Consider the following 72,089-nt stretch of genomic DNA (forward strand, 5'->3'; position numbering starts at 1 on the left):
ACTCCCCGGCGTCCAAAGCAAACGCTGGTGGTAAGTGTGCTCCTCTGTGGAGCTGAAGAAACCACCGAAGATGGGAGATGAGGGGGAGTTAATGAGTAGAGATGGGGGGGAATTGTAGAGAGGATGGGTGTTAATGAGTGGGGATTGGGTTAATGTGTGGGGGGATTTGGAGTGGAGATGGGGGTTATTTAATGTGTGGGGGGATTTGAAGTGGGGATGGGGGTTAATGAGTGGGGATTGGGTTAATGTGTGGGGGGGATTTGGAGTGGTGATGGGGGTTATTTAATGTGTGGGGGGATTTGGAGTGGTGATGGGGGTTATTTAATGTGTGGGGGGATTTGGAGTGGTGATGGGGTTAATGAGTGGGGATTGGGGTAATGTGTGCAGGGGTTAATGAATGGGGATGGGGGTTAATGTGTGGGGGCGTTAATGAGTGGGGATGGGGGTTAATGTGTGGGGGGGTTAATGAGTGGGGATGGGGTTAATGTGTGGGGGTATTTGGAGTGGAGATGGGGGTTATTTAATGTGTGGGGGATTTGGAGTGGTGATGGGGGTTAATGAGTGGGGATTGGGTTAATGTGTGCAGGGGTTAATGAGTGGGGATGGGGGTTAATGTGTGTGGGGGGTTAATGAGTGGGGTTGGGGTTAATGTGTGGGGGTATTTGGAGTGAGGGTGGGGGGATTTGGAGTGGGGATTGGGTTAATGTGTGGGAGGGTTAATGAATGGGGATGGGGGTTAATGTGTGGGTATGGGGGTTAATGTGTGTGGGGGTTAATGAGTGGGGATTGGGTTAATGTGTGGGGGGATTTGGAGTGGGGATGGGGGTTATTTAATGTGTGTGAGGGATTTGGAGTGTGGATGGGGGTTATTTAATGTGTGTGGGGGGATTTGGAGTGGGGATGGGGGGTACTTAATGTGTGTGGGATTGGGGATGGGGGGATTTAATGTGTGGGGAGATTTGAGGACACAAAATAAAGAGTATGTATAAGGAAACAGTATGGGGGATGGGTGCAGACAGTATGGGGAGCGAACGGGTGAATGTATGTGGACACAGTATGGGGAGTGAGGGTGATGGGATGTGAGCAGACAGTAGAGAGTCAGGGGGTAAATATATGAGGAGACAGTATGATGAACAGAGGGGATGTTAGAGGAGACAGTATGAGGAGGGAGGGGAATAGTGTAAGGAGACAGTATACACTGTATTGCAGATATTTGTATTTAGGAGCATTATAATGACACTTCTATCTTTAAGGGCGTCGTGTGGAGATTTGCTGCAGAAGACCGGAGAAGATGGAAGTCTGCAGAGACGGCTGTGGATGAGAAAACTCATCATGGGGTCTGGACTAGAAGAAGAAAAGGAGACCGACTCCAGAGACGACGTCATCTATAAGGTACCTGGATGTAAATATTATTTGTGACACTAACTAATTCTCATGTTTTTATTTGTTAGGAGCATTACAGGGGTTCTCCAGGTTTGTGCTGAGTCTGCAGTCATTCTATGTGACTGCAGACTTCTGAATTCTCACAGTGCTCACTGAACGCTGTTAGGATTCTCTCGTGCCGGTAATTTACATACATGTGGTCACATGCTGACTAGACGTGTGTGGCCTCACTCAGTGAAAATGAACGGAGCGAGGCCGGGCACGTCTAGTCGGAGTGTGGCCAGAAGTATATAAATCACATACTTGTGCTGACATGACAGTACATCAGCAAGGGAGAATCCTAAAAGTGTGCAGTGCATTCGTTGTCAGGATTCAGCTCTGCAGGTTCCAGTAGTCATCACACGGACACTTCACTCATATGCGATTTTCATACTTGACAACGAGCTTCTCTTCCTGCTTCTCTCAGTTTTTTACTGAACATTGAGAGCATTAGGAAGAGCAGCTCGTCGGTACATGGCTAAAGGCCCCGTCTCACTAAGCAATCTCGGTAGCGAGATCGCTGCTGAGTCACAACTTTTGTGACGTAACAGCAATCTCACCAGCGAGATCGCTGTGTGTGACAGCGATCAGCGAGCGGCCCCCCTGCCGGTATCGCTGATCGCTGGAAGAAACCTCTGGACATTTCTTTGGTCGCTGGTCTCCCGCTGGCCAGCACGCATCGCTGTGTGTGACAGCGGGAGACCAGCGATCAGGTGTAAAAAAATAATAAAAAAAAATAAAAAATATAGTTATTCTCACCTTCCGATGTCCCGTTCAGCCATCCTGCCTCTCTCCACGCTCCGGTCCCAGTGATCCTTTGCATGAATGACCGCGAGACTTTGTAATCCCGCGAGACCGTGACATCTCGCGGTCATTCGTGCAAAGGATCACTGGGACCGGAGCGTGGAGAGAGGCAGGATGGCTGAACGGGACGTCGGAAGGTGAGAATAACTATATTTTTTATTTTGATTCTATTTTCTACAGCGATAGCCAGTGATGCCGGGCGCTCGGCATCGCTGTGCTGATCGCTGGTGAAGCTGTCTGTGTGACAGCTCACCAGCGATCACATAGCGACTTACCAGCGATCCTGACACCTTCATATCGGTGTCGGGATCGCTGGTGAGTCGCTTAGCGTGACGGGGCCTTAAGTGTGCAAGTCGCATATGTACTTGGGCGGGGGGGGCGCCGAACCGAATTCTTGCCCGGGTGCCAGAGAGCCTAGATACGCCTCTGGCCTATGCAAAGCATAGCCGTCTGCTTGCCCTCCAAAAATGCTTAGTGAGGGCTGGCTGCGGGCCCTTTGATACCAGTGAGGGCCACCTGCTGGTTCTCTAACAAAAGTAAGGGCTGCCTGATGGCCCTATACAAATAGTGATGACCATCTAATGGCCCTGAAAAAAAATGTGACTTTCAGAGTCCCGCCTTCATAAATTAAACAGAATGTGTCTGATCATGTCTCACACACCATATGGACAGATAAGAAATTAAAATGCTAAAATTACATTTTCTGTAGAATATTTTTTTCACCATTGAAAGCAATGCAAACGTGCAAAAATGCAGCAAAAACACTACTTGTGAACAAAGCCCAAGGTGTGGAGGGGTATTTTTTTTGGCTTATATTCAAGTCATTATCCTGGAAAGAATGATGTTTCTTAAGGGGGGGGGGAGGGGGCGCCGGAAAAATGTTCGACTTTCCCACTGACTTTCATTATACTAGTTACTTGGGTTGAGCACCCGAGCATTACGATTTGCTCGACTCGAGTAACAAGTACCTGAGCATTTTAATGCTCACTGATCACTTATTGATGGCTCATCTCCATAGTATTGCGGATAGCTTACTGATTGCTGGAGGTCCAGCCACTGGGCACACCTGCGATCCTGAGAACTGAGCTCTGCAGAGTCCGGTCTTGAATGAAGAAGAAGTGCACATGCACTAGTTATGTGATTGGTTATTTCCAGCAGTCCATAGACAATGAATGGAGAGGAGGTCTGAAGACCGCGCTCTGTCGAGCCTGGTTCCTGGGTTCCAAAGACCCAATCTCGGGCTTGCAGGGGATCACAGCAGTCACACCCCCAGCGATCATTAAGTTACCAGCTATCCCTTGGATAAGAAATTATTTAATATAATTTAAAGCGTAACCATTGCTTTTTTATTGCAAAAATCTATAGTACAAGTAAAAATATGAAACTTGGGAATGTATCTTATTATTTTCTCTTTCCTCTCCTGAACTAATCATTCATTCTCAAAATTTTCAGTTCACAGGTAAAATCTGTATTCAGCGAATACATACAGGTGCTTCTCACAAAACTAGAATATCATCAAAAAGTTAATTTATTTCAGTTCCTCAATACAAAAAGTGAAACTCATATTATATAGAGTCATTACAAGCAGAGTGATCTATTTCAAGTGTTTATTTCTGTTATGTTGATGATTATGGTTTACAGCCAATGAAAACCCAAAAGTCATTATCTCAGTAAATTAGAAAACTTTATAACACCAGCTTGAAAAATGATTTTAAAATCTGAAATGTTGGCACTCAATACTTGGTCAGGGCTCCTTTTGCATCAATTACTGCATCAATGCAGTGTGGCATGGAGGCGATCAGCCTGTGGCACTGCTGAGGTGTTATGGAAGCCCAGGTTGCTTTGATAGCAGCCTTCAGCTTGTCTGCATTGTTGGGTCTGGTGTCTCTCATCTTCCTCTTGACAATACCCTATAGATTCTCTATGGGGTTAATGTCAGGCAAGTTTGCTGGTCAATCAAGCACAGTGATACTGTTGTTGTTTGTAAACTAGGTATTGGTACTTTTGGCAGTGTGGACAGGTGCCAAGTCCTGCTGGAGAATGAAATTTCCATCTCCAAAAAGCTTGTCGGCAGAGGGAAGCATGAAGTGCTCTAAAATTTCCTGGTAGACGGCTGCACTGACTTTGGTCTTGATAAAACACAGTGGACCTACACCAGCAGATGACATGGCTCCCCAAACCATCACTGATTGTGGAAACTTCACACTAGACCTCCAGCAGCTTGGATTGCGGCCTCTCCACTCTTCCTCCAGACTCTGGGGCCTTGATTTCCAAATTAAATGCAAAATTTACTTTCATCTGATAACAACACCTTGGACGACTGAGCAACATTCCAGTTCTTTTTCTCCTTGGCCCAGTTAAGACGCTTCTGGCATTGTCTATTGGTTATGAGTGGCTTGTTACAAGGAATGCGACACTTGTAGCCCATGTCCTGGATATGTCTGTGTGTGGTGGCTCTTGAAGCAATGACTCCAGCAGCAGTCCACTCCTTGTGAATCTCCTCCATATTTTTGAATGGCCTTTTCTTAACAATACTTTCAAAGCTGCGATAATCCTAGTTGCCTGTGCATCTTTTTCTACCACACTTTTTCCTTCCACTCAACTTTCCATTATTATGCGTGGATACAGCACTCTGTAAACAGCCAGCTTCTTTAGCAATGACTGCCTTCTGGACATCTGTCAAGTCAGCAGTCTTCCTCATGATTGTGGAGCCTACTGAAACAGACTAAGAGACCTTTTTAAACACTTACAGAGCCTTTGCAGGTGGTTTTTGTTAATTATTTTAATGTACTGAGATAATTTATGATTTTGGGGGTTTTCATTGGCTGTAAGCCATAATCATCAACATTATCAGTAATAAACACTTGAAATAGATCACTCTGTTTGTAATGACGCTATATGATATATGAGTTCCACTTTTTGTATTGAAGAATTGAAAGAAATTAACTTTTTGATGATATTCTAATTTTTTTTTCAAAGCCAACACAATCATATGCAAGCGATAGATGCTACTGGGCATGTGCCACTGCCGATGTCATTTTGCTGAAGTTGCTGCTTTTTTAAAAGCCAACACTATTATATGAAAGTGATCGATGCTCCTACGCATGCACTGTCAACACCGCCATTTTGCTGGTTAAATTTTTTTTCCAAAGCCAACACTATTATATGCAGTATGTATGTAAAATAGGAGGCAGGTCACTGAGGTAACAGTGACCTGTCATTTTCCCTTAAGGATGAATATGTAAGCAGAACATCACATAAAGCCCCTCCCAGAGACACACCTACAATCCCACCCACAGACCTACCCCGAAGCATGAGAATTTCATTAACTGAAAATACAGATTAAACAGCAACCACAAGACGGATTTCATCAACCAAGGTATCATTTTAATCAGTGTAATGGCGCTGACCTGACAGTGTAGTTTACTGAGCACAATACTGATGACAGGTTCCAGTTAAGGTTAAAATGGGCTTGGTCACCAAGGGATTAATAGACCTTTAAATATATAGTCACTGGCAAACTACATCTATAACCACTATTGGGAATATAACTGTCATGATCCAGGTTGGATTATGACAGATTTTGCACTAGTAACCTTTTTTTTCCTTAAGCTGTGGCATTAAAGATAGTTTTGCCCCCGGTGGCCATTAGGGTCATTGCACTGTGTGGTTTCAGTTCTAGTTTTCCCCCCTAGTGGCCGTTAGGGTCATTGCACTCTGGTTACTTTAGTTTAGTGCATGTGATTATGAAGCAGGTGTGATTGCTGGCTCTTACCTATAAAAGAGTGTCAGGTGGTTGCAATCACTGTTGGTGATATTGCTCATTTCCTACCAAGCCTGGTGGAGGAAGGAACTGCAGAGAGGAGTTCCTTGCAGCTCAGGCAGAGCTCTAGTGTAGTAGCTTCAGGTGGAAGCTGAATTCTGGTGGTGGACTCTGTTGCTGGAAGCAAGCGCAACAGAGCAAAGCTAAGTGATGTTACCCCTGTTTTGTAACTTTCCTTTTGTGTGTTTCAGTGCATTTCACTGGAAAGGGCTAGGTGCAGGGCGAGCTAGGGTTTTTAGGTTCCTGATCGGCGCCCGGTGCAGAACCGGCCTAGGGATCATTAGGAGTGTAGAGACACTGAATCAGGGGAGTGCAGGAGGTCTCCACGTCCCTGTTCCCTATCGCAGGGCCCTCCATTGTATCAGTTTCCCTGGTGTTTCCCTTTATTATTTAAATTCGCCCTGCTGGAGGTAGTGTATCCAGTTATACGTGTAATTCTGAAATTCGCCTGCTTGAGGCTGTGTATCTGGCTGCACGTTATATTATTTAAATTCGCCCTACTGGAGGCATTGTATCCAGGGTCACGTGTGTCAGAGAAATTCGCCCTGCTGGAGACGGTGTGTCCAGTCTCACGTGACCATCACAATAACGTTTTGTGCAAATTCAAGATTATGTGAATGAAAGAAAAAACGCGGACGGCACCGCTATTACCGTATATCCTCAGCTGGTGTGCGGTATTCGGAGCGCTGATAACTGGCAGCTTCGGGTGCTAGACCTGAGAGTTCACAATGCTCTGTATATCCAAGTAGAAATGAGGTTGCACTCAACGAGCTGGTGAAGATATTGCTTGATTTATTGGCACATGTTACACATGTCGGGCCGAGGGAGTGACATCAGAAGTGCAGAGGGAGCTGACAACGATCGCTTCCCGCTATCCAATCGCTTTGACCGATCGAAGTGCTTGGATAGCGCGAAACGATCGTTGTCAGCTCCCTCTGCACTCCTGATGTCACTCCCCAGGCCTGACATGTGTAACATGTGCCAATAAATCAAGCAATATCTTCACCAGCTCGTTGAGTGTGACCTCATTTCTTCTTGGATATACATAAATTCAAGATTATACTGAATTAAAGAAATAAACAGGTTTTCCATTGTACGGACTGATTGGCCAAAGTCTTCCCAGTTCAGATTGATCTGATTTACCATTTGTACATTTAGCCCTATGACAATACCAATACTATTTATTAGCAGCCATGTCTTTTACATTACTACTAGAGTTGAGCGACTTTGGTCGGATCGAGTTTCATGAAATAAAATTTGTTTCAGATGAAACTGGTCCGACTAGGGTAAAAAAAGTCAGAGTTTCGTCCGAAACCCGACCCCAATGCAAGTCAATGGGGAATAAAAGTCGGCATTGAGTGGATGAATGTCATCCGCTCAATGCCGACTTTTATTTCCCATTGACATGCATTGGGGTCGGGTTTCGGACGAAACTCTGACTTTTTTTGCCCTAGTCGGACCAGTTTCATCTGAAACAAATTTTGTTTCATGAAACTCGATCCGACCAAAGTCGCTCAACTCTAATTACTACATCTTAACATCTTAAATTAATTTGAAGTTAACACTTACTTCACAATCGCCAAATCTTTTTTTCTCCCGCCAGTGGGTCTCATCCACTCTTCCATCATAATCACCGATTGTCTGTTCACCATAAGACCACAAAGAAAAAGGGCGACAGGAGGCACAAACATAATTCCCATGCCATATATCATGTTGTATCTGGGAAGACATGGGCAATTAAAATCCATTGAGTTGTAGATTTTAACGCTGGCCAGAGCTAAAAGTGCGCATATCCCATTCATCACCGACTCTGAGTTTGACTGGAAGTACTGAAATATCATCTTAAAGCGATCCATGGTGTTCTGATTTCTTCTCTATTCCAATGTGATGTAGATTGTAGCCGAAATCTGAAAAATTGCAGTTCTTTGCCTGTATGGACACAGTGCTTAGATTTGTGGAGGTCTCTTCCTGGAGGATTTCAGTCTGCAGAATGTTCTTGTAGCCTGTGATGTGGACTGTCGAGGTGGTGTCAGCCTTGTGTAGGTAAATGAGCTAGTCAAATGTTTGTTTTCATGAATACATCATTGATGGGTTTATTGAAAGAGAATCATGTCTTTTATAGAACGGAAGCATGAGAATATAACAAACAATAATGAATAATAAGATATACTGAATTTTTTTCCATTTTTTGTTTAACTATATCTAATTTTACATTATATAAACAACCCAATAAAATATTAGGACAAAATAACACACATAGTGTAGAAATATTTAATCGGTGCTTTTCTCCCCAACTAAAAGTTAATCACAAAATCTTAGTTTTTATTTCCAGCATTAGGAACATTGCAGACTGCTTTCTAATTCAAAATAAGAAGAGACTTGTATAGAATATGTAACTTCTTTACAGAAAATAAAACAAAATCACCATATGGCTGTTCTAAAAAAATAGCAGTGTCTGCATATGTCCTTACAAACTCACAATATGTAATTTTTTTTCTGGATTTATCATTCTTGTGAATCACTAACCTAATATATATATTTATATATATATATATATATATAAATAATTGTCTAATTCTGTCTGTCGGTCTTTAATGGAAATACCGCCTCGCTGATTGGTCGTGGCAGTTAGGCCGTGACCAATCAGCGACAGTTGCTTAGTCGTCACGGCAACACGGCTGCATTGCTTATTGTACAGGCACATTACAGCCATTAAAGGCATCACTGCTGCATTGCTCATTACACAGGCACAGTCCTGTACATACTCTGGAGTACAATACATTAGATAATTAGGTAACAGTAGAACAGTGACTACAGCTCTGGCGGTAACTGGCTTAAAATACATTAGGTGACAGCAGAAAAGTGAATGCAGCTCTGGGTGTAACTGGAGTACAATACATTAGGTGACAGCAGAACAGTGACTGCAGCTCTGGGAGTAACTGGAGTACAATACATTAGATCACAGCAGAACAGCGACAGCAGTTCTGGGTGTAACTTGCGTACAATACATTAGGTAACAGCAGAAAAGTGACTGCAGCTCTGGATGTAACTGGAGTACAATACATTAGGTAAGATCTGAACAGTGACTGCAGCTCTGGGTGTAACTGGACTACAATACATTAGGTAAAAGCAGAACAGTGACTGCAGATCTGGGTGTAACTGGAGTACTGTTGTGAGCTCATTTTCGGGTTTGCCTCTGGCTTTTGGTGAGGGTTATGGAGCTGGCTGTGCTGACAGAGGAGTAGTGCGTTCTCTATCTGGACTCCCTCTGTTGGTGAAGGGAGGTAATGAAGCTGATCTAAATGGCAGAGACCGGCCACCTGAGGAAGAGGACTGCGATTGGACATCAGGAGTTTCTGATTGGATTTAAGGCAGCCGACTCCCTAGTTTCTTGCTGGTGATTTTTCCTGACTGTGGCTCCTGGTTTCCAGTTTGTTTCCTGCCTTCCTAAAGCTAAGTTTTCTCTGCTATTGTTCATATGAGTTTTTGTCTGGTTTACTTAGTTTTTGTGTTCAGCCAGCCCTGGCTGGGACTGGGCTGAATCCCCATTTTGTCTCTGATCAGTTGATCTCTTTTGCTCTGTCTTCAGAATATACCTGACTGCTGATATAGGGAATTGAAGTCTAGCGACTTCAGGGCCTTTTTCTATCAGACGTGTTGGACATTTTTTGGCAGGGTTTTTTGCGTGATTGCAGACAGCAGCTTTTCTTTGCTGTCCTTTCTAGTTAGCGAGGGCCCCATCGTTTGCTCAGCCTATCTTTCTATCTGTGTCTGTGTTTTCATCTTGTTTCACCGACAATACATGTTGGGGGCTGTCTATTGCTTTGGGGTCTGCTCTGGGGCAGTTTAGATTTTCCCTTTCTTTCTTTAGGCTTATTTAGTTCTCTGGCCGTGACGAGGTGTCTAGGACCACCGTAGGCATGCTCCACGGCTACTGCTAGTTGTTGTGGATAGGATCAGGGGTCTGCAATCCGCTAGTTACCACCCTCTCCGGTTTTCTGGGCTTAGTTTGTTTTTTGTTTTTTCCTCCTCGGTGACTCATTCATAACAGAGTACACTACATTAGGTAACAGCAGAATAGTGACTGCAGCTCTGGGTGTAACTGGAGTACAATACATTAGGTAACAGCAGAACAGTGACTGCAGATCTGGGTGTAACTGGAATACACTACATTAGGTAACAGCAGAACAGTGACTGCAGCTCTGGGTGTAACAGGAGTACATTAGGTAACAGCAGAACAGTGGTTGCAGCTCTGGGTATAACTTGCATACAATACATTAGGTAACAGCAGAACAGTGACTACAGCTCTGGGTGTAACTTGAGTACAATACATTTGGTAAGATCTGAACAGTGATTGCAGCTCTTGGAGTAACTGGAGTACAATACATTAGGTAATAGCAGCTCTAGGTGTAACTGGACTACAATACATTAGGTAAAAGCAGAACAGTAACTGCAGCTCTGGGAGTAACTGGAGTACAATACATTAGATAACAGCAGAACAGTGACAGCAGCTCTGGGTGTATCTGGAGTACAATACATTAGGTAACAGCAGAACAGTGACTGCAGCTCTGGCTGTAACTGGAGTACAATACATTAGGTAACAGCAGAACAGTAACAGCAGCTCCGGGTGTAACAGGAGTATAATACACTAGATGGTGGCCTGATTCTATCGCATCGGGTATTCTAGAGTCTCTGTTAAAATAAAAAATAGTTATATGCTCACCTTACGACGGCCCCCGGACTCTTTCTCTCCTCTCACCACGCTCCCGGCATCTTCCGGTCCCAGTAATGCTTAGTAGCAAGAAGGGCCGGAGATGACGTCACTCTCACGTGAGGGCGACGTCATCAGCGGTGTTTTGCGCAAAGCATTACTGGGACCGGAAGATGCTCGGAGCATGGAGAGGAGAGAAAGAGTCCGGGGGCCGTCGGAAGGTGAGTATATAACTATTTTTTATTTTAACAGAGACTCTAGAATACCCAAGATGCCGTTAAAGGCATCACTGCTGCGTCGCTCATTAAACAGGCACAGTCCTGTACATATTCTGGAGTACAATACATTAAGTAACAGCAGAAGAGTGACTGCAGCTCTGGCACTAACAGGAGTATAATACATTAGGTAAGAGCAGAACGGTGACTGCAGCTCTGGGTGTAACTGGAGTACAATACATTAGGTAACAGCATAACAGTGACTGCAGCTCTGGGTGTAACAGGAGTACAATACATTAGGTAAGATCTGAACAGTGACTGCAGCTCTGGCTTTAACAGGAGTATAATACATTAGGTAAGAGCAGAACGGTGACTGCAGCTCTGGGTGTAACTGGACTACAATACATTAGATAAATGCAGAACAGTGACTGCAGCTCTGGGAGTAACTGGACTACAATACATTAGATAACAGCAGAACAGTGAAAGCAGCTCTGGGTGTAACTGGAGTACAATACATTAGGTAACAGCAGAACAGTGAATGCAGCTCTGGGTGTAACTGAACTACAATACATTAGGTAAATGTCAGGAACACCGCACTGCACTTGCTCACTGAGCCAGTGCGCATGTCCTGAGTAAAGCGAACTGTGCTCAAAGATACCTGTGGAGCGGGCAGTAGCCGAGTAGGTGCGCACTTCAGAACAGCAGGACCTGAAGCACGTGACTGCTGGGGGCGTGGCCAAAACTCCAGAGAGCTAGAAGCTGCAACAGAACTCCTAGCAGGGTAACTGCGAGACAAAGTTACCAAGGGGCATAGACAGGGAGGATAGTCAGGACGTAGCCAATGAGTCATACACAGAGATAGCTGCAAGGTACAAGAGGGGCGATCAGAGAGTAGTCAGATCACAGGCAGTGAATCATACACAGGGAGGATAACGAAGTATAGAATCAACAGCAACGGGGAACAGAACCGGGTCAGAACCATTTAAACAAGCTATAACAACGAACAGGCACACAGAGGTCACCACACTCGGCAAAAGTATAACTGACAGGGATTGGAGCTTCCCAGGGGTTTAAGAAGCGCTCCCAGAACCAAAAAGAGGCCACAATCATTAACCCCAGGTGTGCAGGTCAAAACCTGCTCTGAGCTCCAGACATTAACCCCTGATGTGCAGCTCAAAAACCTGCACTGGGATCAAGACATTAAAAGCAGAACAGTGACTGCAGCTCTGGGTGTAACAGGAGTACATTAGGTAACAGCAGTACAGTAACTGCAGCTCTGGGTGTATCTTGCGTAGAATACATTAGGTAAGAGCAGAACAGTGACTGCAGCTCTGGGAGTAACTTGAGTACAATACATTTGGTAAGATCTGAACAGTGACTGCAGCTCTGGCTTTAACAGGAGTATAATACATTAGGTAAGAGCAGAACGGTGACTGCAGCTCTGGGTGTAACTGGACTACAATACATTAGGTAAAAGCAGAACAGTGACTGCAGCTCTGGGAGTAACTAGAGTACAATACATTAGATAACAGCAGAACAGTGACAGCAGCTCTTGGTGTAACTGGAGTACAATACATTAGGTAACAGCAGAACAGTGACTGCAGCTCTGGCTGTAACTGGAGTACAATACATTAGGTAACAGCAGAACAGTGACAGCAGCTCCGGGTGTAATAGGAGTAAAATACACTAGATGGTGGCCCAATTCTATAGCATCGGATATTCTAGAGTCTCTGTTAAAATAAAAAATAGTTATAAAAATAGTTATATACTCACCTTCCTATGGCCCCCGGACTCTGTCCCGCCTCTCACCACGCTCTTCCGGTCCCAGTAATGCTTAGCGAGAAGGGCCGGAGATGACGTCACTCTCGCGAGAGCACGACGTTATCAGCGGTGTTTCACTCAAAGCATTACTGGGATCGGAAGATGCCGGGCGCGTGTTGAGAGGAGAGAAATAGTCCAGGGGCCGTCGGGAGGTGAGTATATCACTATTTTTTATTTTAACAGAGACTCTAGAATACCCGATGCGATAGAATCGGGCCACCATCTAGTATTTAGTATAACCACAGTTTTTTAGAACTGCTTCACATCTATGTTGCATAGAGTTAGCCAACTTCTGGCCCCTGTCACCTGTTATTGCAGACCTGGATGCTTGGACTACGTTCCACAATTTTTGGCATTTGTTGGCTATGTTTCAGAAACGCCATTTTTAATGTCACCCTGCAAGTGTTCTATCTGATTAAGGTCTGGGGAGTGGGCTGGCCACTCCATAACCTCAATTTTGTTGGACTGGAACCAAGATTTTGCTACTGGTGTGTTTAGGGTTGTTGTCTTATTGAAACACCCATTTCAAGGGCATATCCTCTTTAACATAATGACCTCTTCAAGTATTTTAACACCTTAGTGACAGAGCCAAATTTTAAAAATCTGACCAGAGTCACTTTATGTGGTGATAACTCTGGAACGCTTCAACAAATTCCAGTGATTTTGAGGTTGGTTTTTCTGTGACACATTATACTTTATGATAATGGTAAACTTAGGTTGATATGTTTTGTGTTTATTTATAAAAAATATCAGACATTTGACAAAAATGTAAAAAAATTAGCAATTTTCAAACTTTGATTATCCCTTTAATTCAGATAGTCATACCACAGGAAAACATTAATAAATAACATTTCCCACATGACTATTTTACATCAGCACCATTTGTAAAAATTTTTTTATTTTGTTAGCATTTTAGGAGATTTAAAAATGTAGCAGCAATTTTTAATTTTTTCATGGAAATGTACAAAATTATTTTTTTGAGTGACCTATCCAAGTTTGGAGTGACTTTAAGGATCCTATATATTGGAAACCCCACAAAAGTTATACCATTTTAAAAACAGTGCCCCCTGACATATTCAAAACTGCTGTCAGGTAGTTTATTAACCCTTCAGGTGATTTTCAGGAATTACTAAAAAGTGCATTGATAGGAATGAAAAAATGTATTTTTACCAACTAAGTGTCGCTGACTTCTGAAGAGGTCCCTATAGCCGGCAGACTCTAAGGCCGATATTCGCTCATGAATTGCCATGGCAAACTTCAGGACCACACAATCATGACCTCAGGATGTCGATGGGGATAAAGAGGGAGAAGCCACACTCTTTTAACCATTTATATGATATAGTCACTATTGACAGCAGCATCTAAGGGGTTAAATAGATAAGGATGGTGACAACACTTATCATGGCTGATGCAGCAAGTTGTCAGCTATAATGTACAGCCAACAGCTGCTGGATTGTCATCTGTATGGGGATGTTATTTTCTTATATCTGAGGTCAGTTAAAAGACGTATTGACGGTCATTAAGGGGTTAATATATGCAAACTGGTCCATGATCCCTGGTATGCAGTAAATAGGACTGGCACCATAGTAAGATAAACATGCCCATATCATGAGGCTTGCACCACCATGCTTTACTGTCTTCACAGTGTACTGTGGCGTGAATGCAGAGTTTGGAGGTCACCTGACGACCTGTCTGCAGCCCTTGGACCCAAAAAGAACAATTTTACTTTCATCAGTCTACAAACTGTTTCTCCATTTCTCTTTAGGCCAGTTGATGTGTTCTTTGGAAAATTGTATCCGCTTCAGTACTGCCACGATTCCTCCGCTCAGTAAATGATTGCAATGCTGTTCTATGGAGACTTTCTTGCTGAGCCGGCTGTCTTGATTGACAGCTTGGTTGTCCAATACAGTACTGGGATAGGTTTGCTGGGCTGGTGGTGCCTTGAATGACAGCTTAGTGGTCCAATCTGTGTCCAAGGCATGCTGGACTTTCTGCAGGTGTGCAGTGTACTGGTAGCTGCATGGCTACTTAGCTGAGCTGTCTGCCCCTGATCCCTGCCAGACGTAGTTTGTGCTTCTCTGTGAGTGTTAGCCTGATTCTGTTGCTCTGAGTTCTGATCTTCTGCTGCCTGACCTTTTGGACCGTGTTCTGACTATCCGTTTGTCTGTCCTGGACTATCTCTTGTTATTGACCCTGGACTGTGACCTGACTTACGCCTTCGTCTATTCCCTTGATTATCTACTTACTCTCTCGGTATTGACCCCGGAACATCTGACTCTTCTTCCTCACGGCCTGTCCGTGAGTAGTGACTGAACAATGAACCCAGTTCGTGCACTCTGTGATCAGGTGATGAATCTGACCCAGATGGTTCAGGATCTAGCCAGGGATCACCAGAGGCTGGAATCATCACAGTCCCAGCTGCAGGATCAGTTTAGTACTCTGGGTAGTTCCCAAAGCGATCCACTATCTCCTGGACTCACTGACTTACAGTTGACCACCCCCAAACCAGTTGTGGCACTTCCTGACAAATTTTCGGGGGGGAAAGATCAATTTAGGGTATTTAAGGAGAGCTGTAAATTATTTTTTACTCTACGACCACGGTCTTCTGGGAATGAGTCCCAGCAGGTGGGTATAATTATGTCGCTATTGCGTGGGGGTCCTCAGACTTGGGCATTATCTTTATCCCCACTAGCCCCAGAACGCTTTTCTGTTGACACCTTTTTTGACGCTTTAGGGATGATTTATGATGAACCTGATAGGGTCCAGGTCGCAGAGGCTGACATCATGAACCTAACGCAGAGGGGCTGCACCGCTGAAGATTAGAGTTCAGAGATCCGTCAATTATCATCTGAGGTTCTATGGAATGATGCGGCTCTCAGATGTCAGTTTCACCATGGTCTTATGGATGCTCTTAAGGATGCTCTGGCTTTGCATTTTCCACTCTGTTCTTTGCGAGAGGCCATGACTCAGGCCATTCGTATGGACCGTAGAATTCGGGCGAGTAGTGATGAGCGACAAGGGGTTTCGGTCATTCTTCCCGAGTCAGTTTCCTTACCTTAGACGGTACCAATGGAGGTTGGAACCGCCAGCTCTCGGGCAGTGGAGAGGAGATGTTGACGTGATCTGGGACTCTGCTTCTACTGTGGTCACTCTGGACATTATCTCAAGGACTGCTCGATTCGCCCTCAAGTAAACATGCTGTTGGAAAATGCCAAAGTCTGAGTGATAGTCGAGGAGGTCACTCCTCACATAAAGTACTGTTGAATGTGGAACTATAGTTTCAGAACCTGTGGTTATCTGCACTTGGTTACATTGACTGTGGGTCTGCAGAAAACATTATTGATTCTGGACTGGCTCTTAAATTAGGATTAGGGACAGTTAGATTGGAAAGACCTTTTCAGATTGTTGCTATTGACAAAAACATTACTCCAGAACTTTGTCCAGCTAGTAATGGTGAAATTCACACTAAAAGTGGGAACACTCCACTCTGAGTCCATCTCCTGTTATGTATTGGATAATTTACCTGCTGGATTGGTGTTGGGGTTTCCTTGGCAGCATGTTCATAATCCTGTGATTGATTGGTGGCAAAAGGATATTGTTAAGTGGGGCCACAACTGTCATAAAAAGTGTTTTCATTCTGTGCAAATTTGCTCCACAAGTCTGGAGGGTCTGCCGGCATTCCTGAAGGACTTTGGAGATGTGTTCTTGGAAAAAGAGGCAGAGATTCTACCTCCTCATCGTCCTTATGATTGTGTTATTGATCTTGTTCCTAATGTCAAATTGCCTAAAGCTAGCCTGTACAATTTTGTCAGGACCAGAATGGGCTGCTATGAAGAAATATGTCTAGGAAAGATTATGGAAGGGTCATATCCACCCCTCCTCCTCACCTGTAGCAGCTGGATTCTTCTTTGTGAAAAAGAAGGATGGGGGTCTCCGTCCTTGCCTCGATTTCTGTGAACTAAACAAAATTGTCATAATCCAGGTCGGGTTTTGTATCCTGTCTCTCTTTCCCGGTCTGATCATGTCAAGGGTTAACTTTTCTCTGCCTCGTTCTGGCACCAGGCTGGCTATTTCTCTCCACTGCACCCTGCAGACGGTGTCAGTTATAGTTTCTGCCTACGGCATGAGTAGCTGGCCCCATGTATACCCTGATTTGTCCTCCTGCTGTTGCTGACTTTTCCTGTGCCTGTTTGTTCCCCACTCCCCATCCCGAATCAGTGTTTTTCTTTCATGTTTAGGACTCCCTGATATCTGACTCAGCTTGGAACCTGACTTGCTATTTGTTGCTTGTCTTTGGCATATCTGCTCCTGACTGGTAGTGACTAGAGTTGAGCGATACCGTCCGATACTTCAAAATATCGGATCGAAATGGATCGGCCGATCTTTAAAAAAAGTATCGGTATCGCCGATGCCGATACCGGAAGTCCCATTCAAGTCTATGAGACTTCCGGTATCGGAATTGGAAAAACCCTTTCCTGCCCTTGTACAGCCTCTCGGGGGTCTGTATGGGCCTTCCGGGGGTCTCTGCCGGCCTGCCGGGGGGCTGTGCCGGCCTGCCGGTGGTCTGTGCACCCTGTGGGGGTCTGTACCGGCCTGCCGGGGGGCTGTGCCGGCCTGCCGGGGGGCTGTGCACCCTGTGGGGGTCTGTACCGGCCTGCCGGGGGGCTGTGCCGGCCTGCCGGGGGGCTGTGCACCCTGTGGGGGTCTGTACCGGCCTGCCGGGGGGCTGTGCCGGCCTGCCGGGGGGCTGTGCTGATGTCCGGGGGTCTGTTCAGGCATCGTCCGATGGGACTACAAGTCCCATCTGGCGATGCCTGCTACCATGACAGTGATTGACACATTAGCCAATGATGGGACAGTAGTAGTCCCATCATCCGGCTAATGTGTTAAATGTTAAAAAAAAAACAAAAAACTACATACATACTACATGCATGCTACATACATACTACATGCTACATACATACCACATATATACTACATGCATGCTACATACATACTACATATATACTACATGCATGCTACATACATGCTACATACATACTACATACATACTACATATATGCTACATACATACTACATGCTACATACATACTACATACATACTACATGCTACATACATACTACATACATACTACATATATACTACATGCATGCTACATACATACTACATGCTACATACATACTACATACATACTACATGCTACATACATACTACATACATACTACATATATACTACATGCATGCAACATACATACTACATGCTACATACATACCACATATATACTACATGCATGCTACATGCTACATACATACCACATATATACTACATGCATGCTACATGCTACATGCATACTACATATATACTACATGCATGCTACATACATACTACATGCTACATACATACCACATATATACTACATGCATGCTACATGCTACATACATACCACATATATACTACATGCATGCTACATGCTACATACATACTACATATATACTACATGCATGCTACATACATACTACATATATACTACATGCATGCTACATACATACTACATGCTACATACATACTACATACATACTACATATATGCTACATACATACTACATGCTACATACATACTACATACATACTACATGCTACATACATACTACATACATACTACATATATACTACATACATACTACATGCATGCTACATATATACTACATACTACATACATACTACATGCATGCTACATATATACTACATACTACATACATACTACATGCATGCTACATACAATACATTCATACAATACATACATAGACATACAGTACATATAACATAGAGTAACATACTTACCAATACTTGTCACATTGTTCCCCGAAGCCAGGTAGGTATCCTTCCGCACTGTATTCCTCCACCACTTAAAAAAAAAAAATAGTCCCTAGTCTCACTTTTGACATTGCTGTGTGAGAAAGTTCCCACGCAGCTTTTGCCATAAAGTGAGTCTAGGGACTTTTTTTTTTAAGTGGCGGAGGAATACAGTGCGGAAGGATACCTACCTTCCGTCATTGGATTCCTGCAGCCCGTAGAGAGCGGCAGCATCAGCTGATGCCGCAGTTCTCTACCCAAGATCGTCGTGGGATACACTCGTGGACTGCTTCGGATCATGGGTGAGTATTTTTGTGGTTTGTTATGTTAATATTTATTCCGTAAAAGACAATGGCTTCGGGGAACAATGTGACAAGTATTGGTAAGTATGTTACTCTATGTTATATGTACTGTATGTCTATGTATGTATTGTATGAATGTATTGTATGTAGCATGCATGTAGTATGTATGTAGTATGTATGTAGCATGTATGTAGTATGTATGTAGCATGTAGTATATATGTAGCATGCATGTAGTATGTATGTAGTATGTATGTAGCATGTAGTATGTATGTAGTATGTATGTAGCATGTAGTATGTATGTAGCATGTAGTATGTATGTAGCATGCATGTACTATGTATGTAGTATATATGTGGTATGTATGTAGCATGTAGTATGTATGTAGCATGTAGTATGTATGTAGCATGTAGTATGTATGTAGCATGCATGTAGTATATATGTAGTATGTATGTAGCATGTAGTATGTATGTAGCATGCATGTAGTATATATGTGGTATGTATGTAGCATGTAGCATGCATGTAGTATATATATGGTATGTATGTAGCATGTAGTATGTATGTAGCATGCATGTAGTATATATGTAGTATGTATGTAGTATGTATGTAGCATGTAGTATGTATGTAGCATGCATGTAGCATGTAGTATGTATGTAGCATGCATGTAGCATGTAGTATGTATGTAGCATGCATGTAGTATGCATGTAGTATGTATGTAGCATGTAGCATTCATGTAGTATATATGTAGTATGTATGTAGCATGTAGCATGCATGTAGTATATATGTGGTATGTATGTAGCATGTAGTATGTATGTAGCATGCATGTAGTATGTATGTAGTATTTTTTTTTTTTAACATTTAACACATTAGCCGGATGATGGGACTACTACTGTCCCATCATTGGCTAATGTGTCAATCACTGTCATGGTAGCAGGCATCGCCAGATGGGACTTGTAGTCCCATCGGACGATGCCTGCACAGACCCCCGGACATCAGCACAGCCCCCCGGCAGGCCGGCACAGCCCCCCGGCAGGCCGGTACAGACCCCCACAGGGTGCACAGACCACCGGCAGGCCGGCACAGCCCCCCGGCAGGCCGGTACAGACCCCCACAGGGTGCACAGACCACCGGCAGGCCGGCACAGCCCCCCGGCAGGCCGGTACAGACCCCCACAGGGTGCACAGACCACCGGCAGGCCGGCACAGCCCCCCGGCAGGCCGGTACAGACCCCAGGCAGTCCACACAGCCCCCCGGCAGGCTGGCACAGCCCCCCCGGCAGGCCGGCAGAGACCCCCGGAAGGCCCGAAATGACGGCGCATCATGATGCGCACACACCGCGCGTCATGATGACGTCATTTCGGCTGTCAATCAACTTTGAACTTCCGATTCCGATGCCCGATATTGAAAAAATATCGGATGTCGGTATCGGAATTCCGATACAGCAAGTATCGGCCGATACCCGATACTTGCGGTATCGGAATGCTCAACACTAGTAGTGACCCATTTGGCTTGCTTCTGACTCTGTGTTTGCTTACTTTGGTACTGTGCTACAGACTAATATCGACCCGGCTTGTTTGACTATTCTGCTGCCACCTGGTGGTAGCCTCGCTGCTGCGCTGCAGGTCTGCTCTTGCTGTGTGCAGTCCTCCCTCCACTCTATTGCCATCTAGTGGAGCTTGCATCTACCTATATAGCAGCAGCATGACTGTTGTGAATTCACTTTCTGGCCTACCTCTGGTTGCTGGTGAAGGTAATGGAGATGATTGTATTGACAGAGGGGTCGCGAGTTCTCTTTCAGGGCTCCCGCTGGTGGTTACAGGAGGTAATGGAGCTGATCTAATTAACAGAGGCCTGCCACCTGATAATGAGGAGGACGATTGGACATTGGGAGTTTCTGACTGGATTTAAGACAGCCGACTCCCTCTATCCCTGCTGGTGATTTTTCCTGCCTCCTGAGGTCTTAGTTTCCAGCTCAGTCTCTGCATGCTCAAGCTAAGTGTTCTTTTGCTATTGTTCACATTTGATTTGGTTTTGTCTATTTCAGTTTTGTGTGGTCAGCCAGCCCCGGCTGGGGCTGTTCTGAATTTCCATCCTTATTTTACTGTTTGTGCCAGTTTGTTTTTGTCCCTTATTAGATTGGCCTCTCTTTGCTCTTTTTTCAGAACATACCAGTGTGCTGATATAGTGGGCGAAGTCCAGTGACTTCAGTATTTTTTCTATCAGACGTGTTGGGCATTTTTTGCAGGGTTTTTTGCGTGATTGCAGACAGTGTCTTTCCTTTCCTGTCCTGTCTAATTAGTTTGGGCCCCATCATTTGTTCAGCCTATTTTCCTACCTGCGTTTGAGTTTTCATCTTGTCTCACCGACAATATATCTTTGGGGGCTATCTATTCCTTTGGGGTCTGCTCTGGGGCAGTTTAGATTTCCCCTTTCTTGCTTTAGGCTTATTTAGTTCTCCGGCTATGTCGAGGTGTCTAGAATCATCGTAGGTACGCTCCACGGCTACTGCTAGTTGTGTGGATAGGATCAGGGTTCTGCAATCCACTTAGTTACCAACTTCTCTGGTTTTCTGTGGCTTAGTTTGGTCTTGCTTTCCTCATCGGTGACCCAATCATAACGCGTGACATTATAACTGACTGCAGACAGTTTTTTTTGCTCCTTTGCTCCCCTTTCTATGTATCCGCTCCTCCGCTCCATACCTTGGCAGATCAGAAGTCTAGTTAAACGCAAATGATGCAGGACGTGTCTGTGGAACATAGGGCTCTGGTGACATCTCATAACCAACTGCAGAGGGAGATTTCTGAGACGGTTAAATCTTTTCAGGATTTTATGTCCCAATCTGTCTGTAAGCTCTCTGACACTGTTGATGTTTCGCTGCACTCTCCTGAACCTACAGTCAGGCTCCCAGTTACCTTCTCTGGAGAAAAGGAGAAACTCCGTACGTTCAGGGAGAGTTGTAAGCTGCTGTTCTCTCTTAGACCCCGATCCTTCGGAGATGAGAGTCAGCCGGTGGGGATAATTATTTCCTTACTGCGGGAGAGTCCTCAATTGTGGGCTTTCTCTTTACCTGCGACTGCCCCTGAACGTGTGTCTGTGGATAGGTTCTTTGAGTCCTTAGGACTTATTTTTGGTGAACCAGACCGGGTCAGGGTGGCAGAGGACCCAATCATGGATCTCTTCCAAGGTAAGCTCTCTGCTGAATGGTATTGCTTCGAGTTCAGATGATGGTCCACTGAGGTGTCCTGGAATGACTCTGTGCTAAGATGTCCGTTCAGGAGGGGACTGTCGGATCATCTGAAGGATGCTCTGGATCTCCATCCACCACCCAGCTCCTTGGAGGAGGCCATCCTTACAGATCGGAAGCTGCAGGAGGGAGGTCTAATGCTCAAAGGGTGAAAATCCCATGGAAGCCTGTGGTATCTCACAAATGGCAAACATCAAGAAGGGCAACAACATGTCCCAATCCCTCCCATCCTTGCAGACTACCTTCTTCAACATATAATTGAGGGTTTTGTTGAAGCGCTAGACTAATCCATCGGTCTAAGAGTGAAATACCAACATGCGCAACTGTTTTATTCTGAGGAGTCTGCACAGTTCCTTCGTCAGCTTGGACATATAAGAAGTCCCCTGATCAGTGAGGATCTGCTTGGGTAGCCAAAGGCAACAAAACATGGTAAATAGTCCACGGGTTATTAGTTTAGCCGAGGTGTGGCAGAGAGGCATTGCCTCTGCGTACTGGGTGGCGTAGTCTATGACTACCAATATGTTTTGGTGGCCCGGGGTGGATTTTACTGGCCTTACCAAATTCATCGCAATTGGCTCAAAGGCCCATCTATAACGGACAGAGGCAACAATGGACTCCGATAGTTTGCGGTGGGTGAGGTTAATTGGCACTCCGGACACATATCACAGTATCTTTCGACCTCAGCATAGACACCAGGCAAGAAAAACCGCTGCAGTATGCACTCCTGCATCTTTTTGGCCCCCAAATGCCCTCCCAGCATGTGAGCGTGAGCCATGTCGAGCACCGCCCAACCATTGGATTCGAGCACTACCAGTTGTTCTACCACCTCATCCTGGATTATATCAACCCTGTACTGTAACTCCTGGTTGATCGCCATCTCCGCTCCCGGTTACTGAGCCACCCCATTTACCTCGATTACTCTTTCCCGTGCCCGGGTCAGAGTGGGATCCTGGAGCTGAGCGGTCCTGAACTTACCAGGTCAGGGATCGGTGGGGTCTCCTTGACTTCTCCTGCCAATACCTCTAAGGGAAACCTATCGGGGTTACACTCTGTCCCTAGGTTGGCGACCCTTATGGCAGGTATTGAAACTAGCGTGTGGATATTCTAAAACGTAACCTTTAATGTTTTTTTTTAAATGCAAACGTGTACATACAAGGAAACCAGGGTGCAGGGGAACCCTAAACCAACATACAAAGAGTGAGGGTCAAAGTGATTAAAACCAATGAAATCCAAGGTCCTTATGAACCCAAAGTAATGGATCTTCGGCCTCCTAGAGTTAATATTGGTAAATTGCACAATGCCACTGGAAATAGGAAAGTCTGTTAATAAACCTGTCCTATAAAATGTAATATATCATGTTAATTTGCACTGTTACCCAATATTAGTTCATTATTCTCTAATGTGCATGAAATCATATAAACAGATAGAACATCACAGTATATTCCAGCCTAAAATAACCAGTGTTGTGCAGTAATGACCAACATATTATACCCATTGGACAAAGAGACATATACTGGTGAATGAGCTAATAATACTGCCAATCACGCTCTATACACCGCTCATTATAACAAATGTCCATCTGAAGCCACCAAACACAATCAGAGAAACGGAATCATGCTACCTCATCCACAGGCAAGCATTCCCTGTCAGGATTGTTAGTACAAAGCAATCATAAATGGTCATAAAACATATACAGTATATTAGCACTTTGCAAATTCAACGTCCGCCAATTGAATTGCTAATTCAAACAACATGAGGATGAGGTAGCATGATTCCGTTTCTCTGATTCTATACTTTATAGGGTCTTATGAAGGTTATCGTGCCTCTTTCATTGCTGCTTATTAGATATGAGCGACTTTGCCTTTTTTCGGGTCAAGTCGGGTTTCATGAAACCTGACTTTCGCAAAAGTCGGGTCGAACGCAATCGGCCGATTATCGTGAAAAGTCAAAGGCCGACTGAAACACGAAACCCAATGCAAGTCAATGGGGAAGAAAATTCGGCAGTGAGTGGAGGACAGAAAACACACCTACAGTGCCCATTTTAATGCCAAAAACATCAATTCTTATTACTTAAGCTTGTCGACCTTAATTTACTTTATAATAATAGTTAGGCATTGAAAACTGGGGGTTATTTGGCTAAAGTTGTGGGGGGGTAGGGCTGGCTCCAGATTTTCGTGGGGCCAGGGCCAAAGAGTGTCACCGGGCTCTTTTAACACATGCCACAATTCATGATCCTCTGATATGGCAGAGAAATAGCGGTATAGTACTATGAAAAATACTTCACTTCTTACATCACATGACTGATATCCATTTTAAATTCTCCAATAGCTCCAAAAACGGATAGTATATTACTCCATACAGTATTATGGCCACCGCATAGTGCGCCATACAGAGTAATGAGGCCCATATATTTCTCCATACAGAATCATTGGTCCCATATAATGTTCGATACAGTATATGATGAGCTCCACATAATACTACAGTATATGTTGGTCCTCATGGATGAAGCTCCACTGTCTTATGGGCCCAAATAATGCTCCATATATAATGGGCCCCATTTCTAATGCTCCAGTGTATAATGGGCCCTGTAAATGCTGCTCCAGTGTCTGATGTCCCCTATTTGGAAAGCTCCAGCATATGATGGGCCTCACGGATGATGCTCTAGTGTACGATTGGTCCAAATAATGCTCCATATATAATCTGCCCCATTTACAATGCTCCAGTATATGATGGGCCCCATGGATGATGCTCCAGTGTCTTATGGGCCCAAATAATGCTCCATATATAATGGGCCCCATTTCTAATGCTCCAGTGTATAATGGGCCCTGTAAATGCTGCTCCAGTGTCTGATGTCCACCTTTGGAATGCTCCAGTGTATGGTGGGCCCAATATATCATTCTCCAGAGTATAGTGCTCCCCAAAAATTTCTCCCAACCATTAAAACAATTAAATAAGTCTCCTCGCTAGGGAATCCCTGTACTCTGGACTCCTCGTCATCCCCATCTTCCATTTCTCTGCACTTGGACTGTTTAGGCAGAGGGCGTACAGACGTGATGTCATCACGCTCTCTGACGAGAATGTCACTGTCAGGAAACGCGGAAGACGTCACGGCGGTGGATCAGGGAGATGTAAGTATTTCAACTTTGCAAGTGCTGTGATCCTGAGCAAGCAGGGGGGCCCACTCTTTGGCGACGGCACTGGCACAGGGCCCCTCATAGTACGGCGGTGTGTCTGACGGCGGGTGGGCCCTCCCACCGGCAGAGACACTTTTGCGTACTATGAGTGTCACGTCGCCGTCAGACTCGGGGCCGGCTGTTCTGCCCTCAGCCACTAGGAGGCGATGGACTGTCACGCCGCCCTCGGGCTCTGGGCCTGCTGTCCAGGCCTCGGCCACCAGGAGACGCCGGACTGACATGTCGTCGTCGATCTCGGGGCCTGCTGTTCCGCCCTCAACCACTAGGAGGCGCCGTGGCTCGCGCCCGAGTGAGGGCGGCAACAATGAAAGGGCTTCTGCGCAGGCGTCTACTGGACGCAGACTCCGCTCCTCTGTCATGAAGAGGCTGGTGCATCATCATCAGGTCTGGTCCTGGGGGCGGTCCTGATGACATCACCAGCCCGGGAGCCTGTGAGGGACAACCTGATCCCTCAAATACCTTGGGACTGGGCTTGCAAGCCGCCGGATATATTCTTGGTTCCCCTACGTGTTACTTGTGATTGCCTATCGTTAACGCCGACCTCAGCCTGAACTTCTGACTACTCTGTTGCCTGCTGTTTTTGTACCTTGCATTTCTCCCGATTACTGACGCTGACCTTGGCCTGGATTCCTGACCCCCTCTACTGCCTGACGATTTTGTACCTCCGCTACTCTCCCGGTTTTTGACCTCTGCCTGGACTCTCGACTCTGCCTCTGCCTGCCGTTTCTGTACCTCCACTGCTCGCCTGGTTTCCGACTCCATTTTTGGCTTCCTTCCTGCTTTTCTATTGCGACTGTTCTGCTCTGGCACTCTGCTCCTGTTCAGACAGCGCTTCCTGGGCTCTGCAGTAAATCCAGATCCCTGTATAGGGGTAAAGGGTGTCGGTGCTACTCGGGGCGCTATCTGTCTGCAGCCCAGACTTGCAGACGGACGCGACAATGAGGGGCCCTGTGCCAGTGCCGTCGCCCATGAGTATGCCCCCCCACCTGCTCAAGGAACCTGCACTTTCATCTGCACCTTCCTCTTTGTCACAGTGTAAGGTGGTATAGTATGCGGGAAGGGGAACCTGAGTTTCATCAGGGTCAGATTCTGGCTGTGTAGAGTGCGAGGGGAATGTAGTGGTCTGGGTCAATGTACCAGCAGAATCATCTAGCAGTGGCTGGGCATCAGTGCACTTGTGGCGCCCCCAGGAGTACGGTCGCCTGTTATGAATGAGTCACCGAAGGAGGAAAAAACAAAAATACAAGCTAAGTCCAGAAAACCGGAGAGGTTGGTAGCTATCGGATTGCAGACCCCTGATCCTATTCACCACAACTAACAGTAGCCGTGGGGGGTTCCTATGGTGCCCTAGACCCCTCGTTCACAGCCGGAGAACTAAATAAGCCTAAAGAAAGAAAGGGGAAATCTAAACTGCCCCAGAGCAGACCCCAAAGCAATAGACAGCCCCCAACATGTATTGTCGGTGAAAAGCAGATGAAAACACATACACAGACAGAAAGATAGGTTGAGCAAACGATGGGGCCCAATTAACTAAATAGGAAAGGACAGAAAAGATGCTGGCTGCAATCCGCAAAAAACCCTGCCAAGAATGTCCCAACCGTTTGATAGGGAAAAAGGCCCTGAAGTCGCTAGACTTCAAAATCACTATATCAGCACTCAGGTATATTCTGAAAACAGAGCAAAGAAATAAACTGATCAGAGACAAAAATGGAGCTCAGCCCGTCCCAACAAAGGCAGGCTGAACACAAAACACGAAGCAAACAGACAAAGTCTCATGGAAAAATAAGAGAGCAAAAACTTAGCTTTCAGTAGACAGGACTGTCTGGTTGCAAGAGCTCAGAGCAGAAAGGATCACCAGCACCTCTGTAGGGCGTCGGCTGCCTTATATCCACTCAGTAATTCCGGGTGTCCAATCAGGCTCCACCTGTTCAGATGACAGGTTCTTCTCAACCCAATCAATTTCACTACCTCTCTTCACCAGCAGAGGGAGTTCATCAGACATCAACGGTGAAGGGGAAAATGAACTCACAACAGTACCTCCCCCTTGAGGAGGGGTCACCGAACCCTCATCCACGCCACCAGGACGATCAGGATGGGCCCGATGAAAAGCATGAACCAATCTTTCGGCATGAATATCGGATGAATGGACCCAAGAATTATCCTCCTGGCCATAACCCTTCCATTTAACCAAATACTGGAGTCTCCATCTAGCCAGGCGAGAATCCAGTATCTTCTCAACATCATACTCCACATTACCTTCCACCAATACAGGGTCAGGAGGTGCCACCACAGGAAATACTGGCTCAACAAACCTCTTTAACAGAGACTTATGAAACACGTTATGGATCTTAAATGTAACAGGAAAAGCCAATCGAAAAAAAGAGACAGGATTAAGAATCTCCAAAATCTTGTAAGGTCCAATAAATCTAGGTTTAAACTTTGGAGAAGCCACCTTCATAGAGATATTCTTTGATGACAACCAAACCATATCACCCACCTTAAACTGGGGACCAATGGTCCTATGATGGTTGGAAAACCGCTGGCCTTTTCCTGGGAGAGAGACAACCTATCCACCACTTGGTCCAAGATCTGATGCATTCTCTCCACCACAGTGTCAACACCTGGGCAGGCAGAAGACTCCACCTGCCCTGAAGAGAATCGAGGATGAAACCCAAAGTTACAAAAAAAAGGTGACATCAAGGTGGCAGAACTAGCTCTATTATTTAAAGCAAATTTGGCCAAGGGCAAAAATGAAACCCAATCATCCTGATCAGCAGAAATAAAACATCTCAAATAAGACTCCAAAGTCTGGTTTGTTCTCTTCGTCTGCCCATTGGTCTGAGGGTGAAACGCAGAGGAGAAGGACAACTGAATTCCCAGCTTGGAACAGAAAGTCCTCCAAAATCTAGAAATAAACTGAGCTCCTCTGTCAGATACAATGTTCTCAGGAATCCCGTGCAAGCGAACCACCTGTTGCAAAAACAAGGGCACCAGCTCTGAGGAAGATGGCAACTTAGGGAGTGGTACAAGATGGACCATCTTAGAGAATCTATCACAAATCACCCAAATAGCAGTCATTCTCTGAGAGACAGGCATATCAGACATAAAATCCATTGAAATATGGGTCCATGGCCTCCTGGGGACCGGCAAAGGCATCAGCAGCCCACTAGAGCGAGAACAAGGTTTAGACCGGGAGCAAGTCCCACAGGACTGCACAAAACTCCTGACATCACGAGACAAGGCGGGCCACCAAAAAGACCGACTCACCAAATCTCTAGTACCAAAAATACCTGGATGACCAGCCAATGCAGAGCAATGAACTTCAGACATCAATCTCTTCCTCCACTGGACAGGAACATACAATTTTCCAATGGGACAACGCTCAGGTTTGTCCTCCTGAAACTCTTCCAGAGCACGTCTCAAATCGGGTGAGATGGCAGAAAGAACTACCCCCCTCACCTAAGATGGTAGCAGGCTTGGTCACAACAGGAGAATCAGCAATGAAACTCCTAGAGAGGGCGTCTGCCTTGACATTCTTAGTGCCTGGATGAAAAGAGACCACAAAATCAAAACGTGTGAAAAACAAGGCCCACCTAGCCTGTCTAGGATTCAAGCGTTTGGCCGACTCGAGGTAAATCAAATTCTTGTGGTCAGTAAGGACCACGACTTGATGTTTAGCTCCCTCCAACCAATGTCTCCACTCCTCAAATGCCCATTTCATGGCTAACAGTTCCCGATTCCCCACATCATAGTTACGTTCAGATGGGGAGAACTTTTGGGAAAGAAAGCACAGGGATTTATTTTATATGTTACCGCATCTTTTTGGACAAAACAGCTCCTGCACCAATCTCAGAAGCGTCCACCTCCACCTGAAACGGGAGCGAGACATCAGGTTGCCGCAAAACCGGAGCAGAAGTGAACCTTCGCTTCAGCTCCTGAAAGGAAGAAACAGCCTCCGGAGACCAATTCAGCACATCAGCACCTTACTTAGTCAAATCAGTCAATGGTTTGGCAATACCAGAAAAATTAGCTATAAATTTACGATAAAAATTAGCAAAACCCAAAAACTTCTGGAGGGCCTTCAAAGAAGTGGGCTGAACCCAATCATAAATGGCCTGTACCTTGGCCGGGTCCATTTCAATAGTTGACGGAGACAAAATAAATCCCTAAAAAAAAATGAAATCCTCTGTACACCAAAAAGGCATTTCGATCCCTTGACATACAGGGAATTCTCCCTCAAAATCCGGAACACAGTCCGAACATGTTCCACATGAGAGTCCCAATCCTTGGAAAAGATCAAAATATCATCCAGATAGATGATCAAAAATTTATCCACAAAGTCTCGGAAAATATCATTCATGAAGCACTGGAAGACAGAAGGGGCATTAGTGAGCCCAAAAGGCATCACCAGGTACTCAAAATGTCCCTCTGCAGTATTAAACGCCGTCTTCCATTCATCCCCATGCTTAATGCGAATAAGATTATACGCCCCCCCTGAGGTCAAGCTTGGTAAACCAGCAAGCACCTTTAACTCTAGAGAATAGATCAGAAATCAGGGGTAACAGATACTGATATTTAACAGTAATTTTGTTGAGGGAACGATAGTCAATACAAGGCCTTAATGAACGATCCTTCTTGGCCACGAAAAAACCCCCAGCACCTAAGGGTGAAGAGGATGGTCTAATATGACCCTTCTCCAACGACTCCTTAATATAGGATCGCATAGCCTCGTGCTCGGTTACAGATAAATTGAAAAGTCGACCCTTGGGAAATTTACACCCAGGGCTCAGCTCAATTGCACAGTCATAACTCCTATGAGGAGGCAAAGATGCAGACTCATTCTCACTAAATACATCATAAAAATCAGCCAAATAGTCAGGAACATCATGCGACTGGGGAGAGGTGGAGAAAACAGGAGCGTCACTAAGGGCACACCGACAACCCCAACTCACCACAGACACAGATTTCCAATCCAAAACTGGATTATGGATTTGCAACCAGGGAAACCCCAGAACAATGGTATCATGCAGATTATGCAACACCAAAAATCTGCAATTTTCTTGATGGTCTGGGGCGACCCGCATTACCACCTGGGTCCAAAACTGAGGTTTATTCTTCGCCAAAGGAGTAGCATCAATACCCCTCAAAGGGATAGGCGTCCGCAGAGGTGTCATAGAAAATCCACAACGTTTAGCAAAATCCAAGTCCATCAGGTTCAGAGCTGCTCCCGAATCCACAAAAGCCTTAGCGGAAAATGTGGACATGCAGCACGCTTTGGGTTATGCCTCAGTTCACACTGCCCGCATTCTCTAACCATATGTAGTGCAGCGGGGATGGTGAAGTGTGATAGACAGGCAGTGACCCAGGAAAGTTCAAAAGTAAGTGTAGGTTTAATTTCCAAAAAACTTACAAACAAAAGAAATGGTAACCTGGATCACAGCTGGGAAACAAAAACAGTCCACCAATGTGTCCGGTTGCCGAGGGCAACCGGACCACCGTATTACGTTTCGGGATGTCAGGAGTTCGCTCTACAGGGCTTTGTGTTCCCTCACACAGACAGAGCTTTTGCAGAGCTGTCTGCTCTACACCATCCAAACTCCAGACTGATACACCCAACCCCTCCTGCAGGTTTTTTTTTCTAAACTCCAATCTGTGGCCATAGGCCACTTGCAAGATCCTGCCTGGAGGAAACGGAGAGGCCCCACTACCTTCCTTCAGTCCGTTTAAAAAATAAAATGCCCATACCAGGTTTTACTGAACAATTCCTGGGTCAAATAACCTGACCAGGTTCAAGCTTACTTTTATTCTGACTTGTGGCTCACAGGCATCCTGCTGTGACCTCACGACATTCCAGTGGTTCTAATACTCTTCTGAGCGCATCTTGGGGGACAAATGGCGACCCTCTCAAATAACACCAGTAACTGCCTCACAGGGCATAAAAATTGTTTGAAAATTGCTAAATTTTCACCAAATTTCTGATATTTTCACAAATAAATGCAAGTCATATCGAACAAATTCTACAACTATCATGAAGTACAATAAGTCACAAGAAAACAATTTCAGAATCAGTGGGATCCGTTGATGCTTTCCAGAGTTACGAAAAGTAATGTCAATCACGTAAAGTAACATTGGTCAGTCACAAGAAGACACAATACAGTGCGTCCATAAAGTCATGGTGCACTTTTGACCAGTCACAGAAAAGTATACAGTATACAATAACAAGGTCCATAAAAGTCCTGGAGGGCATGCGGGAACTTAAAGAATTCTTCAGCTGCTCAGCAGTGTGCTCGTCAATTACACCTAAGCAAGACTACAGTTCATAAGGTGTTAAAGAAACGTCTCTGTTTTACGGGGTACAAATTGCGTCTGTTGCCGTTTGGATGTATGTAGGGCAACAAATGGAGCCCACATCGAACTGCACTGAATAGGTATGAAACTGGGAGAGTTTTTCTTTTATTTGGAGCAGATATCACATTTCTATCGTTTTTTGTTGCTATCCAGTGACTGGTCAAAAATGCACCATAACTTTACGGACACATTGTATATACAAAGACGCAAGACATAATACACATTACAATGAGACTGGTGTTTTCAGTGGTAGGAAAGCTACAGTCAGGTCCACATCTCTTACAATACAGCCATAATCAGTATCTCTGTTTCTTGGCTGATGTTAATCTTTATTTAGCTTTCATTATCTGGGTGATCTCCATCAAGTATTGGTGGACGACATTGGTACCATTGGTCCACGAACACCAGTGTGTCCACTTGAGCGTCGCTGAATTTTCTTCCATTGTGAAATGCTTCTTCTCTTTCCTTTCTTGTCCTTTCAAAATAATTCTTCACACACTTCTCAGCAAGCATATGATTGTGCATAATGCACATTTCCGCAAAAAATTTCTCCTCCATGTCCGAGTATTTGTTCCAGTAGCGGACTTGTAGAGTTTCATGTGTGGCAAAAAGCGGCAACACAAAACGAGCAACGGCACCAAGTAGAATAAGTGTAAGAACTGCTATATAGCCAATACCCTGAAAAGACACAAGAAAAAAGGACAAGAGAAATCAATCTAAAGAAGGCAAAGGAATTAAAGGGAACCTGACACCAAATACTTCACAAGCCACCGGGGAATCGGCAAACTAGTCGGACAGGCGGGTTCCATGTGGCTCCTTACGTCCCGTGTCCTTGCAGTGACAGGTTTCTTGCTGTGTGTATAGAGAGACCAGTCAGGCACTGACAGCAGGTAGGGAGACAAAGCGAAAAGATCCACCTGTCCGACTAGTCACCTAGGCAGCTTAGTATTTCAGAGTTAAACATATATGGCTAAAATCATACAGACAGTGACTGATGGCTGCTGCCAGTGGATCTGGCAGTAGGTATCAGCTGTCAGTTTCCCATTAAAGTCTACATTCATGTATGCACCAAGTAATCCTACTGCATTGATGATGTCCTGTCCATCATTCTCACGATGCTGCAGCAAATAACTGCTCTCAGCATTGTTTGGATGTGTATGGGGTGTATGCCTGCAGCAGTTTTTGTGTTTAATGCATGTGAAATTATCCCAGCAGGACTGGTTTGGACCACTGGAGCTCAAGAGCAATGGGGGATTGAGTAGGATAGAAATAGTTATTATGGTATATCCTTTTTAAAAACAGTTTCTCCACTTAGCTTATTTTCATTTTTAAAATGTCTGAAAATTCGAAGGCTACTACGTAGTTTGCAGCTTTGATGTTGGAGTCTCATATAAGACTTATTCAGAGGGATCTGGGTATTCTATATACATTTATACCTCTTATTTATAGGAGCATTATTGTAATGCCCCAAAGTTGCTGTTACCTTTAAGATGTAGCAGAGCTAGCAGCTACCTCAGTAGGTTTGCACAATGTCCACATTTCCAATTGCAGATAATGTACATGCGAATTCAGTACATAGAAGTGGTTTATTTATCCACATAGTGATGTACTTATTATGTTCTGCTATCAGGAGGTTGTAAAGAATTAACAAAGCAGTCCTGCTTTCCTTATATGGCCTTAAGGTCACATGGTTAGACCACATGAGGGGTCCTGGTTAAGCACTGAGAGAGAAGGAGACATTTTGCATGCATGAGTGAGTTGCCTAGAAAAACTGAAGGAACAGGTGGGAAAGAGGCAGAACTCCTGTGAAAGAGAAACCACAGCCTCAGCTCCGATAGCTGTGTGATAAGGACTGTACATAAAAGCAGAAGTGGAGACTCAGGAATCACTGCACCATTACTATACTGGAAAGTAACTGTGATTGCTCCATTAGAATCAAATCTCTGTTAAATCATCGTTTATCTGGATGTACCTGTGTATATGTGCCACAAATAAAGTTTATCAATACCTTCTCTGGCCTTCCTGTTTTCTGGACTATTTGGAGTGCACCACGTTATATCACACAACCAGGAGATTAATTAAGTGCATCCTGGCGTCACGAACATCATTTGCTATTTATTTTTGTCCCTGCCATAGCGAAGTGATAGCATTCACACACCACATGGGGCGTGACATATGTCATCTCGGCATCACAATACCATTGGATAAAGTTATTGCATATTGATAGGAACCTATTTGTGCTGGATTACAGCAACATTGCTCTTTCCTCCAGATAGATATAATAGATATATATATAGTAGATATATATCTATATCTATATATATATATATATATATTTTTTTTTTTTTTTTCCCAAGCATTTACCTGTGATAAAAATTTGAGAAACCTGGAGATTGCCTTCCTGGTTGAGGACTGATGGAGCAAGTCAAAGTTCTTGCAGGGCACTTTAGCAAGTAGGACTGATGTGTCATACTCAGGGAAGTCATCAAATCCCCCAAATTGGTCAGGGTCAAGTGTCTCACTGAATCCACAGACTAATATCTTTCCATCTAAAAAGCAAACAAGTATCCACACGATGGGTGGTGCCAATGCTCTAATCATCATTGCAGTGAACATCTGCCTGAAACAAGAAAATACTAGTCAGTGCTATATTAGAGGCATGGAATCTGTGGTGTTACATGACATTGTAGGATTCCCTTATCATCAGGAAAACAAAATATTTCTCTGCCACTTGGGTACCAGGACAATAATACTGTTATCACCCTATTCTGTACATTCTCAAATATGTTAAGCAATCTATTGATCTATAGAAATGGTGGCACGTGTGCCAGAAGTAAACCAGGACCGGCGGGTGAGGAGCATGGCGACGCCAGCCCCTACTTCAGTTAGATCTGCGTCCTCGGTCACACATCCAGCGGAAGTGTGTTGCAGGGTATGAATTTGGCAGGTCCATGCGCTGCAATACACACAAACAGGGGCCAGCAGCTGACGTCGGCGTACATGCAACTGGGCGTATGGCAGTGACGTCATGTGCTCCCCATCGCTTGGACGCTGAAGTCAGCTGCCAGCTTCAGAACACAACATGGCGGGAGAGAGGAATGAAGCTCTCTGCTGCCCCCGCCTGCTCTCTGCGGCCCCCGCCTGCTCTCTGTGGCCCCTGCCTGTGGGTCACCTGCCAGGGCAGTGGGGTACTCGGTACCGGGCAGGTATCTCAGAGGGAAGTGTCACAGTAGCGGTGACCCGGTCCGTGTCCCTGGGCGCCCATGTAAAAGGGGTTGAGAGTGGCTGATGATTAAAGTTTCTGAGTGGATGATACGTGATGCCACCTGTGGTGTTCGGCAATGAAGGTGTTAAGCCGACGCTGCAGACAGATCATCTGGGACAGATGGTGGGGTGCAGCAATGATGGTGTAGCCCTCCACAGGCAGGGCTGTAGTCCCAGGGCAGAGTAGATGAAGAGGGTAGGTGTTGAGGAAGAGGGTGTAGTGATTGGCACAGAGATGTAGCAGTGCTGAAGAGTTCGCAGGAAGAAGGCAAGGACACAATAGGGTGCAGTTTCTTTTACCTTTACTTTGCTTGGTAAATGCAGTCCAGACTTCCAGATTACAGATGGAACAGAGGCTGGCCGGCCTGGAAGCAACTTAGGAATCTCTCTATCAGATGGTTGTGTTGTCTCTTTTCTAGCGCTTATTTTAGGTACTTGCAGTACTGTGTTACACTGAAGTTCCACTTGCTTGTTCTCATTTAGAACTCCCTCGTATGACAGACAGCTGTAGCCTTCTTCTTCTTCTGGCTCACCCGTTGTTGTTGTGCCTCTGAGTCTTATGTGGGAACAGAGCATTTACAGCTTACTATTCCTCCGGTTTTTGTTGCAGGAACATCAGTATCCGTACAACCTTGGAGACCGGGCTCCAGATCATGCGCTATAGCTAGAAGTGAGCTCTGAGCTCTGCTCAATCTTCCAGCTCCTCTCCTCACGTCCACACACGTTGCCCTCCTCACACGAACTCCTAATTTCCCCTTCCTGGCCCCCAGAGAGCAGCTCTTCCCCCAGTTTTGGGTTCAGAGCTCCCTCTGCTGGCCGGGAGTGGGAGCTGTGTTGTGTGTAGTGTTTAACTGACAGAGGGACCCTTCATTGCTTCCAAGCATGACATCAAACTCCCTTGGAGGAAGGTAATGCCATTGTGGCGACCATACTCCTGGGGGCGCCACATCTGCTCTATGCATTAGTTGTTTTTTCTAAACTAAAACCTCAATATTCAGGTTAAACTGCCATGTTGGCACTTTGAGATAAATAAGTGGGTTTTAGGTTGCAGTTTGGGCACTCGGTCTCTAAAATGTTCGCCATCACTGATCTATAGGCACATGACGAGCTGCTTCTTTCAAAAGAGTGACCATTGTTTTAATTATGGTGCTTGAACCTCTAGGTTCAAGCAACATATTGTAATCCGATTTCTTATATTTATAGTGCTTTGAAAAAAGCACTATCATGTAATCCGAACGCTGCTAACTTATTCTTCTTCTTCTTATTGTTATTCAGTTGAATTCCGCAATTAATGCAGCCCGAACCGCTACATGCACAGACTCCCATTGAGGCGTCGTTTCGAAGCCAGTGTCCACGAGTGGTGTGCTAAGTAATTTTCGTGTTGATTGGATTTGTAGTTTTTGCGCAATTTACGTTTGAAAAAAAATGTTTCTGTCATTGGAATGCATTGGCTCAATGCATTTCAATGGGAAAATTTTGCCACAGGGAAAACATGGGGCAGTCGTGAGGCGATTCAAATGGCAGTTAAGCTCATTGATATGTGCAGGCACACCCAGTTACTATGCCAACGCCTACGAACTTTACATGACCCCAGCAGGACAGAGTTTCTGTCAGATAATTTCAGCTCTTAAAGGGAATCTGTCACCCTTTTTTTCCCCTATTAGCTGCCGGCATAGACATCGGGGGCTTATCTACAGCATTCTGTAATGCTGTAGATAAGCCTCCGATGTAACCTGAAAGAGAAGAAAAACACGTTATATTATACTCATGGAGGTGGGCGGTCCGGTCCGATGGGTGTTGCGGTCCGGTCCAGCGCCTCCCTTCTTCATGCGATGACGTCCTCTTCTCCCGTCCTGAAATTGCTCCTGTTGAGGGCAGAGCAGAATTCTGCAGTGCGCAGGCGCCAGACCTCTCCCGACGCCCGCACACTGCAGGACTCTGCCCTGCCCTCAACAGGGCAGAGCAGTGCGCCTGCGCTGGAGCCATTACAGGACGGGAGAAGAAGACGTCATCGCATGAAGAAGGGAGGCGCCGGACGGGACGGCGACACCCATCGGACCGGACCGCCCACCTCCGTGAGTATAATATAACGTGTTTTTCTTCTCTTTCAGGTTACATCGGAGGCTTATCTACAGCATTACAGAATGCTGTAGATAAGCCCCCGATGTCTATGCCGGCAGGTGAAAGGCCAAAAAAAGGGTGACAGATTCCCTTTAAAGCGAAACCCACAGCACAAATGCAAATCTAGCTTCATCATATGATGCATGCCCCTGAGATAGAATGTGCGCCAAAGTGGATTTAGAAGCCCAGTGAGCCAAACTGGCTCTTAAAGGGCCGACGCGCCAAAGTGATTCTTAAAGGTCCGGCGCACCGAAATGAGTCTTAAAGGGCTGGCGCGCCAAATCAAAGGCTGAGTAACCCCAGGCTCCAAATCGGAGGCTGAGCCACCCCGGCCTCCAAATCGGAGGCTGATCGACCCTGGCCTCCAAATCGGAGGCTGAGCCACCCTGGCCTCCAAATCGGACCCAGAGTGGCCCCGCCCACGAAATTAGACCCAGAGTGGCCCCAACCACCAAATCGGACCCAGAGTGGCCCCGCCCACCAAATCATACTCTGAGGGGCCCCGCCCACCAAACCGGACCCTGAGGGGCCTCGCCCACCAAATTAGACCCAGAGTGGCCCGCCCACCAAATTAGACTCAGAGTGGCCCTGCCCCCCAAATCGGACCCCGAGGGGCCCCGCCCACCAAATCAAACCCAGAGTGTCCCCGCCCACCAAATCGGACCCTAAGGGGCCCACCCACCAAATCGGACCCTGAGGGCCCCGCCCACCAAATCAGACCCTGAGGGGCCCCGCCCACCAAATCAGACCCTGAGGGGCTCTGCCCACCAAATCTGACCCTGAGGGGCCCTGCCCACCAAATCGGACCCTGAACCCCACCCACTAAATTGGACCCAGAGGGGCTCCGCCCACAAAATCAGACCCTAAGGGGCCCCACCCACAAAATCGGACCCTGAGGGGCCCCAGCCACAAAATCGGACCCTGAGGGGTCCCAGCCACAAAATCGGACTTTGAGTGGCCACAACCACAAAATCGGACCCTGAGGGGCCCCGGCCACAAAATCGGACCCTGGGGGGCCCCACTCACAAAATCAGTCCCTGAGGGGCCCCGGCCACAAAATCAGACCCTGAGGGGCAACACCCACAAAATCAGACCCTGAGGGATCCCAGCCACCAATTCAAGCCCTGAGAAGCCCAGGCCACCGAATCGGATCCTGAGGGTCCCCAAGCACCAAATCAGACCCTGAGGCCAAAGTGGCCCCTGAGAGGCACCCACAGTTAAAACGGATCCTGAGTTGAAAGTCTTGCAAGGGCAGCAGGCAAGTCTCTCTTAAAGGGGCATCCCGGGCACCATTTCAAAGCACTATCTGTACTTACTTCAGGAAATACACATCTAGTTATTCTACTTCTCCGCGTTTTCTGCAATTAATGCGGCCTGAACCACTCGACGCAGAGACCCCGTTCAGGCGGCGTTTTGAAACCCTCGGTGGGGACAGGTGTGCTATGTATTTTTGGAGTCAATCCAATTTGTAGCTTTTAAAAAAATCACATTTAAAGCAAAAATGTTCCCATAGGAATTAATGGCAACCTTTCCATGACCCCCAACTGACATGGATTGAAGCCACAGCACAGGTGCAGTGACCTTATAAAGATGGCAGCTATGCAAATGCAGCTTCCACATATGACCCGTATTAGCTAATAGAAGCTGACAGATCGCTGATTCAAGGTCTTAAAGGCGCAGTGCGCCAATGGCTTCTGAAAAGCCCCACCCAGTGATGGCTAACATTGGCACTCCTGCTGTTATAAAACTACAACTCCCAGCATGCCCTTGCAACCTGCAGCAGTTGAGGCATGCTGGGAGTTGTAGTTTTCCAACAGCTGAAGTACCAAGGTTCACCATCACTGCAGTCGGACACCATAGAGGCTTAAGATGCCCAGCGTGCCAAAGTGGCCCCTGAGGGGCCCGGAGCGCCAAAGTGGCTCCCGAGGCAAAGTGGCAGCATGTGTCAACATGGCTAAAGTGGCTACCAAGTGCCCAAACTGGCTACCGAGGTCTTGAATGTGCCTAAGTGGCTACCAAGCGGCCAAAGTGGCTACCGAGGTGCCGAATGTGCCAAAGTGGCTACTAAATGGCCAGAGTGGCTACAGAGGTGCCGAATGTGCCAAAGTGGCTACCAAGTGGCCAAAGTGGCTACCAAGGTGCCGAATGTGCCAAAGTGGCTACCAAGTGGCCAAAGTGGCTACCGAGGTGCCAAATGTGCTAAAGTGGCTACCAAGAGGCCAAAGTGGCTACCGAGGTGCCGAATGTGCCAAAGTGGCTACCAAGTGGCCAAAGTGGCTACCAAGTGGTCAAAGTGGCTACCGAGGTGCCAAATGTACTAAAGTGTCTACAAAGTGGCCAAAGTGGTTACCAAGTGGCCAAAGTGGCTACCAAGGTGCAGAATGTGCCAAAGTGGCTACCAAGTGGCCAAAGTGGCTACCGAGGTGCCGAATGTGCCAAAGTGGCTACCAAGTGGCCAAAGTGGCTACCAAGGTGCTGAATATGCCAAAGTGGCTACCAAGTGGCCAAAGTGGTACCAAGGTGCCGAATGTGCCAAAGTGGCTACCAAGTGGCCAAAGTGGCTATCGAGGGGCTTTGTGCACCAAAGTGGCTACCAAGGATTCCTGTATGCCAAAATGGCTACCAAGGGGCCAAAGTGGCTAACAAGGGGCCCCGTACATCAAAGTGGCTACCAAGGGGCTAAAATGGCTACCCAGGGGCAGGGCCCTGCATGCCAGACTTGCTCCTGAGGTTCATTGGCACCAAAGTGGTTTCTGAGGGGTCCTGGGAACCAGACTGGCTTCTGATGGGGCCCGCACAACACAGTGGGTCTTGGGCTTCACATACTAAAGTGGCCCCTGAGAGGCCTCGCATGCCAGACTGGCTCCTGAAAGGCCCTGACATCATAGTGGCTGTTGAGGGGCCACACCATGCCAAAGTGGCTTGTGAGGGGCTGTACTATGCCAGTCGCTCAGGCTTTTACCAACCTAAGATGATTCGCACCACAAGAATGTCCACAAAATATTTCCATGAAAACGCGATATGCGCTTTTGTCCATTTTTATTTTTCAGGGGTACAGCTGCAATTAAATGGTTGCTATCATTACTAAGGTCCCCATCACACTGAACGAGCATCCGATCCATGACGTTTCAGCAGTACCCCGCTGTGACAGCGGCAATTGCTGCGTGTGACAGGGGGATACAACATCGCAGGGGGCATTCCTGAGCATGGCAGATCCCAGTCCCGGCCGTTTTCATCGCTGGGGTGTCATGCATCATACACTCCCAGCGAAGAAAATTGTTCATTGTGACCGCTGCGCTTGCAACGCTGCGATGACGGGTTTGCGACGTTGCAGCATCGCAATCGTCAGCGGTATCATTCAGTGTGAAGGGACCTTAAGGACTTACTAGTCCACTAATGGTACAATTTTATTGAGTAAATAGGGAGCACTGCACTGCTATAAGAAATATATGTGACAAGGTTCCCTGATTTCTGTAACAAATGTTAGTGGCCTGATTAATGAAAATTGCCTCAGAGTAAAACCATTTTGGTTGTCCACAGCAACCAGAGGTCAGCTTTCATATTTGTAACTGCTGAGGTAAAATGAAAGCTGACCTCTGATTGGTTGTCGGGGCCACTAGAGCAGTCTGTCAGGCAGTTTCACTGTGTGAGGCCTGCTCTTCCTAATCTGCTAGTCACCTTCTAATTTCTGTGTTCGGTGAATAACATAAAGCAGAATTTCTGAAGGAATTTCCACTGAGGTAAATCTGCCCCATAATCTGCCCCTAAGGGTGTATTCACACGAGTGAGAGGGGCAGTTAACATATAGCTGCCATTTTTTTCTCATAGCAAATTTTGCCATACAGTATTATGTAAGGGCTGGGAGCCAAAAAATAGGACATGTCATTGTTTCTTTCCCGCAGCCCTAAAATACAGTATTTCACCTATGTTATTAATTTCCATGGGGGGGGGGGAATTATGCCATGCTTATTACAGCAGATTTGTTACAGGTTGTGTGGCAATAAGGTCGTTTCACACAGGAGATTCTTTGGCGCGAATATTGCTGGACATATTAGCTCTACAAATCACAACCTATTATTTTCAATGGCTGCATTCACATGGCCACATGACATCACATGGCCACATGTGACTATGCCCATTGATAACAATGGGTCATGATTTTTAGCGAGAAAATTGTCCGCAATTCTCATGCCAAAAAATCGCCCCTGTGAAACGGCCCTAATGCTGTGGATTTGCTGCGTGTCTGTAACAATTTTGCAGTCTGCAGTAAATTTGGGAAAATTTACTAAAATAGGTGTGGCGTCCCTGAGGGTTCAGTCGCCACAGGGGTACTGCACCTCCTCCTGAGGTGTGGTACTCCACCATTCAGGTAAGGTGGAGACACCTGACCACACTTCAACACCTGCATCCCACACAACATAGTAGTGTAGCAAAGCACCCTTTGGTGGCTCCCTGCTTGGAACACGAAGAGTGCTGGGAGGTGGGTGGAGCTTAGTCTGCACAAGAGAGTGGGATCTCATTAGGACTGGGTCAGTCTGACTAGGTCAGTCTGTGTGAGAAGATCCCCTGAGTGGGATGGTTTGAAGGAAGTGCTGCAGCAGACCTCAGTGACCTGGGTCTGCTGGCACAGGAAAGAGATATTCAGAAAGCCTAATTCTCCATAAGAAAGATTGATTTGTATAGAACGTAATGAGAAGAAGAGAACTAAGGATTAGGGTTAGAGCAGAGCCCTTCCTCAAGTTCTAAGCACATGGTCGGGGTCCGGTCCCCGAGGTTGTATGGGTACTAATGGTCCTGTGACAGACACCGGAGGAATAGAAGTTGTCACCACTTTATTCCCACACAAGACTTGGGGGCACAACAGCAACGAGAGTGAGCTGGGACTAGGTAGCAAGGAGTCCCCGAAGCGGGCTACAGCTGTCTGCCGTACAAGTAGAGTTCTAAGAACATCTGAAAGGAGGAACTCCAGTGTAACTCATTACTGTGAGTACTTCAAATAGGCGCTAGAAGGGAGACATTCAGAAAAGGCACATATGTTGGTTGAGTGTTGGAACAAAGTACTTCATCTTGCCTGGAGGTTGGCTGAGCCCCTGACATGGAGGACACGGCACGGAGGCAGGCACCTGTATGCACAACAGACTGTGAGTAAAGCTTTGGAACTACATGCCCTGGTGTCCTCCGCTTATTCCTGCGCCAACCCACTCAGCACTGCTACATCTCTGTGCTTAACACTACACCATTACGCTCTCCTCACTAGCTCTCCATCTACACTGCCCTGGGACTACAGCCCTACCTGTGGAGGGCTACACCATCATTGCTGCACCACACCATCTGTCCAGGAGGATCTGTCTGCAGCGTCGGCTTAACACCTTCATTGCCGAACACCACAGGTGGCGTCACAAATCATTCACTTATAAACTTTAATCATCATCCACACGCTCAACATTCCCCTTTTACAATGGACGCCGAGGGCCACGGACCGGGTCACAGCTACCGTGACATCTCCCTTTGAAATCAACGGGCCCGGCTCTGAGTACCCCGCTGCCCTGGGAGAGTGACCCATAGGTCTCAGGCATACAGCAGAGTTTGATCATTGATTTTTCAATGATGTTTGGAGGCGAAAACCAGGAGTGAAACTCAAAGACAAAATTTATACTGGAAAGATTTGCACCAATTTAGTATTTTGCACCTACTCCTGATGCTTTTCCAGGGCTTTTCATGGCCCCTTTATAACTATCTATGTTAAAATCACCTGCAAAAATGCCCAGCCAGATGTTTTTGCAAGCGATTTTCAAGGCTCCCGTAGGTTATAATGGGCAATTTCCCAGCACTAATGCGCTTAAACGGGCTTAAGCACATTAGTGATTGTGATACTCGGTCGACTTTTTGCTTGCAACCTTCATTTGACTTTGCAACTTTGGACACCAGTCACGTTTTGACAGGTGTCGCACTGCCCATTGAAATCAATGGGAGAAGGGGAAAAAAATCGCCAGCGGTCGCACAACCCCTGGCATGTTTTTGGCAATTTTTTTTCTTTCCTATTCATTTGAGTGGGTAGTGTGAACGCGACTCTTGCACAAAGATAAGTCATGACCACAATTTATTTCTCTCGCTGCTTTCGCACTGAGAAAGTTTGCCAGTATGCTTGGGCACATTGAAATCAAGGGGATGCACCTACAGCACGATTTTGTCATGCGACAGTTGCATAAAAAAGAGCCAGTGTAAAAAGGCCCTAACACTGATGGATAAGTATGCAATTAACTGTATTGTACATACTGTAGTATGTGTACACTTATACACTGCTTTATAAGGGCAAGTACACACAGTCCAATTTTTACATCTGAATTCCACCTATTATTTATTCTGACTGTGTGAACTAGCCCTAAATGTGACTTCATTAGCCACATAAAAATAGTTTGTTTCCATTATGGCCATCCCTATTAAAATCTGCCAAAAGCAGACGGACTTTACATTAGCAGAGTCTACCTGTGAGAACTTGCTGCTAGAGAGATTATTCGTTGCAATCAGAATTTCTAGTGAAATCAATAAATCAAACGGAGCAGCCACAATTTCTTACATACAGACTCTGCCTAGGACAGTCTGCCTGTTCTCCACAAGTGTCCGGACCCCGTTCATTTCATCATTGTGGGTCCCAGCGTCCCCTTGAAGCAAATGGTGGTGACATCACACAGGTCCTTTAGCCTGCACCCAATATTATATGATGGTGACATCACTACATCACCCCATTGGCTACATATACAACCCATCCCAGGTTGTGCCATCGCTATACACAACATTCATATTCTAACTTTACTTTCTTACATTCGACACCTGATACACTGCTGTAAAGCTGGCAGCGCTGTTCAAGCACCATGTATTTCCTTCGGGAAATGCCCATCTAGTTGTTATTTGTTATATCAATAGTACAGATGGATATAAGCAACATCGTAATATATCTTATCAGAGAAATCTGCTTCTTTCACCTCCTTGATTGATCTTGCACTCTCAATTCATGGGTAAAATCAGCAATATCTGTATTCAGATAGGAGATGACAGTTGGTGCTTCTACAATTCTATGGAGAGAGAAGGAGGCGATAGAGGCAGACACAGATGTTCTGCTACAAATTCTCCTGCAATCACAGTTACAGTTCTCCATCGAACTTTATGAGAACCAACTGCCATGATTTGAGAATTCTGAAAATAATCAGTACAAGAGAAGAAGAAGATTTTCCTCTAATAAGATACATTACAAAGTTGGCAAAAAAAAAAGTAATTGTGACATTGATTTTTTGGGGAATTATTTTTACAGATATAGTATGTGATAAAAATGACATCGCAATATGATTTTGCTCATCAGTAAGATTACAGCGATACCGAACATGTCCAATTTTTTTTATTATTTAAGTGGTGAAAACAAACCCAAAAGTTTGAAAAATAAATTTTTGGTGCTTTGTTGCCATTTTCCAAGACCCATAATTTTTCTATCAATGGAGCCGTGTGAGGGCGTATTTTTTTGCGAGGTGGGACGAAAGTTTTATTGATACCATTTTGAGATAGATAGCCATTTTGATTGCTCATTATTGTATTTTTTGTGGAATTGCAGCAACTAAAAAAAACAGTATTTTAGCATTTTGAATTTTTGTTTTCTTTTTACAGTGTTTACCAATAGGGAGATTGCACATATGTGTATTTTTTTTAAATTTTTGTATTCTTTTTGTTTTTAATGGGGTAAAAAGGGGGGGGGTTATTTTTTTTTCATATTTTTAAAAACATTTTTGTTTTACTTTTCACAGTGCTTGCTAGTCCCCTTAGGGGACTTGAACCTGCGATCATCTGATTGCTTGTACTGTATGCACCAATGCCACAGTATTGCTGTGTATAGTAAAATCACGGTCCACTTTGAAGCCCAGCCCCAGCCAGGGTCTCAAGAGAGATCCATAATGACAAGCACAGAGGTCTTCAGCGTCACGGGCGCATCAATGGGGGCGCATAGACTGATGCGCCCCCATGCCGGCAGTGTTTTCATCACATATGATGACATTAGGACTAACTGATAGAATAATATGGATAAGATAGAAGAAACCTATAGAAATAAGACTATTCAGCCCTTAGATACACATGTAAGTGACTCGAGGACAAGGACCCTGATTACTTATTGCCATTCTCATGAGGATGCAAACTCTATATGGAAGGAATAACACCATTCATTAGTTTGAAGATGCGTTCTCTTTGAAGCACTGTGTGTACACAGCTGTACAATGCCACTGGATGAAAGTAAAAAGGCATGAAAACCACGAAACACAATGGCATTGGCATATGGACCTACATGAGAGATATAATGGACACCTATTTAATGCTCGGTAAAATGAATGGAATGATTCATTATAATTACTCACTGGGCAAATTTATTTACATCAGCGGCCTTGATCTTTACAGAAAGCTGTGTCCTCACCAATGGGACTCACAATGGTCTTCCTACATGCTGTGATCTAAGTGGGTTTTACTATCTTGTAAGAAAGAAAGTACATGATGACGGGCATATAAAACCATCAGGACAATTAGTCCAAGACATGACGTCTGTAATCTCCTCCATGTGATAATTATGGAACTGTTACACAAATCTCACCATTTTTCTTACATTTTGATGAAGATTTATGTTATACTTGTATAAGAGCAACTTTATAACTTCTGAGTAGGGATGAACGGTGCCGTGGAAGTCCGTGTTCTGGTACCCGAACCGAACTCTATTCCAAAGTTTGATTCGGGTACCAGAACTGTATCCAAAATCCATTGGAACCAATGGGGTCCAAACTTTTGAGCTGGAAAATTCTCTCTCTCTGTGCAACGGACATCCCCCTGAACTCCAAACTTTGCAAAGGACTTCCGGGAGATGTCCGAGTTTAGCACTGGACACTGTCTTCAATATTTGCCAAACAGGAATGCAAGAATAAGCACACTATACCACAGAGGGAAACCATGATGCCGTTGGGGAGAATTTACCCCATATTGGTGGGTTATTTACCCACTGCTAGTGGTTGATGCGAATCTGTGAAGAATCTGAGAGTAAGGAATTGTCCCAAGGGTCCATGAAAAGAAATGGAGATTGTATCAAATGCAAGGCCATGTTTGGCTTGGAGGAGCAGACTATATTATGTCATAGCGGTAGATTGGAAATTGTTTATATTTTTCCAGGCTTACCGTAAAACTTTCTTGTTTTTCGCTCGGCTTCCTTCAGGTCTAGAATATTCGATTGTCAATGATCCACAATACTGACTGACAAGAACCCCAACAAAGAAGAAGATCAATGGTGGAGCAAACAAGACCATCAGAGAATAAGGTTTGTTGAATCCTGGTACACACGGACACTTGAATTCATAGGCCTTGAAAACGACCATGCTCGTTAGGAGCACTGCCCCGCAAACTATGTTCAGCTTGGCTTCAGCTCCCGACTTCAAGTATTTCATAATCCTTTCCATGATGATTTCTACCGCACAAACATAAAAATCATTTTTTATTTATAATTTTTAGTACTTTATTGTAAAGGTGCGCATCTCATGGATTTTAGATGACTGTGGAGCGATTGCTATTTCTATACATATACAAGTGTTTTCAACAAGGTAAGTGGAAAATGATGCTGCAAGGCTCCTCTTGCAGCTGCTTATCTCCAAAATCAGCATACCAATATTCCTTCTTTTCCCCAATAGCATCTGTCAGGGAAGAGGAAAGAGGTCCTTAAACATGCATGTCCTGATCACTAAACATATTTTCGATCCAAGTGTGAACCAACAAACCATGGAGTCACACTTGGACCAATGTTATTTTAAGTGGTCGTGCATATGTCTGATTTTTTCCTCAGAGCAAGACTGTCAGAGGGTAAAATTACAGCATCCATGAGTTGGATCCCATATTTGGATCGCACTTGGCCATGGAAGTGAATGAGTGTCTGAAAAGCACAGACTGACAGGATGGAGAAGATGGAGACATTGTTTACTTTCCATCTTCTCATCATCCGAGAGAATTGAATCACACTCTGATCATACTCTGATTAGAGTGTGATTTGCATAATCGGCCCAATTCTCTCTGGTGAGGGAATATGTGACATGCAGAAATAGTGTTAACTGCTGTTGTTTCAAAAGCATCCAGCAACTAGAGGGGTTAACACAGTCACAGGAGACAGGGAGTGGCTAGCAGAGTCCCAGGGGGATTGTGGGAAACTTGTTTACTGTTCTGGCAGCAGCAGAAGGGATGAGTGGTGTGTGTCAGTGAACTGTCTCCAAAACGTTTAGGCATGTGAACCATAGGGACACAGGATTCCATGACAGAGTGGAGCTGGGCTATCCCTATACTGCTAGTTGAGAAAGTCTATCAGGAGCAGGAAGATAAGGACTAGAAGAAGTTGTGTTACTGGGATAATCTCCCTCAGCAAACCCTCCCCCTCCTCCATTACACTGTGCTAGAAGGCATGCTGTGTACTACTGTGCCTTTGTAAAGAGTCTTGATCTGTGCTGAACTGTGCTATCAAAAGAGACTGTTAGTCAATGTGCCTCTAAGAAACCACTGTACTGCTTATGAAGCTTGTGCTTAAGAGACTTAAATTGTACTGAATGTGCTGTGCCTGTGACATTAAACTACACTGTTCATGTTCATGAGGACTCTATCAAAGGACTCTATCAATTCTATCTGTGTGAGCAAGTGGATCCATCTTGTGCCTGAGGAAGATGCAGTACATGGTCGCCCTGAGTAACGGTTCCCCCAGAGTTTCAAAGAATTCATGAGACCTGTCCCGCCCCTATCTGAACCTAGCAGCATGCTCGTAACAAATATATGCTGGTGTGACCCTAGACTAACAAGGAAAATTAGTCAAAAAGAACTAACAGGAACAGAACCTTATAGAACTAGACTCCCGTGCTTGCTTTTGTGGTAAAAAAAAAGCCTACTTTCTATATTTTAACTCTATGATTGGGCTTCGAATATGACAAATTTTAATAGCATGGAAAGTTAAACAGACCAAGGTTAAATAATAATACTAATAATAATAATCTTTATCTATATAGCGCCAACATATTCCGCAGCGCTTTACAATTTAACAGTTTCAAAACACAAGTCATAAGTAACAACGTTAACAATACAATAATTAAAGCAAAATAAGATGACCCTGCTCGTGAGAGCTTACAATCTACAATGAGGTGAGGGAGATACAAAGTACAGGTGTGTATTTACAACGATGGACCAGCCATCTTGAGGGAGTGAGGGATGGATGGAGATAGTGAATAGGCTACACACGCACACTTACACATAGAATGACTTTGATTAGTGAACGTGATAGGCCGCTCTGAACAAATGTGTTTTGAGGGAGCGCCTGAAACTATGCAAATTGTGGATAGTCCTGATTTCTTGGGGTAGAGCATTCCAGAGGATAGGAGCAGCACGGTAGAAGTCTTGGAGTCGGAAGTGGGAGGTACGGATTAGTGCAGAGGTTAGTCGAAAGTCGTTTGCAAAGTGCAGCGGTCGGTTAGGCCGATGGACAGAAATGAGGGAGGAAATGTAGGGGCGTGCTGCACTGTGGAGAGCTTTTTGGGTGAGAACAAGTACTTTGAATTGGATCCTATAATGAATGGGCAGCCAATGTAAGGACTGGCGAAGAGCGGACGCGTCCGAGTACCGATTAGTCAGATAGATGACCCTGGCTGCTGCATTAAGTATGGACTGGAGAGGGGATAGTCGAGTGACGGGGAGGCCAATTAATAGAGCGTTGCAGTAATCCAGGTGGGAGTGGATCAGTGCTACAGTGAGGGTTTTTGTTGTTTCCATGGTGAGAAAAGGGCGGATTCTAGAGACATTCTTTAGGTGTAAGCGGCAAGAGCGGGCAAGAGATTGTATGTGGGATGTGAAGGAGAGATTGGTATCAAACATAACACCCAGACAGCGCACCTGCTGCCGGGGTGTTATTGTGGTGCCACCCACAGAGAGGGAATTGTCAGATTTAGGGAGGTTAGTGGACGGCGGGTGCAGAAGAAGTTCCGCTTTGGAGAAGTTGAGTTTCAGATAGAGAGTGGACATGATGTTGGAGACTGCGGACAGACAGTCACTGGCGTTCTGTAGTACAGTGGGGGTAAGGTCGGGGGAAGACGTATATAATTGTGTGTCATCAGCATAAAGATGGTACTGAAAGCCAAATCTGCTGATGGTCTGTCCAATTGGGACCGTGTAGAGAGAGAAGAGAAGGGGGCCAATTACTGAGCCCTGAGGTACCCTGACAGCAAGAGGAAGAGGAGATTATGTGGAGCCAGAGGAAAAAAAAAAATGAAGGAGCGGTCAGAGAGATAGGAAGAGAACCAGGAGAGAGCAGTGTCCTTAATGCTTAGTGACCGGAGCCTAGAGAGTAGGAGATGGTGGCCAACAGTGTCGAAAGCTGCAGATAGGTCGAGAAGAATGAGCAGAGAGTGGTCACCATTATGTTTTGCTGTCAGAAGGTCATTGGTCACTTTGATGAGTGCAGTTTCAGTCGAATGTAGGGGGCGGATGCCGGACTGTGAAGAGTCTAGAAGGTAGTGAGTGGAGAGGTAACGGGTAAAGCGGGAGTAAACTAGGCGCTCCAAAAGTTAAGAGATGAAGGGGAGATTGGAGACTGGTCAGTAGTTGTTTGTGCAGGATGGGTCGAGAGCGGGTTTCTTTAGTAATGGAGTAACAATGGCATATTTGAAAGAGGATGGGAAAATGCCCGAGGAGAGGGAGAGATTAAAGATTGTAGTTAGGTGAGTTGTGATGACTGGAGAGAGAGACTGGAGAAGGTGTGAGGGAATGGGGTCGGTAGTGCATGTAGTCGGGCGAGAAGAAGAGAGGAGTCTGGAGACTTCTTCTGTGATGGGATCAAATGTGGAAAGTGAGCCAGGGGAGATGCAGGAAAGGATGGGAGTCACAGCACTTGGTGGTTGGGAGCTGATTTCCTGACGGATATTATCTGTTTTTTCTGTAAAGTGGGAGCTCAGGTCAGGAGCACAAATGTCTGTGATAGGGGCTTGTGCTTTTGGCCTGAGGAGGGAGGGAAAAGTGTCAAAAAGTTTCATGGGCTTGTTGGCTAGTGAGGAAATCAGGGTGGTGAAGTAGGTCTGTTTGGCGAGGTGAAGGGCAGCGTTATAGGTTCTTAACATAAATTTGAAGTGGATGAAGTCTTCTGATGTGCAGGTTTTTCTCCATAGGCGTTCAGCACTCCTAGAGCATTGCTGGAGAAGTTGAGTTTGCGATGTGAGCCAGGGCTGTTTTACTCTGTGCTTGGAGGTTCTGAGGGTGAGGGGAGCTACTTGGTCAAAGGTGCTTCTAAGAGTGTTGTTGAAGTGATGAACAGCCAGATTAGGACAGGAAAAAGTGGAGATTGGGGACAGTGATGAGTGTAGGGAATGTGAAAGTGTTTGAGGGTTAATAACTTGTAGATTTCTGAATGTGTGGTAGGTAGGAGTGAGCTGGGGTGAGCGAGGATTTGTGAGCGTGAAGGAGAGATTGTTTGGTCAGAGAGTGGAAGTGGTGAGTTATTTAGGTGGGTGATTGAACAGAGCCGGACGAAGACCAGATCAAGGGTGTTACCGTCCTTGTGTGTCTCAGAGGTTGAAAGCTGCGAGAGGCCTAGAGAAGTGGTTAGTGATAGAAGCTGGGATGCAGATGTGGAAGTAGGGCTGTTAATGGGGATGTTGAAGTCTCCCAGGATAAGGGTTGGAAGTTCTGAGGACATGAAGTGCGGCAGCCAGGCTGAAAAGTGGTCAAGGAAGTGGGTGGGTGAGCCTGGGGGCCGGTATATGACCGCTATTCTGAGGGAGAGGGGACAGAAGAGCCTGATGGTGTGGACCTCAAAAGAACGGATTGAGAGTGATGGAACTGGGGGATGACCTGGAAATTGCTTTGTGGGGACAGGAGTATGCTGACTCCACCACCATGTCTGTTTGTGGGTCTCGGGGAATGAGAGAATTGTAAGCCACCATAGGAAATGGCAGCAGGAGAGACAGTGTCAGAATTCTGAATCCAGGTTTTACTGAGGGCCAACAGATTAAGAGAGTTGTTCAGAAAGTAGTTGTGCAGGAAAGGAAGCTTGTTACAAACAGACCATGGATTCCAGAGGGCACAATTAAAAGATGGAGAAGAGGGAGTGCAAGTAATATTAATAAGATTATTATGGTTTCGATATGAGGTAGGGTAGGGTTTGAGGTTGGGGGATGATGGACCAGGGTTGGGGGAGATGTCACCTGAAATCAGTAGGAGTAGGAAGATAAAGAGCAAATAGTTGTTGGAATTGTAAGTAGTTTTTTTCTGCGCTGTGTTTGGGCAAGATGGGCTGAGGTTTCTCAGGAAGGTGAGGAGTGCATGGGAGCTGTACATGGGAGAGGGAAGTATAAAGGGGCTGATGTGTATGAGTCGTGATGGAGGGGGATGGGGAGGTGAAAGTGGATGGAAAGGGAGCACAGGAGGATAGAAATAAAGCACATGGTTAAAAGGGAAAGCAAAGTATGGGTTACCTGACTCCTGCCCTGACTAACTGCAATGTATAACTGCCGTTTTCTTGATGCTTAGCTTCTGTGATGCTAAACAATGGTTACCCATATACAATGGTCAGATATGCATAGGCAGAAATACAGGTAGTGGCAGGACAAAAGATATAAGCAGAATATTAGAAAAAATGCAGGAAAACGGAATGCCTCACCGTGTCAATGTGCTTGGTAGCCTTGAATTTGCCAGCAGTGATCCAAAAAATTCCGTCTGATCGTCGGATCACAATGAGAGGAAAAGAAAGAGTTGTCGGATCACACAGCTGAAAAATAAAAAACAATTCTTCTTTATTTCACACCATCATAAAAACTTGTAGATATATCCACAAATAGATAAAAACAGAGTCACATTCTTACGCGTTTCTGGCTATCAGCCCTTAGTTTTAGAATGTATGACTAAGGGCTGATAGCCAGAAACGCGTAAGAGTGTGACTCTGGTTTTATCCATTTGTGGATATAGCTACACGTTTTTATGATGGTGTGAAATAAAGAAGAATTGTTTTTTATTATTTAGCTGTGTGATCCGACAACCCTTTTTTCCTCATAAGCAGAATATTGTTGGCATATGCATCAGCTGTGAACTTATTGTTTGTGTAAAGGAGGACTTTATGCTGATCTGACAATAGATGGCGATGTTGTATAACGTTTCCTTGCTTAATGTGTTGTAAGAGAAAAGGTCTAACTTGTTTAGTTTCAGTTTTATTTTCCTGCTTCCTGATGATGCAGCATTGTATGACTGTGCATTTTTTCTTTTACCTCATGTTCTGACAAGTAAAAGCTTGCTATCCCATGTAATCTGCTCTGTGAAGGTTTTCTACTGAACTGTGGATATTCAAGGAGCTATACAACAAGCTGTGCAACAAATATATGTCAATTACCAGGTTACGTTACATCTTGGGTGCGCTGGGTCGCAGGGGGCATGGGCATCCAGCTGGGACCTAGGTCCTCCACAGCATGTTACTTGACGTGACCCCCCCTTTCGAAGTGGACTGCATGCATTAGAGAGAGAGATCACATGGCTGTACACTAGCCTTTGTCCCCTTTGGGTCACTTCCCTCCTGCCCTCTGGACTGAACCTAAATCCCCTCCCCTTGCCTTTGCAGCTACAAACTTCAAAACCTATGAAAGATCACAACTCCTTCCATCTGAGACAGTATTGATCAGCAGTTGCAAAAGGGAGCTGCCAGCAGTGGATCTTGATAATTTGCCCAAGCGCCTTCAGTGCGACAGAACATTCCTCAGACAACCATTAAAGGGAACCTGTCAGCAGTATTGTGCACAGCAACCTACAGAGTGTCAATTTGGCGCCGTTATACTGATACCTTGGTTTATGAAATCCGTCTTGTGTTTATGTTCAGTTTTGAGTTAGTGATATGCTCGTGCTCTGGGACGGCCTGTGGGGGGTCTTCATGTGGTGGTCTGCTTATGTATTCATCTATATGGCTTCTAACAGGTCCCTGATTCCTCAGTGACCTGCCGCCTAGTTTACATATTATATATATCTTAAAATAAAAAAAAAATCCCCTTCTGCAGACAGTCACCGGCAGTGGCGCCTGCACTGCAGCATGATCACATATATAATGTGTATATTACAAATTTCTTTGATGTTATCCTTATGTTCCTAAAAAAAAAAAAAAGTTTGAAAATGGCGCCAGGCGCGCCTGTGCAGTGGCGGCTACAGGCAATCGCTGATAAATGCTATTTCACAGGCGCAGGTGGCGCCATCTTAGAGGAGAAAATATAATTCCTCCTCCAAGATGGCGCCGCCTGTGCAGTAGCCATACAGATGAATACATAAGCAGAGCACCACATGAAGACCCTCCACAGGCCGTCCCAGAGCACGAGCATATCACTAACTCAAAACTGAAAAACACAAAACGGATTTCATTTTTTTAGATACATACAGTATATAATATTCATTATGTAGGGGGCAGGTCACTGAGGGATCAGTGACCTGTCAGAAGCCATACTGGTGAAAGTCTTAGCAGAGCACCACATGAAGACCCCCACTGGCCACCCCGGAGCATGAGCATATCATTAACTCAAAACTGAAAATAAGTATTAAACAACAACCACAAGACAGATTTCATTATTATTATGATTAGACTTTTCTTATTCATCAACCAAGGTATTATTTTAATCAGTAGAATCATAGAATCATAGATCAGTATAACGGCACCAACCTGACACTGTTTGTAGGTTACTGTGCACAATCCTGCTGACAGGTTCCCTTTGAAGCTAACCTGTCTGTAGTTTTGGCCGATATAAGATGCGGCCACTGCCTTTCAGGGCTTATCTACAGCATTCTATAATGCTGTAGATAAGCCTCCCAATCCGACCTGTAAGATAAGAAGAATAACTTATTTTACTCACTCAGTGGGCGGAGTGCGATGCCGGGGAGCAATGAAGCAAGCAGGAGGGCGGCATCGCAAGATGATAGGAGGCGCCGGACCTAGACCTGAAACATCCATCAGATCGGACCGCCCCCTGTAGGTGAGTATAATAAAACGTATTTTTCTTCGCTTGCAGAGTCGGATTGGTGGCTTATCTACAGCATTATAGAATGCTGTATATCAGCCCTGAAAGGCAGTGGCGGTATCTTATATCGGCCAAAACTGCTGACAGGTTCCCTTTAATAACCTCACTGATATCAGCCAAGGTGTATGAGTGCGGAGATGTCTGTATGTGCAGATCATACTTGATACTGGTGGAATTGCAGGGTTTTTTTTTTTTGCTATTGTACCGCACTTGTATTTGGTTCCCCAATTTCCAGTACATTGTATGTAAACATGAATGGTGTCATTTAAAAGTATAACTCGTCCCATAAAAAACAAGTCCCCTTACAGCCATGCCGATGGAAAAAAGTTATGGCTCCTGGAATGTGGGGAGGAAAAAAAATGTTCAAAAATGAAGAAAATTGTCAGGAAGGGGTTAGAACAGATCAGATAAACGAATGACATAATGGATGACTCTCTTTTCTGATCTGTCTAACTGGATGCAATGTGTTGCCTATCAAAGAACACTCTTTAAGCACACACAGGATAATATAACAATGTCCGCCTGCCTTTTATCATAACTGTAACTATTTAACAATGAAAACATAATTTATGGTGGTTATTGGTAGTATTTGCTTAAAGTGATAAATATCAGTTCAATTGTTGTAAGTATAAAAACCAGACCTCTGCCGGTGACAAATGCCCAAAGAAAATATGATTGAGGGATCACATATTAGTATAGTTACCTTATTTCTATCATTCAGGTGTTTTATGTCACATGAGGTGGAAAGAATAAACCATAAACCTACCTTACTTGTAGGAAACCAATAAAGACTTGAAGATTTTCTTTTAATCCTGTCTGATCACCTTATAAATTTGGATCGGTGTTTGGAAAACAAATTTTGCAACTCCCGCTCTTAAAAAGTTTGTCTGAATTTGCACAGAAAAATGAAGACACATACACGATATTTGAGAGCACACCTTTCACTGTGACTGGAATAACTGGTTCTAAAGTATAAGGCTAGATGTAATTTGTACCTACTGGTATTTCTCTTTTACCAAACTGTGGGCATTCTGATACCTGGAGAGCTCAGTGATTGCTCTGTCATTCTTAATGCATTTCTAATATGGCCTGCATATTTTAGATGTCTCTACAATTATATACATACTACATATTGACAGATGCATTGGCACATTGCCACAAATGTATAATGTTCAGACCCTCGCCATGATGTCTGTCTTTACTAATAGTGAAGAATATGGGGGAATTTAATGTCATGCCAATCAACTGTATCATATCAAGTCTGAGATTACAATCCTCCTTCAAAATGTGAAGCTGAAACAGGATACCAGGCTCAGCAGGTGGTACAGCTTAATCAGCTTCAAAAGGAAAATACTCACATCCCCACTTAAGGATCTCTTGACAGGATGATCCCCTGTGCAACTGCTTCACTCAAATTCCCCTGTCAGAATTTCATAAGGACATTATGGAGTTATTGTACATCCTAGCTGTATACCGGTTACATTTTCAAGATCTCAGGAACGAGCCAAACGCCTGCCAGCGTCTTGACCCGTACTAGCACCCCAGGGTGAGGAGATACATAGAACGGCTAGTAGAAGCCACATAGCAAAGTCGTGTTTGGTCTCCAAGTGTAACGAAGTCCGAATGGATACGATGACGCCCAAATCACCACCCTATATCCTTTTATGGAAAAGTTATGATCCATCATATATTTGGAGTTTCAGCTACAAAAACCCAGTGGTGGAGGATTAGGACTATGATGGGGCAGAAAAGGGAGTGACCGACCAAGTGGGTAAATACTCTTGGGATGCCATGTGGCTGTCTTTTTCTTTCTTGCTGATCACTTCTGGGGGGAGTCACCTTGGGTAATGTGTTGGAAGGAACTGGAAATGGCTGGCACCCCACCCCCCATTGGTATAACTCCAAGGCCAAACATCAAGATGGTAACTAGCATGTTTCATCTGCTTAAACCTTGTGTACTACTACTTGTGTTTGTATAACAGACCATTGTATATGTATATCCATTGTGTATATAGTGTTTTGTCTAGTGTGCCCTTAAAGCAATTAAATATATACTTTAACTTTTGACTGCTCTTTTATATCAATTCTCGAATTCACACGTTTGTGTTCTTAGTTTAACTTCACATGCTACCGGGGCTGATTTCTGACCCAATATAATCCCGTTAACAGACTGGGCTTATATCTAACGAGGTACTAGTGGCAGTCCTACCGGGCTGGTAGGGCTCTGTTTCACTGATGCTGGTGTAAGGGGCCTCTTAGACTGTTAAGGTTGTAAGTGAGTGTTGTGCCAACTAGTGGCTGTATGGGCTACATCATGTCACTCCCTGTGCCAGTGTGGACCGGGGATGTCTGTGTAAAATTGTGCCAAGCTGACCTTACGTTACGTTTTCCTAGGGGGTGTGGAACGTCACATTGGTGAAAGTGTGGAGACCGTACTGCGTGATCCGTTAAAAGTAATAGTGACATCAGGCAGGGCTCCGAGCTGCGGTTCATCACATATTGGTGGCAGCGGTGGGATATGCGTGATCTCTACAGTGTCATTCATCACATTAACATTTGTGAAAAAATTGCTAATATTATAAAATTTACTGATATCAGCGAGGTCCTATAATAAGACAACCGTGTAATAAGTCCGTTTATGATATTTCTTGCTTCCTAAATATTCCTCCCTCTTCTGTGAGTGATAATATTGAGAAGTGGATGGAAGCACAGCAACTCAGGCACAAAGTCCACAAGACCAAACATTACAGATTGTGGGGCCAAGTGCTGAGGAGCAGAGGCAGAAAAGTCACCAAAACTGCAGACTCCATAACTGCAAATTTCCTCTGGTATTAACATAAATACAAAACTGTACCCCCACCGGGCACTTCATGGCATGGGTTTCTGTGGCTGAGCAGCTGCATGCCTTTCACCACCAAGCACAATGCCAAGCATCAGAATGATGTAAACCTGCCACCACTGGACGCTGGAGCAGTGGAAATGTGTTTTGTGGAGCGACGGATCACACTTCTCTGTTTGGCATCTGATGGAGTCTGGATTTGGTGACTGCCAGTAAAACAATGAGCTAGAAAGGAGACTGTGAGCTTGGCTGTCTTCAGTGTCTGACTTCACAAATGCTCTTCTGGAAGAAGGGGCAAAGCTTCACACAAACTATGAATATTGTAGAAAATTTTCCCAAAACAGGGATAAAGTTTTAGCTCTTAGGCTGTGTTCACACGTAGCATTTTTTTTCGTGTTTTTTCCACAGATTTGCCAAAAAATCCGCTCAAAAAAAGCTTAAAATAAGCTTCCCATTCATTTCTATGCATTTTGCACTTTTTGTGCATATTGATGCGTTTTTACCGCAAAAAAATCGCTTCGCGGTAAAAAAACGCAGCATGCTCATTAATTTCGTGGAAAATTCCGCATTTCTAGCTAATTTCTATGGGTTTTGCCCCAAAAACGAGCAGAAAATGAGCGGAAAAACACGCGTTTTCTGGGAAGGGAGTGCACATAGCCTTGCAATGAGCCTTTCTCAAGCAAAGTGCAAGGTGATTCCGTAATTAAAGTGCATAAATACTTATCTATGCACATTAATTACTTCATCACTACGAAAAGACAGAATAAATCTTCAGCACGTTGAGATATCAGATTCAATTTTGCTATTGAAGACTTTGGAGAAGGAAAGGGGAGAAGGTGGAAAGAGCAGACAGAGAGAGAGAGGGGGGCACAGAGATACACAGCGAGTGTTACTGCTTTCTAGTAAGTGTTCGTCTCACCACAAAACTGGATCCACAACTACACTGGTCATTACTGCTGTATCCTGTCCACCATGCTTTTTCAGCTGAACTAGTGAGAGATAGGACAGAGAGCAGAAATCCCACATGTTTCTGTATACTTTGTATTGGAGATATCGTAGCAGCTTGTCTCAACCCAGTAGCTCAGAGACAACTGAAAATCAGAGATAGACCCCCGGGGAAAGGAAAACTGAAGAAAATGCAGGAAACAAATCAGATAATGGACATGAACCAGGTTATTCAACATTTACACACACAACAGCTTGTTATAAAAACTATTCTATTCACTGAAACCACAATCAAAGTTTAAAATTAATCTGACTGGTTGTCATTTCTCATATCAGGTTGCTTGTTACCGCAGGGATGGCAATAGTCAAGGTTAGATTTCAGAAAGGCAGATTTTAAGGGATTCAGAAAGATAATTGGAGGGATCCAATGGCTGGATATCCTTAAAGACAAAAATGTCCAGGAAGGATGGGAAATCTTGAAAAATGAAATTCTCAAAGCACAGTTGTTAACAATTCCGAAAAGAGGGAAGAATAGGAAGCATTTAAGGAAACCAGGATGGGTGAACACAGAACTTAAGCACATGCTAAAAAGGAAGAAAAAAATGTTTATAAAATGGAAAGAGGGAGGCATATCTAAAGAAGAATATAATGCTGTCTGCAGAATCTGCAGGGCACAAATCAGATTATCTAAAGCTGAAAATGAATTGAGGCTTGCAAGAGATGTCAAAAGCAATAATAAAGGATTTTGGGGATATGTCAAAAGTAAAAGAAAAGTCAAAGATGCTATAGGATTTTTACAGGATGAAAATGATGAAATGGTAAGACAGGATGTTGAGAAGGCTGAACTTTTAAATTCCTATTTTGCATCTGTTTTCTCTCAGAAAGGAAATGTAACACCAACTGTTATTCACTGTCCTATTAAGGGAATAGAAGAATCCAGGATATCTATAAACAGAAAGATAGTGAGGAAACACTTAGCTAACCTAAATGAATTCAAGTCTCCAGGTCCAGATGAATTACACCCCAGAGTACTGAAGGAGATAGCAGAAGAAATTTCTGAACCACTCTCCATAATCTTTGAAAATTCTTGGAGAACAGGAGAAGTGCCAGAAGACTGGAGAAGAGCAAATGTTGTTCCTATCTTCAAAAAGGGGAAGAAGGTGGACCCAGGCAACTATAGGCCGGTGAGTCTGACTTCTATACCAGGAAAGATCTTTGAACAAATTATTAAACAACATTTAAGTCAATACCTGGATAAGAATGAAGTGATCAAACAGAGTCAGCATGGGTTTGTAACTAATAAGTCATGTCAGACTAACTTAATTTCCTTCTATGACGGTACAGTCATATGTAAAAGTTTGGGCACCCCTATTAATGTTAACCTTTTTTCTTTATAACAATTTTGGTTTTTGCAACAGGTATTTCAGTTTCATATATCTAATAACTGATGGACTCAGTTATATTTCTGGATTCAAATGAGGTTTATTGTACTAACAGAAAATGTGCAATCTGCATTTAAACAAAATTTGACCGGTGCAAAAGTATGGGCACCCTTATCATTTTCTTGATTTGAACACTCCTAACTACTTTTTACTGACTTTCTGAAGCACTAAATTGGTTTTGTAACCTCATTGAGCTTTGAACTTCATAGCCAGGTGTATCAAATCATGAGAAAAGGAATTTAAAGTGGCCACTTGCAAGTAGTTCTCCTATTTGATTCTCCTATGAAGAGTGGCATCATGGGCTCCTCAAAACAACTCTCAAATGATCTGAAAACCAAGATTATTCAACATAGCTTTTCAGGGGGAAGGATACAAAAAGTTGTCTCAGAGATTTAACCTGTCAGTTTCCACTGTAAGGAATATAGTAAGGAAATAGAAGAACACAGGTACAGTTCTTGTTAAGCCCAGAAGTGGCAGGCCAAGAAAAATATCAGAAAGGCAGAGAAGAAGAATGGTGAGAACAGTCAAGGACAATCCACAGACCACCTCCAAAGACCTGCAGCATCATCTTGCTGCAGATGGTGTCACTGTGCATCGGTCAACAATACAGCGCACTTTGCACAAGGAGAAGCTGTATGGGAGAGTGATGCGAAAGAAGCCGTTTCTGCAAGCACGCCACAAACAGAGTCGCCTGAGGTATGCAAAAGCACATTTGGACAAGCCAGTTACATTTTGGAAGAAGGTCCTGTGAACTGATGAAACAAAGATTGAGTTGTTTGGTCATACAAAAAGGCGTTATGCATGCGCTGTATTGTTGACCGATGCACAGTGACACCATCTGCAGCAAGATGATGCTGCAGGTCTTTGGAGGTGGTCTGTGGATTGTCCTTGACTGTTCTCACCATTCTTCTTCTCTGCCTTTCGGATATTTTTCTTGGCCTGCCACTTCTGGGCTTAACAAGAACTGTACCTGTGTTCTTCCATTTCCTTACTATGTTCCTCACAGTGGAAACTGACAGGTTAAATCTCTGAGACAACTTTTTGTATCCTTCCCCTGAAAAGCTATGTTGAATAATCTTTGTTTTCAGATCATTTGAGAGTTGTTTTGAGGAGCCCATGATGCCACTCTTCATAGGAGAATCAAATAGGAGAACTACTTGCAAGTGGCCACTTTAAATACCTTTTCTCATGATTTGATACACCTGGCTATGAAGTTCAAAGCTCAATGAGGTTACAAAACCAATTTAGTGCTTCAGGAAGTCAGTAAAAAGTAGTTAGGAGTGTTCAAATCAAGAAAATGATAAGGGTGCCCATACTTTTGCACCGGTCAAATTTTGTTTAAATGCAGATTGCACATTTTCTGTTAGTACAATAAACCTCATTTGAATCCAGAAATATAACTGAGTCCATCAGTTATTAGACATATGAAACTGAAATACCTGTTGCAAAAACCAAAATTGTTATAAAGAAAAAAGGTTAACATTAATAGGGGTGCCCAAACTTTTACATATGACTGTATCACTGATTGGGTGGATCAAGGAAATGCTGTAGATATAGTATATCTTGACTTCAGCAAAGCATTTGACAAAGTCTCTCATACAATCCTTATTGAAAAAATGACTAAGTATGGAATGGACAAGGCAACTGTTAGGTGGATTCATAGCTGGCTTAGTGATCGGACCCAAAGAGTGGTCGTAAATGGCTGCACATCCAGTTGGAAGAATGTCTCAAGTGGGGTACCACAGGGCTCTGTCCTGGGCCCTGTATTGTTCAACATCTTTATCAACGATTTAGATGAAGGAATTGAGGGTAAACTGATTAAATTTGCTGATGACACAAAGCTAGGAGGGATAGCTAATACTAGAGAAGAGAGAGAGAGGATTCAAAAAGATTTAAATAAACTGGAGAAGTGGGCAGTAACTAACAGAATGGTTTTTAACAGGGAGAAATGCAAAGTACTACATCTGGGCAATAAAAATGAAAAAAGCATATATAGAATGGGAGGAATAGGGCTAAGTGACAGCACATGTGAAAAAGACTTGGGTATACTAATAGATCACAGACTGAATATGAGTCAACAGTGTGATGCAGCAGCAAAAAAGGCAAATGCAGTTCTAGGATGTATTAACAGAAGCATACAGTCTAGATCACGTGAAGTCATTATTTCCCTCTACTCCTCTTTGGTCAGACCTCATCTGGAATATTGTGTCCAGTTTTGGGCACCACATTTTAAAAAAGACATCAACAAACTGGAGCAAGTTCAGAAAAGAGCGACCAGAATGGTGACCGGTCTGCAAACCCTGTCTTATGAGGAAAGGTTGCAGGATTTGGGAATGTTTAGTTTGCAAAAGAGAAGACTGAGAGGAGACTTAATTGCTGTCTACAAATATCTAAAGGGCTGTCACATTGTAGAAGGATCAACTTTATTCTCATTTGCACAAGGAAAGACTAGAAGCAATGGGATGAAACTGAATGGGAGGAGACACAGATTAGATATTAGAAAAAACTTTTTGACAGTTAGAGTGATCAATGAGTGGAACAGGCTGCCACGAGAAGTGGTGAGTTCTCCTTCAATGGAAGTCTTCAAACAGAGGCTGGACAGACATCTGACTGGGATGATTTAGCGAATCCTGCTTTGAGCAGGGGGTTGGACCAGATGGCCCAGGAGGTCCCTTCCAACTCTACGATTCTATGATTCTATGATTCTAGTCAACTGGAAGCACCATTAGTATCAGGACAACTTTGACTTTGTGTTGGATTTAATTAGTCTCTCTATACAAAAAATGTAAATGGTCAATGTGCTGATAGAGAATTGTGTGACCTGACCTGAGTCGTCCATCACTAGACACCATTGAAAAGCGCTGTTCATATACTAGAGTCTCATGAGCTCGGTTTTCTAATTGGGATTGCTGATGTACCCAAACCCTGGAAGCTGGGACTATAATTTCTATATATTGTTCATGTTTACACAAACAGCAGTATAAATTTTCTTGCAATTATAGTAGCCAAATCACAAGTGACCATTATATAAAGCTCTGGTAGAGTGATGAACTCTCTGGACAACACAAGGGTTTTCATGACTGCCTTTAACTTTTACAAGTAAATCTTTTTGAGATAACACTGTCCATTTGGATCTCTTGCAAACGCCAGATCTGTTATTTTTCGCTTTTAATTAATGAATTATTGACAATATTACACTGACTGCATATAGGAAAACCAACCATTATTCTAAAGGTGAAAGAAATCTTTAGAACACATGTGCATGGAGTAAACTTTTGTAAATGCATATCGACAGTGCCCTCTTGTGGTTTGTGCTGTTATTCATAGTGTCTGTGCCTCAGCAGAACACTTGACGTTACTTGGTCTATTATCAGAAGGAGCACACAATATTTGTTGTTCTAGCCACTATGGTCAGCTGTCAATTTATTCAAAGTGTTTTAATTGTATCATCATTGTACTTGTCTTCACAGCACAAGCAAATTATTACAAATACATTCAAGACTCTATAGAGTTCAAATATGGCTCCAAATGGAGTTATTCTTTGCTGCTCTCCTGGTGCACATCATTTATGTCAGAGCCTGGACCCATCTGAGAATTTGTAGAATTTGTTTCCAGTGCTGTGACCTGCTACTTTCCACACTGCCTCTCCTCCAGCTGGTGACATCATCATCACTGTCCCCATTGGGGCTCACAATCTAGATTGCCTATCAGTATGTCTTTGGAAAAAAAAAAATGTTATATTGGTTCATCAATAGCTGGAAAATGCCCTGATATTAAGTGGGGTGTAGGGAGACTCCAGACCGGCTCCTGGGTGGAGAATATAGCAGCAAACAGGGAAATTCTGCATCCTCAGGAAATAAGGTATAATAAAACATTATTAAACTGGTGACTAGAGATGAGCGACTTTGCCTTTTTTCGGGTCGAGTCGGATTTCGGACCATCCGACTTTCACAAAAGTCAAGTCGAACGAAATCAGCCAACTATCGGGAAAAGTCGAAGGTCCGACTGAAACACGAAACCCAATGCAAGTCAATGGGGAAGAAAAGTCGGCAGGGAGTGGAGGACAGTAAACACAACTAAAGTGCCCATTGCAATGCCAACGACATCAATTCTTATTACTTAAGCTTGTCAATCTTAATTTACTTTATTATAATAATAGTTACGCATTGAAAACTGGGGGTTATTTGGCTAAAGTTGTGGGGGGGGGGGGGCAGGGCTGGCTCCAGGTTTTCATGGGCCCCAGGCCAAAGAGTCTCAGTGGGCCCCTTTAACACATACCACAATTCATGATGCTCCGATACGGCACAGAAATATAGGTATAGTACAATGACAAATACTTCACTTCTTACATTACATGAGTGATATCTTTTTTAAATTCTACAAAAGCACAAAAAACGGACAATATATTCCTCCATACAGTATTATGGCCACCATATAGTGCGCCATACAGAATAATGAGCCCCATATATTGCTCCATAAATATTTTGCACATATAATGTTCCATACAGTATATGATGAGCTCCACATAATGCTACAGTATATAATGGTCCCCATGGATGATGCTCCAGTGTATGATGGGCCTATATAATGCTCCATATATAATGGGCCCCATAAGATGCTCCAGTGTATAATGGGTCCCGTATATGATGCTCCAGTGTATGATGGGCCCCATTTATAATGCTCCAGTGTATAATGGGCCCTGTATATGATGCTCCAGTGTATGATGGGCCCCATTTATAATGCTCCAGTGTATGATGGTCCCCATGGATGATGCTCCAGTGTATGATGGGCCTATATAATGATCCATATATAATGGGCCCCATATGATGCTCCATTGTATAATGGGCCCCATTTATAATGCTCCAGTATATAATGAACCCCGTATAATGCTCCAAATATACTGGTCCCCATATGTAATGCTCCATATATAATGGACTCCAAGTGATGCCCCATAAATAATGAACCCCATATGATGCACTAGTATATGATGGGCCCCATATACACTGTGTGCAGAATTATTAGGCAAATGAGTATTTTGATCACATCATCCTTTTTATACATGTTGTCCTACTCCAAGCTGTATAGACTTGAAAGCCAACTGCCAATTATGTAAATCAGGTGATTTGCATCTCTGTAATGAGGGGTGTGGTCTAATGACATCAACACCCTATATAAGGTGTGCTTATTTATTAGGCAACGTCCTTTCCTTTGGCAAAATGGGTCAGAAGAGAGATTTGACGGACTCTGAAAAGTCAAAAATTGTGCGATGTCTTGCAGAAGGATGCAGCAGTCTTGAAATTGCCAAACTTTTGAAGCGTGATCACCGAACAATCAAGCGTTTCATGGCAAATAGCCAACAGAGTCGCAAGAAGCGTGTTGATACAAAAAGCGCAAAATAACTGCCCATGAATTGAGGAAAATCAAGCGTGAAGCTGCAAAGATGCTATTTGCCACCAGTTTTGCCATATTTCAGAGCTGCAACGTTACTGGAGTATCAAAAAGCTGAAGGTGTGCCATACTCAGGGACATGGCCAAGGTAAGGAAGGCTGAAAAATGACTACCTTTGAACAAGAAACATAAGATAAAACGTCAAGACTGGGCCAAGAAATATGTAAAGACTGATTTTTCTAAGGTTTTATGGACTGATGAAATGAGAGTGACTCTTGATGGGCCAGATGGATGGGCCCAAGGCTGGATCAGTAAAGCCAGAGAGCTCCACTCCGACTCAGACGCCAGCAAGGTGGAGGTGGGGTACTGGTATGGGCTGGTATCATCAAAGATGAACTTGTGGGACCTTTTCGGGTTGAGGATGGAGTGAAGCTCAACTCCCAGACCTAGTGCCAGTTTCTGGAAGACACCTTCTTCAAGCAGTGGTACAGGAAGAAGTCGGTATCGTTCAAGAAAAACATGATTTTCATGCAGAACAATGCTCCATCACATGCATCCAAATACTCCACAGCATGGCTGGCCAGTAAAGGTCTAAAAGAAGAAAAAATAATGACATGGCCCCCTTGTTCACCTGATCTGAACCCTATAGAGAACCTGTGGTCCCTCATAAAATGTGAGATCTACAGGGAGGGAAAACAGTACACCTCTCGGAACAGTGTCTTGGAGGCTGTGGTGGCTGCTGCGTGCAATGTTGATTGTAAACAGATCAAGCAACTGACAGAATCTATGGACCGAAGGCTTTTGAGTGTCATCGTAAAAAAAGTGGCTATATTGGTCACTGATTTTTTTCGGTTGTTTTTGAATATCAGAAATGTTTATTTCTAAATTTTGTGTTATATAGGTTTACCTGGTGAAAATAAACAACTAAGATGGGTATATATCTGGGTTTTATTAAGTTGCCTAATAATTCTGCACAGTAATAGTGACCTGCACAAACAGATATCCTCCTAAGATAGCCAAATCTAAAAAAAAACCCACTCCAACTTCCAAAAATATTAATCTTTGATATTTATGAGTCTTTTGGGTTGATTGAGAACATAGTTGTTGTTCAGTAATAAAAAGAATCCTCTCAAATACAACTTGCCTAATAATTCTGCACACAGTGTATATGATGGACCCCATGGATGATGCTCCAGTGTATGATGGGCCCCATATATAATTCTCCAGTGTATAATGCTCCCCATATATTGCTCCAAACATAAAAAATAATGAAATACCTCTCCTCTCTGGACACTGCTCTACTCTGGACTCCTCAGCGTCGCCATCTTCCAGCTCTCTGCACTTTGACTGTTCAGGGAGAGGGCGCACAGATGTGACGTCATCGCACTCTCTGACCAGAATGTCACTGTCAGGAAATGCGGAAGACATCACAGCGGTGGAGCAGGGAGACGTAAGTATTGCAAGTGCTTGGGCCCTGAGCAAGCGGGGGGGCCAACCCATGGGCGCCGGCACTGGCACAGGGCCCCTCATAGTACGCCAGTGTCTCTGACGGTGAGTGGGCCCCCCACCTGCTCAGGGCCCTGGCACTTGCCCGGGTGCGCCAGGTGCTGACTCCGGCCCTGGCGGGGTACAGCCCAGTTAGCGAGGTGGAAAAACTGGCATATGTTGAGGTGTAGGCTGGACGTTCAGCAGCTGCAAAAGGAGGAATTGGAGAAGTTGGAGGAAGAGGAGGACAAAGCGAGCCATTTTGCTGGCAACCTATGTGTCATCAAGGGAAGATGGTACAAAATCCTTTGAAACCCAGGCATGGTTCATTTTAATGAAGGTGAGATCACCAACATTTTGGGTTGACAGCCGGGTCCTTCTTTCTGTCAGGATTGATCCAGCAGCACTGAAGACTCTTTTGGATAGCACACTTCCAGCAGGGCAAGCGAGCTCCTGTAAGGCATATTGTGCCAATTCAGGCCAGGTGTCCAGTTTACAGGCCCAGTAGTCAAAGGGGAATGAACTGTGAGGGAGAACATCGATAGGGGAGGAGAGGTAATTTTGAACCATAGTTGACAACTGCTGTCTCCTGTCTGTTGCAATCGATTCAGTATTAAGAGTCGTGTGAGCGGACCTCGAGAAATCAGTCCACAACATGGTCATGAAACATCTGTCTCCAACGCCACTTTGGCTGTGTGCACCACGAACACCTCTTCAATGTTGCCCAGTACGGCTCGTGGTAGAACCTGCACCGCAGCTGTGTGCTGGGAATGCCTCTAACAAACGGTTTAACAGAGTTGCTTGTCTGCTCGCCAATATTAGCTCTAGGTTCTCCTGTGGCATGATGTTCTTTAATTTGCCTTTATATCATGGACCTTGGATGCTAGCCAACCAGTAGTCGTCATCCTTCATAATTTGGGCAATGCGGGGGTCCCTTTTTAGGATCCGCAAGACATAATCACACATGTGGGCCAATGTTCCAGGTGTCAATGATGCACTGCCACTGGTGGGTGGAGGAGCACTTTCTGGCAAATCCACATCCCTCCAGTCATGCACAAACCTTGTACCTGATATAGGAAAGCCAACATTTTCTCTTGCCCCCTCAGATGCATCCTCCTCCCCAAAATAATCACCCCTCTCATCCTCCTCCTCTTCCTCTTCTTCCTCCACCTCGTCCAGGACAGTTCCCTGAGCAGATAATGGCTGATTGTCATCAAGGCTTCCCTCCTCCTCCTCCGCTGCAGATGCCTGATTCTTAATGTGTGTCAAAGTTTGCATGAGCAGACGCATAAGTGGGATGCTCATGCTTATGATGGCGTCGTCTGCGCTTACCAGCCATGTGCATTCCTCAAAAAACTGAAGGACTTTACAGAGGTCTTTCAGCTTTGACCACTACACACCCGACAACTCGATGTCTGCCCTCAAACTGCCTGCCCGTGTATCCTCCCACATATGCATTACAGCCTGCCTCTGTTCGCACAGCCTCTTAACCATGTGCATGGTGGAGTTCCACCTTGCTGCAACGTCTATGATTAGGCCGTGCTTGGGGAGGTGGAGCGAACGCTGCAGCCTCTGCATACGACAGGAGTCTACGGGCGAGCGACGGATGTGCGAGCACAGTCTTCACACCTTATGGAGCAGGGCTGTTAACTCCAGATAATTATTTATGAAGCACTGCACCACCTGGTTCAAGGTGTGAGCCAGGCAAGGTATGTGTCTGAGTTTTGCCAGGGCTTTGGTCGCCACAAAATTACAGCCGTTATCACTGACTACTTTGCCTGACTCAAGATCTAGACTGCCCAGCCATGATTCAGTTTCTCACTGCAAGTAGTCGGCCAGTGTCTCCGCGGTGTGTCTGTTGTCGCCCAAAGACATAATCTTTAAAACAGCCTGCTGATGCTTACCACTAGCTGTTCGATAGTGGGACACCTTGTGTGCAACACTGGTAGCTGCTGATGGAGTGCTCGTGTGACTGCGCTCTGTCGACGAGCTTTCGCTTCTGGCGGAGGAGGAGGGTCGAACGCCTACAGCCAACTGTTTCCTATACCGTGGACTAGGCAGCACTGTCCCACCGCCGCTGTCCCCTGTGGACCCTGCATCCACCACATTAACCCAGTGCGCAGTGATGGACACGTAACGGCCCTGGCCATGCCTACTGCCCCATGCATCTGTTGTGAGGTGCATCTTTCCACTCACTGATTGTTTGAGTGCATGGACAATGTGGTTTTTCACATGCAGGTGGAGGGCAGGGATGGCTTTTCTAGAAAAGAAGTGCCGACTGGGTTAGTCATAGCGTGGGACGGCACAGGCCATGAGCTCTTGGAAAGCTTCACATTCTACCAAACGGAGGGGCATCTTCTCTAGTGAGATCAGTTTGGCAATGTAGGCCTTCAAAGCCAGTGTACGTGGATGAGAGGATGAGTACTTTCTTGTCCTACTCAGCGTGTCTGCTAGGGTGAGCTGGACTTGAGAGCTGCATATGTGGGAACTAGCGGTGGACATGGCCGACTGAGAGGGGGTTGGTGATGGTGGTGGTGGTGCTGATGGCCTAGATTCAGTCATTCATTGCAAAAACATTGTGATTCCCTGACTGCTTTGGCCTTGCGACGACACCTCTACATTTCTTGCTGGTGGTGTGCTAACTGGTGGGTTTACAGTGGGGGAAGCGATGTAGGATTGCTGGCTACCTTCAGTCAGAGCAGGTGCACATGTGCTACGTGAGGTTTTGTAGTGCGTCCACGTTTGCAAGTGCATAGTGTTTAGATGTCTAAGCATGCAACTGGTATTCAAATTTCGGAGATTTTTCCCTCGGCTAAAGGTCCTTGCACACGTCTTACAGATAACCTTTGCCCCATCAATAGGATTTTGGTCAAAAAAGTGCCACACTGCACTCTTCGTACTATGGTATAAATTTTCACACTGTGCTAATTTGACCATCTGGCCAAGCTGTCCTGCAACTCTTTTTTTTAACACGTTTTTGGACTGCTATGGGCCTGCCAGATAACCGCAGCTGCGATGTCGATGCCTGCTGCGGATCCTCCTCCTCTTCTGAGCTATTGCCAGCGGCACCCACTTCCCCCAATGGATGCCAATCCGGTTCAACAACTGGGTGATCCATCACCTCCTCTTCAATTTCTTCTGCACCTTCCTCTGTGTCACCGTGTAAGGTGGTATAGTATGCGGGAAGGGGCACCTGAGTTTCATCAGGGTCAGATTCTGGCTCAGTAGACTGCGAGGGCAATGTAGTGCTCTGGGTGAATGTACCAGCAGAATCATATAGCAGTGGCTGTGCATCAGTGCACTCCATGTCAGATTCATCTTGGACTGGGGAATTCAGGATTTGACTTGATAACCCAGGCATGGTATGTGAAAAGAGCTCCAGGGAGTAATCTGAAATGTGGCCTGCCGCATCCTTCACTTTTGGTGGGGGTGAAGGACGCAAGGAAAGGTGTTGTTCCTGACCAGGAGCCTGCACTGACGACTCAGTGCTTGCATTTTTTTGAAACTTTTGAAACTCAAAAGAGGAGGTGAAAGAGCTAGAGGCTGTTACGGCAATGTAAGCCAAAACCTGTCCCTGATGCTCCGGCTTTAAAAGCGGTTTACCTGCTCCCAGAAAATGGAGCCTTCCAGGCCTTCAGGAGCCAGATGATGACACAGGCTCAACACCTCCTGCCTTAGGCGCTATTGTGCTTTTGGCACTACCAACAGATGCACCACCACCATCAGTACCAGCTGCCCCCACCGCCCACGTCTGTGGCCTCTTCCACCATACTTCCTCATGTTTGGGAAAATGTACCCAAAATACCAGCAGATATATGGTACTGTATCAGAAGCGTACAGCTGTATACGGTGAAGGGGAAATTTTCAATCTCCGTATATATTTCAGGAGTCACACACAGACGTTCTCAGGCACAGTATGGATTAGAGAAGAAAGGGATCCAAACGATGATTACAAAAATATCAATAATTTTTATTATTAAATATCATACAAAAAGTGCACAAGGTCATATTGAAGTGCCAGTGCATGCAGATGAACACACACCCGGAGAACCCCTCGTCCATCCAAGATGGAAATAAAATCCTCATATGTATGTTCTAAACATCATGCCTAAAAAGTGAAAGTCCAAAAATGTAATGCCACCCTGCAAAAAGTTAATGGCTATGTGGCTCAAGTTACTTCAGATACACTCCCTGAGCAAAGCTCAAAGTAATAGAGAGATCCTTAAGGTGCAAGGGGTCTCAGCACAAGCTAGGGCAGACACCAATGGAAGGCAAAAAGTAACTGTCAGTTCAAAATCTTACCAGAGGATAGGGGAGGAGGAGGGGAACGTCTGGCAGTGACCCCCGACGCGCGTTTCGCGGCGCAAGCCGGCCACTTTATCAAGGAGATAGTAGCCAGATCTCCACAGGAACTTCAAATACCCTGTGACCGCGGTCACATGACCGGGATCAACCAATCAGTGCGGCATCATCGACGCATGCGCTCTGAGGTCGGCAGGCCCCGCTGTACAGAGCAGGCATCATGCTGAACACCGGACACTGGTCAAAAGGACTCAGGCACCCGTGTACAGCATAAAGACACCCATCTGTCAGCAGCCCCTATGCCACCGCAGAGAGATGCGCTCAGCTGCCTTTGGTTATGTTTCATGTGAAATAGTCAAAGATCCCCACAGTCCATATGAGAACAATCAATACTTCCTAAAGAATGGGAAACCAATGGCACGAGGAATCCGAATGTGCATAGTTATTAAATCCCCAAAGACTATAAAAATGGAGCGAAACTCAAAGATTCATTGAGTCCACTGGGGGTCATGATGCCAAGTTGAACAATCCACCTGACTTCCATCTGTGACAAGATTTTTTTGTTGTCACCACCCCTAATCCCCATATGGAGAGCATCAATCCTTCCAATCTTCAACAGGGTCGCATCACTGTTATGACATGATCTAAAATGTCGAGGAATAGTTTTCAGATCCCCAATGTCGGATACCGTACTGACTGCGCCAATGTCCCGCACATGCTCATGCACTCGGATCCTAAGCTCTCTTGTTGTCAGACCCACGTACATTTTGGGACAAGGGCACATGGCATAGTAAATCACGTTTGAAGTTCCACAGGAAATTCTCTGTCTAATCTGGAATTCCCTTGTCCCATCTGATGAACTAAAACTGGAGCAGCGTAGGACATTGGCGCATGCCAGACAGTGGCCGCAAGGGACTGATCCCTGAAAAGGGCCTCTGGTACCGAAGAAATTACTAGGAGCAGGGACGTAGTGGCTCTGAACAAGCAAGTCATTAAGATTTTTCGATCTCCGAGGCGTCATGGAAGGGGAACGGCCCAGAAAAGTCACCAGGGTTGGATTCGTGCCCAACACTGACCAGTGCCTATTTAATATGGCACACATATTATGCCACTCATGATTATGAGTCGAGATAAACCGAATTGGTCCACCATCCTCAGCATTCCTATTTCTCTTGGTAGAATGTAATAAACTGCCACGTGGAGTGTGTCTAGCCCTGTCATAGCGCACTTTTATACATCTCCGGCTGAAGCCACGTGCCAGAAATCGATTTTTCAAATCTGTGGCTTGTTCCCCAAATTTGGTATCTGTGGAACAAATTCGCCGCATCCTAAGAAACTGTCCGACTGGGATGGCCCTAATGGTGGCATAGTCATGGGCTGATGTAGCATGTAATAGTGCACTGACAGATGTGGGCTTCCTGAAGACGTCCATCTGGATGCGCCCACCAGAATCCACCTCCAGACGCACGTCCAGGAAGTCCACAATCTTAGCGTCAAA

At 44.9% G+C, this 72,089-nt stretch overlaps 2 protein-coding genes across 2 annotated transcripts in view; both read right to left on the minus strand.

Annotated features, from left to right (window-relative positions):
* The window catches only part of LOC141049786 (calcium homeostasis modulator protein 3-like), a 20,071-nt gene extending 12,166 nt beyond the window's left edge, over window positions 1–7,905 (minus strand). The window contains exon 1 of the mRNA XM_073546551.1: window positions 7,619–7,905. Coding sequence (XP_073402652.1) covers window positions 7,619–7,905 — 287 coding nt within the window. The remainder of the gene's footprint in view (window positions 1–7,618) is intronic.
* Window positions 7,906–32,066: 24,161 nt separating this feature from the next.
* Window positions 32,067–46,597, minus strand: LOC141049787 (calcium homeostasis modulator protein 3-like). The gene is made up of 3 exons (XM_073546552.1): window positions 46,317–46,597; window positions 34,098–34,353; window positions 32,067–32,411 (listed from the first exon to the last, which is right to left on the minus strand). The coding sequence occupies exons 1-3, from the start codon at window positions 46,592–46,594 to the stop codon at window positions 32,067–32,069; spliced, it is 879 nt and encodes a 292-aa protein (XP_073402653.1). The 5' UTR covers window positions 46,595–46,597.
* Between the last annotated feature and the right edge of the window lie 25,492 nt (window positions 46,598–72,089).

The sequence above is a fragment of the Dendrobates tinctorius genome, unplaced genomic scaffold (assembly GCF_039654945.1).
Source record: "Dendrobates tinctorius isolate UK_male_01 unplaced genomic scaffold, ASM3965494v1 ptg000149l, whole genome shotgun sequence".
Lineage (NCBI taxonomy): Eukaryota > Metazoa > Chordata > Amphibia > Anura > Dendrobatidae > Dendrobates > Dendrobates tinctorius.

Bases quoted from the DNA above. Each gene is read 5' to 3' on its own strand.
- LOC141049787 (XM_073546552.1), bottom strand. From the start codon at position 46,594: ATGGAAAGGATTATGAAATACTTGAAGTCGGGAGCTGAAGCCAAGCTG. The intron at 34,354-46,316 runs GTAAGCCTGGAA...TTCTTGTTTCAG, and splicing joins AAAAACAAGAAAGTTTTACG to GCAGATGTTCACTGCAATGA. The intron at 32,412-34,097 runs GTAAATGCTTGG...GTGTCTTTTCAG, and splicing joins TTCTCAAATTTTTATCACAG to GGTATTGGCTATATAGCAGT.